At 30.6% G+C, this 72089-nt stretch overlaps 5 protein-coding genes across 6 annotated transcripts in view; 1 reads left to right on the top strand and 4 right to left on the bottom strand.

Annotated features, from left to right (window-relative positions):
- Positions 1–2246, bottom strand: part of LOC131594303 (uncharacterized) — an 8133-nt gene extending 5887 nt beyond the window's left edge. Inside the window, exons 1-2 of the mRNA XM_058866397.1 lie at positions 1555–2246; positions 870–941 (exon numbers count right to left, since the gene is read on the bottom strand). Of these exons, the coding sequence (XP_058722380.1) occupies positions 870–941; positions 1555–2163 (681 nt within the window). The 5' untranslated portion in view covers positions 2164–2246. The remainder of the gene's footprint in view (positions 1–869; positions 942–1554) is intronic.
- Positions 2247–22451: 20205 nt separating this feature from the next.
- LOC131598702 (uncharacterized) lies at positions 22452–23446 on the bottom strand. The gene has a single exon (XM_058871288.1). It carries the CDS (start codon positions 23408–23410, stop codon positions 22553–22555), a length of 858 nt encoding a protein of 285 aa, XP_058727271.1. The 5' UTR covers positions 23411–23446; the 3' UTR covers positions 22452–22552.
- A 4521-nt stretch (positions 23447–27967) lies between these two features.
- LOC131598701 (rRNA-processing protein fcf2-like) lies at positions 27968–29592 on the bottom strand. The gene is made up of 6 exons (XM_058871287.1): positions 29465–29592; positions 29134–29371; positions 28990–29050; positions 28486–28563; positions 28273–28388; positions 27968–28138 (listed from the first exon to the last, which is right to left on the bottom strand). Exons 2-6 carry the CDS (start codon positions 29367–29369, stop codon positions 28027–28029), a joined length of 603 nt encoding a protein of 200 aa, XP_058727270.1. The 5' UTR covers positions 29370–29371; positions 29465–29592; the 3' UTR covers positions 27968–28026.
- A 4344-nt stretch (positions 29593–33936) lies between these two features.
- Positions 33937–38521, bottom strand: LOC131594302 (uncharacterized). Its single transcript, XM_058866396.1, has 6 exons — positions 38310–38521; positions 38050–38182; positions 36254–36357; positions 35883–36027; positions 35661–35801; positions 33937–35446 (listed from the first exon to the last, which is right to left on the bottom strand). Exons 1-6 carry the CDS (start codon positions 38348–38350, stop codon positions 34097–34099), a joined length of 1914 nt encoding a protein of 637 aa, XP_058722379.1. The 5' UTR covers positions 38351–38521; the 3' UTR covers positions 33937–34096.
- A 10578-nt stretch (positions 38522–49099) lies between these two features.
- Positions 49100–56219, top strand: LOC131594301 (kinesin-like protein KIN-13B). Of its 2 annotated transcripts, none has more exons than XM_058866395.1 (12): positions 49100–49612; positions 49713–49817; positions 50719–50856; positions 50986–51087; positions 51593–51670; positions 51754–51835; positions 53031–53190; positions 53267–53569; positions 54074–54292; positions 54639–55116; positions 55403–55468; positions 55551–56219. In XM_058866395.1, the coding sequence occupies exons 1-12, from the start codon at positions 49505–49507 to the stop codon at positions 55725–55727; spliced, it is 2016 nt and encodes a 671-aa protein (XP_058722378.1). In that variant the 5' UTR covers positions 49100–49504; the 3' UTR covers positions 55728–56219. The 2 variants fall into 2 exon arrangements, with proteins under 2 accessions (XP_058722378.1, XP_058722377.1); XM_058866394.1 differs by having other exon boundaries at positions 49102–49612; positions 50713–50856.
- The last annotated feature ends 15870 nt before the right edge of the window (positions 56220–72089 follow it).

Below are 72089 nucleotides of genomic sequence, written 5' to 3'. Positions count from 1 at the left end.
ATTCATTCACAGCCACGTCATCATCTTTAATTCCTGTTGTCCTTTTCCTCGTGTAAACTCTCCACACCCTTGGCCTAGGTCCCACTTCACTAATCACATTTCTATCAATATGCTATATCAATTTATTACAAATAACTGCTTAATATAGAACAACAATTTCAACCTTTGCTGAAATTTCAAAATTTTAATACAAGGGCAGAGGAATAATTTCAAGAAATTAGGCTTTTTATAAATTTACTTCTAGCTGATATGCAACAGCCTTGCAATTTCAAACTCCTAACATGAAAAACACCCCAGATAGGGTGACAAAACGGGTCAGGTCTGCCGAGCATACTCATTTAGTCCGTCATTTTGGCAGGTCGAGGCCAAGGTTTCTGGCACTCCCCGCCCCGTTTTTTGGCGGGCTTTGACGTATGCAGACCTAAACAGGACGGAGAGTCGGAGATGATTTTTTGCCATTTTTAGAGTTTATGGATAACAGGGCCCATAGATCTCCCAGTTTTTTTGCGGGCCGAGCCAAGGTTTCCAGCCACCCCCTCTACTTTGCCACCCCTACCCTCAGATACATGCAGTTTCTTTTATTTTGGGGTACAATTGAGGGTTAAAAGCCCTGTTTCTAATGCTTCATAAAAGAGAACTCCACAATACTGACTCTCCTATATCACACAACACAAATGGAGTAACTAACATATTCATAAATGATGGTAAAAATAGACTATGTGTGTGACAGTAAGGGAAGCGAAACGTGACTCAACTAAAATGCAATGCAACAGACTTGACAAGAGCTACATGAGAAATTACAAAAGAGATGAACATAAAGTCCTGCTCATAAAAATCAGTACCCAAAGGTATAAACAAAAATATCTCACCTCAGGATAGCAGTCTTGCCGTACAATTGTCTGCTTGTTTAAATTCACATAAACTTCACATGACACTGTTGCCTGAATTTAGCATTAAACATCACATATAACATAATTATCAGTGTAAGTTCTAAACAGGGTTTGCAAAAACAGTTTATTCCATCTTCACATATAGTTATGAGCTTAAATCTCCTTAGAATGACTTGCAAAACCACTTACAACTTCTATTAAAACAGTTATAGCCGCTATTTGACAACACCGATCAACATAGAAATTATATAACCTAACAACAGGGAAATTCCACGAAATTCCACACTTGAACTAAAGTTACAGATATTAGCAATAAGGTAAATAATCATCTAATGTACAAGTTACAATTTCAAACAACTAAATTCCAACCACAATGATAAAATGATAAACATAAGAACTGATTTTGAAATGATCTCAAGGTACTTGATTCTTCTAAAATAGAATTGACTCTGTATCCAGAATTGATTCTACTTGAAGCTATAATTTGAAGTTATACTTTACATTCGACTCAGTTTTAACCGAAATCAATTTCACATAATCAATTCAAATCAATTTCACATAATCAATTCAATCAAAATCAATTCTAACTAATCTCTGCAATATACAATATCAAAGCAAAATATAAAAATTGAGCTGTAAATTATAGCTATAACCATAATAGTACCTTCAACGGAACATCGAAGAAGAGAAGCCCTAATTTTCCATCAACACGCGTATCAGTCTCCAACGGAATCACACCTTTCGCAATATCTTGAAGCAGATAGAAAGCATCATAGATAACTTCAAATCCATCAACGGTTAACACAACATCGACATAAGAAGAATCACGCGCCTTAATCCGAGCACCGCCGACGGAGGAAACCAACCCTAGCTGACGACCACGGTAACCGACGGAAACATCAAGGGAATCGTATGTAAGGGAGAAGAAGTCTCTGTTACGAACCTTCACGGTGAGGGAAAACGATAGGTCAAGAATCGGTTTCGGATTGGTTCGGATTCCGATGTGGTTGATTCGGATACGAGCGAGGTGAATCTCCGGGTCGGATGGAAAGAGGATGAAGATTCCGGCGATGATGAGGAGGAGGATGAGGAGTGCGGCGGAGTAGATGAGACAGGTGCGGTGGTGGTTGTGGCGGGAACGAGGGCGATAAGAGGGGAGGAGAACGACGACGTTTTGTTGTGGGTAAGGATAGGAATAAGGGTAGGAGTTAGGGTTGGAATTAGGGTTGGAAGGAAGGGGCGAGTAAGAAACAAACTCGTCCTTTCCTGTCATGTTGTGGATGAGATTCTTTTCGGTGTCCTATGCTACACCACCGGACAACCAAAAGTAACACATGAAAACAAATACTAATACTACTATTTCAAATGCATGATAATCATGTTGCTTAACTTCAACATAGTATTAATTAACACTTAACATTTTAGGTTAATGTTAACTTAACACTTAAGAATTAAAATGTTTTCTATTTGTATTTCTCTCTATAATTAGGAGATCTTCTTCTCTGAGAGTGGGGTTTGGGCTGAAAAGTCAGAGATGTGAAGGAGACGATTTTTTTACACTCATAGATCGTGTGTGATAAAGGGATAGGTCAAGGACTCCCAAAATGGGCAAGATGTCTCAATCGGGAGACCTGAAGGTGTTTCGGGCGGTCAACTCTGCTTCGGGAACTTGCCCAATGTTACCACACTTAGTTTGGATTGTCTCTTCTTGGACCCTTTCTCTTTAGATCCTATAAAAAGTATCTTCAATCCAGAGTCCCTTGAGCACGAGGTCATAAAAAAGGTGAAATGATTAACTTTAACCTATTTATGATCGTGAAGATTTTGTGTGTCCTAGAAGCGAAATTTTGGGCGAGTCCCTCAAGCGAACCTATTGAGAGTCTCACAAGCGAATATAGGGGTAAGTTCCTTAAGGCTATGTTTGGAAGTTTGGAGGGGAAGGGAGGGAAGGGCTTTGGAAAATAGGAAGAATTGAATAAAAAGGATAAAAAGATTTTGGGTAGGAGGGTTTTGGAGGGTTTGAGTTTATTTATAACACCAAAAACCCCATAAAATGGGGAACTGAAAAATTGTATTGAAGGAGGGTTTTGGAGGGTTTTCAAGGGCTTACATAAATTTTCCAAATATCTTTTAGGTTGTTATAGTATTCTGAAAATAAAAAATTTACGATTAATAATGACTCTTTTATCATTCTAAACAAAATCATTTTTTCAAAAAATGTCAAATATTTTCCTATATTTTTTTAAAATTTCATTTTTGGAAGTCTTCCCCTCCCCTCCAAACTCCCAAACATAGCCTAAGTGTCACTTAGAGGAGCACATGCAACATCAAATATTCTAGGTATGTATTTTTGTTTTCCTTTTGTAACCATCCCCCTCGAGATTTTTCTTTAACGAAAATGTTCAGGCCTTTTGGCGCTTTATTTATGAGATTGTAGGCTTTTGTTATTTAGATTTCTTCCTTTGTAATTTCAATTACTTCTTAGGTGACTTTCTTTCATGAAGCATTGTTTGAACAAGTTTCTCGTTTGGGGAGAGTCCCTTGAGCGTTGATTGGGGTGAGACGACATGAATCCTGTAGTGAAGTTCCAAAATATAATTGCCTCGATAAAGAAAGCCTGGTGGATTCCTACATTGTGCTTCATTTAAAGTCTTTAGTGGGTGCAAATAGAACACGAGTTCCAACATCATAGCTCCCTTCATTAATAATCTTCTAGAAATTCTAAAATTAAACATACATGTGTATATAATTATAAAATTAAAAATATATATATATATATATATATATATATATATATATATATATATATATATATATATATATATATATATATATATATATATATATATGAGGAGGGATCAAATTACACCCGAAGAGTTACACCACGAGTTACACTCATTCAATAACTACATTTTGAATTAATATTTTTTAGATTCAACCGTTGGATTGAAACATAACATCATATAGATCATACCTATAAAGTTTGAGCTTAATCTATAATGATTTACTATGTCATTGAATTACATCAAAATTAACATTATATGAAAGCTCATTTTGACGTTAATCTTTGGATATCTTGATCGTATAACAAATCATTATAGATTAAGCTCAAACTTTATAGGTATGATCTATATGATATTATGTTTGAATCTAACGGTTGAATTTAAAAAATATTAATTCGAAATGTAGTTATTGAACGAGTGTAATTCGTGGTGTAACTCTTAGGGTGTAATTTGATCCCTCCTATATATATATATATATATATATATATATATATATATATATATATATATATATATATATATATATATATATATATATATATATATATATATATATATATATATATATATATATATATATTGCGAGGATGGAGCGGGGTGGGTATAAAGGTGCTCGTACCCGCGTCCATACCCATTTATTTTAGTGGATAATTGCACGTGTCCATGTCCGTATCTATTATGTGGGTTTTTATCCTACGCATTTGGGGTAATTTATATGGATGCCCATTACAAATGGGTCACATTCCCATCCCTAAGAATGAAGAGAGAGAAAATTGAAGTTAAAAAATGAATTATTTGAATAAAGCCATGTGTTATTTTTGGTGGATTATAATAGAACCACTTGATCGGGAGGGGGCTGAAACCACTTGATGTCAAAACTAACCCCAAACCGAACTAAACCGGTGGTGATAACAAAAAAAATTGGAAAAGTATGAGACATTAGTTATTTACTTTTTTGACCTTTTGTTAGTATAAATTAATACAAAGGAAAGATCAATTTAAGTAGTTTGGATGCATCTTATTTTCTTAGTTTAATATATATAGTTGATTGATTATCAAACATGATAATTATAAAATGTTCATCCCACACCTATACAAAAGGATCCATAAAACTTATCATAACCTTATTCAACCAATGAGAATCTATATTTTGAGGTTTTGTTATATTTGTTGGAGTTAACAACAAAAAATCTCTATTGATATATGAGACGAGATGAAGATAAAACAATTGTAGAGAGAGAAAGAGAGAAAATTGTAACTAATTTTCTATCTCAAATGTGAGAAATTAAATTGTTACAAATGAAACTCACTTTAAATTTATATACAAGACTAAATTCAAATACAAAGCAACTTAACTACAAATAAAAATGAAAGTTAAATACAACTTAAACTAGCTAACTTGAATTTGGATTACCTTTCAACAAATTTTAACAATATTTTCTTTGTCGTTTAACCAATTCTCGTTCTAAACTAGGTTTAGTTCCCATTACCAATATTGCACTAATCACCTTTATTAAGGAAGTTTGTTGAAGTTAAAATTCTCCACCAAATATAACTAAGATTTTGCCCAAGCTAAGATGTTAAAAAATTACTTCTAAGTGATTTAAACTTCAAAGATTCTAGTGATCAAAAGATATATGTTATCCACCAACAAAAACTTTCAAAAGATATAATACTTATACATCAACAAAATATTCACATCAACCATAAAATTAAAATTGAATCATTGAAATTTTTAATTGAATTCTTATCCATAAACAATTATATATTATCACTAACAAAAACATCACATGAGTACTATAATTCAAATTAGATGATTGTGAAATTTGAGAGAAATCTTTAATTATCAATTGGAACACTAAGAAAGCGACAAAAAGAAAAGAAATCCAATTCATCATAGAATATAGCACTGTCTTTGTCAAGATTCTTAAGCCAATGGTTTTCATTTGGAAGTTAGGTGGATTTTTCTTCAATTTCAATGCATCTCTCCAATCCCAATATTAATCAATTTCTTCAACCCTAGTTGGTTGATCAAATAATTGTACAATATTATCTTCAATCCTAGGTATAATATATTTGCAACACCTTCAAAATCATAGACCATTAGAATCCAATCCAATTCTAAACCGTTTTCATATTGTCCAGAAAAAACAATGGCAAGACTTAAAATGAGTGAACCATAAAAGAGCATATAAATGATAATATATACTCTCAATATGGATCACTAATAAGTATAAATGGATAAAATCTATCTATTTTTGTGTGTGCTTTATATTTTTTAGACTTTTTGAATTTTTTGTGGACATAAATTCCCCCTATTCCTTCAAATGATTACTACAACACCATAGATCACAAGTAAATTCAATAAAATCTATATAAAATTTTAAAAAATAAAAGTTAAGACTGTCATTATATATATAGTTTGGATGGAAGATAAGATAGTAAACAATAATAATGCAAGAAAATATTACATTAAAAATTAGTACTTTAAATAAGTTATAATTTAAAAAAATATCTTTTAATTTTTAAAAATTGTTAATTTATAAAAATTAATAATTTATTTAAACTTATACACTATTATGAACAAATACAAAAAAATATTGTTATAGTATTGAATCTTGAACCAACCATGGGCGGAGCTAAGGCTGCCCGGGCTCAACCCCTATTTTCTTTGTACTCCCCCCAATTTAATAGTGGATTTTTAGATAAAATCAGGGGTAAAATTAGGGGTAAAATTAGTAAGAATAAGGTGTGAAAATTAAAACAGATGAATAATAAATGGTATAAAGTTTTTGTTTAGGCTGTCTAAAATTTCTGGCTCCGCCACTGGAACCAACCTCTCACATTCATTTATTTCAACAATCAAATCTATCTCACCCATCTAAAATAAAAAAATATATATATTAAATTTTAAATGGAATAATTTCTATTAAAGGTAAGATTGAAAAGAAAAAAAAAACCACATCAAAACTATATATATATATATATATATATATATATATATATATATATATATATATATATATATATATATATATATATATATATATATATATATATATATATATATATATATATATATATATATATATATATATATATATCAAGTTCCCTAAAAAAAGCTTGTGTAAAAAAAAATAGCTACACATACATGAACATGGATGCTCTCCTTCATCAAGTCCATACATTCATACATACATAATGATATTTATATTTATAAATCTAATAAAAAAATGTAAATTGAGCATAGACAAATTGACACATGTGGAACAAGATAATAATTCCAAGAATCAACTCTTAACAATATAATAAGTAATTAATCAAGAGTTGCAAAGTAGGATTCAATAAAGTTACATACATATATGAAATTAAAACATCACTACTCACAACACCTTGTATGTGATATACTATGATCAACACCATCATCATGATGTAGAGTTTGGAAAGACAAAAACGACATGCTTATTATTAGTACTAGGCATGGATTTGGTGCGTTTCATCCAAGTTGAAGTAGTTGATGATGATGATGATGTAGAGCCACGATGTAAACGACAACGGAAAGAACCTTCATGTGTTGTTGGAGAACAAAGACATGAACCTTTTGGTATACCACTTTCACTTGTTGGTGATGTTGAAATTTTAAGTTTACTTTGAGATTCAGATTTAGATGCCATAGATGATAATTGATGATGATGAAGAAAGATTGAAAAGTTGAAGCTTCAATTTGATTGTGAAGAAAAAAAGGAAGGTTTTTCCTTTATATATATAGGGACAGAAAAAGAAAAATACGAAAGCAAAGATTTCGGAACTTTGAAAATAAATGGCTATAAATAATCTTTAACTAATTATCTTATTAAAAAGAAACTAGTAAGATACCCGTGCTTCCGCACGGGTAAATTTATTTAATATTGTATAAAATTTAATTAGATACGTATAAATTAAAAATGGATGATTTTATTATAAATAAAAAATAATCATATAAATTCAATTATATTAAATAATCATATAAAAAAATACTATAAGATGGAGATAATAAAAATGAAATATTAACATTTAAAAATAAAAATTATTTCTCAATTAATAGTAATTGTTGATTAAAATAAAATAGCTACTATGTTGATAATGACCCGTGAAATAAAACATTATTTGATGCGATATAAAATATATTTAAAAACAAATGTAAAATAAACAATAATCATGGATATTTAATTGTATTAAATAATAATAAAAAATTGTGAGATGGAGAAAAAAATAAAAATAAAGATATTATCTCTCAAATAAAGACAATGATTGATTAAAATAAAATAGACATTATGTTGATAATGACCCGTGAGATAATAAATAAATAGAGAAAAAATTAAAATGAAAGTAAGAAAGTGCGAAAAAAAATGTGAGAGAAATTTGAAATTTTAATTAAGATAGAGAAAACGTGTAATGATCGATTTAAAAAATTAAATATTGAGTTGATAGTGACCCGTGAAATAGTTAAATATTTTTGGGACAATAATTAAATGATCAATTATTAATATTTTTTGTGATAATAGATAAATGTAGAAAAATTAAAATGAAAGTAAGAAAGTATGAAAAAATGAAATGCGAAAGAAATTTGAAATTTTTAGTAAGATTAAAATTTAAAAATAGATTATTAATATTTTTTGTGATAATAAATAAATTAAGAAAAATTAAAATGAAAGTTAGAAAGTGAAAGAAAATGTAAAAGAAATTTGAAATTTTAAGTAAGAGAGAGAAGATGTGTGTTTGGGAGAAAAAGTTGAATCATAAACATGCAATTGACACTTGGCAAAAAAGTTGATTTTCATTGGACAATAGAAAAGTGGTTGGGTGATTTTGTTAGTTACTATTTTGTCCAATTTGTAGTGTAATGTTTTTTAGTGGGAAGGGTAATTTTGACAGTTTGGTCAATTTCTTAGTAATAGATAGATAGTAGATAAGGTTTAATCAATTATTTATTTTTATCTTTTTGAAAAGGCCAAAATGAAAAATATAGCATAAAATGACAAGAAAGAATCCAAAATTACAATATAAAATTTCGAAAGAAAAAAAAAACAACACAAAGCGGTCAACAGCACAGTTGTTAAGCTAGATAAATGATTTAGCCTTCAAACTTGTTAATCAAAATCAAAAGTAATATATTTTAACTTTAACCACCTATAAGATTGAAGATTTACCCTTTCTGATAACGCATGCAAATGCTCCTCTTTACTCTAAAAAGTACGAGTGTTTCGCTCTTTTCAAATAATCTAAATTACAGATAACCAAATAGTATTAAAAAAATAACTGAATATTCTTCGAAAAATCACCTAGTCCACCAAACTGGAAGAGATGATCCAATAATTTGTCTTGAAATGTTGTTGAGAAACCTAGCCAATTTGAAATAATAGACCACCGCCTATAAAAAAAATCACATTTTTCAAACAAATGATCTATATCTCTATTCACGCCACAATTCGCCAAACATCTTTGATCGTTCGTAGTAAGAATTTGCCACCTAACCAAATTGTCTTTTGTCATAATACAATCCAAAAACAACCACCATACAAAAATAGAAACCTTAAGCAGCACGTCTTCAACCATAAAATTTAGAATTAGCCTAATTGTTGTTGTCGTCAACTTTAGACAAAATTTAATAGGGACTAGTGACAGTGTAACAAGAAGAGTGATGAAAATTCCAAACCCAACGATCTTCTACGTTCACCTGCAAAACAATTGAGGTTAACCCCACAATACACTCTCCTACTAACTCCTCCTCCTACGCAAGTACCCTCTTACATTACTTCCACGCCTCACCATTCTCCCCTTACCCCAACTCATTCATCTCTGACGTTAACGCCATCTTATTCTCCGCTAAATCAAACAACCTTCTAAATCTTACCTTCAAAGGAATACCATCAAACTAATGGCCTTTCCAAAACAAAGAAGAAACCTCATCTTCTATCTTCCAATCAATGTTATCGAACAACCACCCTTCATCAACCAAACCGACACCCTCTCTTATGTTTTTCAAATTTCTCCACCAAACAGATTCACCCCCTCCCCCGAAATATGAACGCCCCTTTCCTCACCATACAAACACTCAATACCCTATACCAAAGACTTCTCATCTCATTTAGAATCTTCCAACACCATTTACCAAGTAACACTGAGTTAAACTCCTTCAACTTCATATCCCCCAAACCACAAATTTATTTTTTCAAACAAATAGCATCTCATTTTATCTATGATATTTTCTCACTTCCTCACTCCTCCCCCCCAATAAAAATGCATTAAAAATATATTCAAGAGAAGATATGATACTTGAAGGCGACTTGAAGAAGAAAATAAAGTAGACCGGAATGGATGTTATGATATACTTAATGAGAATTAAACAACTCCCCATAGAGAGAAAACGACTCTTCCACTCTGACAACCTTTTTCTGATCGGGTCAATCAGAGGATACCCAAAATTGAGCATCCTAGAATTACCACCAATAGACATCCCCAAACACAAAACAAGTTAGGCGACTGTGCTTACGGTTCATAACTAGCGATGCCTAATGCAGCCAAGATTATGAGACGTTGACCCCAAACAACTTAATTTTATGAAAGCTAACTTTTAAACCTGAAATATCTTCAAAAAGAATCAAGACCGCCTTCAAAGCTCGGACATTAACCCAACTTTTAACCCCCACTAATAGAGTATCGTCAGCAAATTGTAAATGAGAAACAGAAGTAGCGTTTTGCACTCTCACCCCATAACATATATACATGCTTTTTTTCTACTAAGGCATTCATTAAAACATGTAACCCTTCAACTACTAACACGAAGAGAAAAATAGAAGAATATCGCCTTGTCGAAGACCTCTTTCCAACTTAAACTCATCAGTTGAACTACCATATATGTAAAGAATAATAATACATATAAATAATTATATATTTTCAATTATATACAAATTAATTAATAATTTCATAAAATAAGCACTTAATAACTTTGTTTGTTTATTATAGCTTTTATATTTTTAATAGGCTAGATAGGTATGCACAAAACTTTCATTTTAATGATAATAATAATAATAATAATAATAATAATAATAATAATAATTAGTAATATAATGTCTTTATTCATAGTTAATTCACAACACAATAATGCATTGTCGTTTTTTCTTCTCATATATTATATGTTACATTGTATTTTATTGTATCTGTCTATTATACAATGTTATACAAAATTCACTTTCATTTATAGGGAATTCGAGTGCATGATGCTTTTTTATAGGAATTCGAGTGCACTTGAGTTTACTTGCATTTCCAAAGTGAAATCTGGCCAGTGATTTGTATTTTTTTTGTTTTTCATTTATTTGGCCGGCTGCTCGCACTCTTCTATATATATAGGTCTCTTGACTTTTTGGGAGAACCTTTTTTTCATCTCAGAGTCTATTTCCCTTTGTGAGGGAGATTTCTTTCCTTCTTGGGAGCATTTTCTTAGGTGTTTGTCTTCCTCAGTATGGATGCAAATTTAAGATGGTTTAGTAGTAATTAATGATATCATAAATTTTGAAAATAAGAGAAATGATAAATATTAGATGCGGAAAGTTGATTTTGAAAGAGCATATGACATAATGAGTGGATTTATCTTGATCTTATAACGACTCGAATGGGATATTTGTAAAGTTGATGGAAGTGTATCAACAAATGTATTTTTGATAAATTTATGTGAATATTGGTTCATGGAAGCCAACTTTTGAATTTAATGTTGGGAGTGAGTTGCAACAAGTAGGGCCGGTCCTTTGAATTCTGGTGCCCTGGGCGAATCAAAAGAGTGATGTCCCAAAAATTGTTTTTAACAATAAATACATAAGGATAAAAGAAATAATTGGATAAAAACACATTTTCATTTGACATTGTACAAAAATAATACAAGTATGAATCTTTGAATCAATGTTTATACTACATCAAAACATAAATCACTATAAAGAGACTTCTTCTTCTTCTTCTTCTTGATCCGATCTTTTTTTCTATAAAAAAATTTATCAAACCTTTAAAATTATTTAAATATCGTCTTCTTAGTATTTTTTATTGCAAAATCATTAATAATTTGCTCATACTCAAGGTTCTTCAAAAAATTATTTTCAATTGAAATCAACGCAAGATTATTTAATCTATCTTGTGACATAGTAGATCTCAAACAAGATTTTAATAATTTTAATTCAGAAAAACTTCTTTCAACAAATGCAACACTGATAGGAATAGTAAATATTATTCTATAAGTTATGCGTGCATTAGGAAAACAATTAAAAGTATTTAAAGAACTTAATATCATATAGCTTGATTTTGATTCAATTGTTAAAACTTTTCTAATAATTTTAAATTCTTCAAACAAAATTCCACCATCAAGATCAAGATCAAGAGAATCATCATGTTGTAAACAAGTTTCAAGATGTTTAGAACATGCTTTCAAGTCCCTATCATATAATGATCTAAGCCTTTCAATACTAAACAATAATTCGAAAATATTTTCATGTGTGCTATACTGCTCAAATCTTCTATCAAGTGAGTCAATTGTTTGATCTACAATATATAAGAAATAGTTATTTCGAAAAGGCTCTTCAGCAAACTCAAAATTCAATTGTGTGAGTTGAGACAGATATTCATCATAGTGTTGTTTTTAGGAGATTTTCATCATAATATTAGTTAATTTTATTTTAGGGGAATTAATTGATTTTATTCTACTCTATATTGTATTTATGGGAAATTACATTCTTTTATTAATTCTGACTTTGTAGTGCCCCTATAATTTTGTTACTCAGTATTTTTTAAAAATAAAATTCTAGCAAGTATTTTTATATTAGATTTTTTTTTTAATATATATAGGGGTAAATAATTTTTTTTGGTGCCCCTAAATTTATGGGGTCTGGGCTCCCGCCCCGCGAGCCCGTGCTCAGGACCACCCCCTAGCAACAAGGAGACACACTATCTCCATTCTATTTTCTTATTGCTATTGAGAGACTCACTTCATTGATGAAAAAGGCTTGTGATTTAATAAATTTCATGGTTTCAAGATGGTCATTGATCTTACATGTTAAAATATTACAATTGTTGATAATACAATTATTGTGGGAGATAGAAGTTTGAAAAACTTGTGGAGTCTATACAGGGCCGGCCCAACGCGTAGTGAGGCCTGAGGCGAAGTTTAACTTTTAAAATATATTTATGTTTTGAAAATTAAATTACAAATTAATTTATTATAATTAATTTTATTTAATATTTTTAACTGATAATAGAATTATTTTATCTAATCAAAATTGAAAAAAATTCATCTTAAATAAAATCAATCTATTGTTGGCTACCTATTCCCACATTTAAGTTTAATTCATTCAATATGTAAAACTCATTATATCATTTATTTTTTCTTGGTAGCCGTTATTTTTATTTAGTTTTAAACTTTTTGTTCACAAATTCCCAAAAATCAATTTTAGAATGTGTTCATATTAAAATATAAAACGACAAAGCTGCAGTAGGGGTAGGTTATGCACGTTACGCATTACAATTTGTTAAAACACAAGCAGCAAGTTTAGAGTAGTATAGCACGAATAATAGAAAATCAAATTTGGACCTCGGTTGCTTACCCCTTGGGCCGGGCCTGAGTCTATACAATGGATAAAAAAAAAACTTCTTAGACGTGTTCTCAAATAGAATTTATTGTCTCATATATTAAAAAAATTGAAAATATGGTGATTCTAAAGTAATTTTAGATGAATTACTCTGCTTAATCAATTTATTATTAATAGATTTCACTACTTCAACCGTCAAATCAAATTAACATAGAATAAATTTTCAATTCTAATTAACATACAATTTTTCTTATTTGTTTATCAAATAGAGAGTTACATACAAATTAATTTATTTATTTAATTTAAAATTGTTAACTCATTAAAACTTAAAAGTTAGCTCAGTTTGAGACAAACTTATCACCATCATGAAACAAACTCAAACCGTATATTTGTTTACATCACAATAAATAAATAAATAAATAAATAAATAAATAAATAAATAAATAATAAAGTTTATCTAAGTTAGAGACGTAGAAGATATTATAAATTATGCCTCTTGTTGATTGTGATGTATATGTAATATTTTTTAAAATCATTTTATTACCTTTATAGTATTTTTATTTATATGTATCATTGTTTATTGACCGATGACGTGTACTGTACTCTGTTTTTTGTGGCCATGTTCAATCATCTTGTATTTGGATATAGTCTACTATCTACATATTACTAAGAAATTGACCAAAGTGACAAAATTACCCTACTCACTAAAAAATATTACACTATAAATTTGATAAAATAGTAATTAACAAAATCACCCTATCACTTTTCTATTGTCCAATGAAAATGAAGACTTTTGCCAAATGTCAATTGCAATATTTAGGATTCAACTTTTTCTCCCCAACACATCTTCTCTCTCTTATTTCAAATTTCAAATTTCTTTTACATTTCATTTTCCCACACTTTCTTACTTTCATTTTAATTTTTCTCCATTTACTTATCATCACAAAAATTATAATCTATTTTTTAATTTTAATAAAATTAAATATTTATTTATCTTACGGGTCACTATCAACACAATATTTAATTTATTTTAATTGATCATTACACACTTTCTCTATCTTAATTAAAATTTAAAATTTATCGCACATTTTTTTCACACTTTCTTACTTTCTTTTCTAATTTTTTCTCTATTTATTTATTATTCCTAAAAAAACCTATTTTTTAATTTTAATAAAATTAAAAATTTTGTTTTCTCCCGGATCACTATCAACACAATATTTATTTTATTTTAATCAATCATTGTCTTTATTTGAGTAATAATATCCTTATTTTTTTTTTATTTTCTCCATCTCAAATTTTTTTATGATTATTTAATGCAATTAAATTTATATGATTATTGTTCATTTTATATTTGTATTTAAATATATTTTATATCGCATCAAAGATTTTCTTTATTTCACGGGTCATTATCAATACAATATCTATTTTATTTTAATCAACAACTACTATTAATTGAGAGATAATTTTTATTTTAAATGTTAAAATTTCATTTTTTTTTCTCCAACTTACAATTTTTTTATATAATTATTTAATATAATTCAATTTATATGATATTTTTCATTTATAATTAAACAATTCATTTTAAATTTATACGTATCTAATTAAATTTTATACAATATCAAATAAATTTACCCGTGCGGAAGCACGGATATCTTACTAGTTTGTTAATATTATTTGGCATATTCAGTAAAAAAAAAAGAAGACGTAGTAGAAAAATAATCTCATATAAGAAAAAAAAAAAAAAGTACCCACTTGAGTAGATCATGGTTTCATTTGTTTGATTGCATACTTGGCACTTGGCACTTTCTCGGATCTAATAACTTTGTATTTTTTTAGTATTGAATACAAATTTTGTAACCTTTAACATATGGATAAAATACTATTAAGTAAATCAAAAGTTCAGAGATTCTTAAAGTGTATGTTTGATTTGGCATTTTCAGTGTATGTTTGATTTGGCTTTTGGAAATGACCAAAGCAATTTTAGAAGCGTATAATCGATTCTGGATGATATTAAGATGTTTGGTTAGAAAAAAAGTAGAATTGATTCTACTTGAAACTAAAATTTGTAGCTTCTGCCTCCATAATTGATTCTGGATGATTTTTACACTGTAATTTATTATTCAACTCACTTTTACATAAATGTATTCAAACATAAATTAATTATGCTAAACTCAATTCTGATAAAATCTATTTTGTCAAACTCATTTCTGTTAGAATCAATTATATCAACAATTTTCACAAGAGTTTCATAGAAATGCAAGGCTTTTTAATGCAATTTTCTCTGCTTTCTTAGCTCTGGTCCCTAACTCCAAGAATCCTGAAGGGTTGGGGATTATAGGCCTATTTACCTAGTAGATTACCTCAACAAGATTCTCTCCAAGGTTTTAGCTACAAGATTAAAGAAAGTCCTAGGCAAAATCATATTTAAGCACCAATCAACCTTTATTCTTAGAAGACAAATATTTGATGGGGTGTTAGCTGCTAATAAAATTATTGATCCAGCAGTTAGAAGCAAGAAAAACTGCACGCTTCTCAAAGTAGATTTTGAGAAAGCTTATGACAATATGAGCTGAAATTTCTTGATAGAGATGCTTAAGAGGATGAGGTTTAGTAGAAAATTGCTTCATTTCATTAGATGGAAACGTGTGTTTTCTCAAGCAACATGTCAATTTTAGTTAATGGGAACCCCACAAAAGAGTTCAAGATGGTGAGGGTTTGACATATGGTGACTCACTATCACCTTTCCTCTTTGTGATGGTTGTAGAAGGTTTGATTGGGTTAGTCAAGAAAGTAGTTGATATTGGGGAGTCATGACATTCTCCAATTTACAAATGATACTCTACTTGTTTGTGACGGGAGCTGGAAGAACTTGTAGATCCTAAAATCCATCTTGAGAGGCTTTGAATTAGTGTGAAGCCTTGGAGTGAACTTTTGGAATAACAAGATGTATGGGTCAACTTGAGAAGCATTTTATACAAGCTGCCTCAACATTACTTTCTTGCAATGTGGAGGAAATCTCCTTCATCTTCCTAAGTATCTCAATAGGATGCAACCTCAAGAAGGATGACAGGGTGGAATCATCTTGTTGAGAAGGTGAAAAGAAGATATCTACTTGGAAGAGTATACATTTTCCTATCGGTGGCATAGTCACCCTGATGAACTCTATCCTAAATAGTATCCCAATTTTTCAATTTTCCTTTTAATAAAGCCCTTGCGAAGATTTGGCTAGGATTTAACAAAATTTCTATGGAGGGAGTCAGATCTTAATAGGAAGATTCACTGGGTTACCTGGCAAAATATTCGCATGCCTAAAAGCCAAGGAAGCCTAGGGATTAAGAACCCAGAAGAATTCAATATTTCTATCTTGTGCAAATGGAAGTAGAGGATATTTGTGGACAATAATGCTATTTGGTATAATAATCTAAGGTCCGGATGTGAAAAAGTGGAATTATAAATGTTTGGATTAAACTCTAAAGGAGGGAAAAGATTGGAGTATGTTTGGTGGAAGCTGAAATGCTCACGCCCACAGAGGACTTGAAGGAAGTCCAAATATGAACTTTCTCCCATTAGGTCACAAAGATAAGCACTTCACTTTTTGAGGAGGAAGAACATGTGTTAGTCGACCAATTTATTAAAAATGTTGATTTGTTTGCTTGGGCTCCTTCTAATATGTCTGGGATAGACACTTAAGTGGGGTGAATTATGATTATGAAATATTTTAGAAAGTGTTCAGAAATAACAGTTTTTCAAAAAGTTTTGAATAGAGGGAAGAAGAGGAGGGAGATGATAGATAATGAACAAATAAAAATAAAAGACATATGATAGAAAGGAAAGCATACACCATAAATTATTCGGGTATAGATGTTCTTCATTTCCTTAAAAAAAATGGAAAATTCAATTACTATAATTTTATGTGCATAAAGTTACATGATTATTAAATATATGTCACGTGTCTTAGATATCACAGATTCAACTTACAACCTTTATATCTTACAAATTCAAAATAAGAAATCTTTATTGGTTTTACAATGGAATCAAAATAATAAAAATGGTTACACAAGATTTTATATGAGTTTCTCAGCTCACAAATGTATATGAGAAATATAAAAATTATAAATAGAGTGAGTGATCAAGAGATTTTTTTCCGAAAGATATTCGGTCAACTACTGTATTTTTCAAATGATCATTTGAGTCATTTATATAATCGAGTTGCCATAAATTTATGCATAAAAGAGAAAACAAAGAAAAAAATCTTGTATTTGATCTACAAGTGTTTATACATAATCGATTATACATAAATCATAATTAATCAATGAGTCATATATATATATATATATATATATATATATATATATATATATATATATGTATATATATATATATATATGTATATATATATATATATATGTATATATATATATATATATATATATATATATATATATATATATATATATATATATATATATATATATATATATATATATATATATATATATATATATATATATATATATGTATGTATAATCTATTTTAAAACATTGGTGATTGATTATAAAGCAAGACACGTTTTATAATCGATTATCTACCTACCATAATCATGTATGTTCATTTAAACTTATATAAAAATAATTTGTTATTATTGTTTCATTTGTAATGACAATAAACAAAGTATTAAGATTAATTTTAAAACTATGTCGATTATTATATTTATAAAAAAAAATTCTTTAGGCATGAAAAAGATCACTTGGTCATTGAAGCAGTGTGAATGTGCTAGCTAGTTTATATTGAAGTGGACTTAGACTATGTACAATGGTTACATTATTCAACACCCTACTTTTTCACTTTTTATCTTCCACATCATCTTCTCTCTCTTCCACCTAATAATTCAACACCTATTCAATTTTTTTTCACTACAATGGTTTTGTTTAATAAAATTCAACACCCTACCCCACATCATATTCTTATTTTCTTTTAAAGTTTTGTTTTTATGATTATATATTAATATCTATTATCAATTAAAAGTGAATTTTTTTTTTATGAGTCCAAATCAAATGAACCAAGTCTCTATTTATAGAGGAAAAAAATAATGAATTTTGATAAAAATAAAAATAAATAAAAAATTTATTTACTATGAAATAATTAATTTTAAATGATTAAAAGAAAATAAAATCTAAATAATCACTACGCCAAATTTAAGCTACTAAAGCGCTTTTAGCAAAAGCGCTCTCGTAGGGTTCGCTAAAAACAAAATTAATAAACAAGGGAAAATGATGCAAAAAAAGCGCTCTGGTAGGGGGGGGTATGAGAGCGCTTTCAAAAAGCGCTCTGGTAGGGGGGGGGTATGAGAGCGCTTTTAAAAAGCGCTCTGGTAGGGGGGTTATGAAAGCGCTTTTAAAAGCGCTCTTATAGGGTGGGTGCTACGAAAGCGCTTTTGGGATAAAAGCGCTCTGGTAGGGGGTGTTATTAAAGCGCTTTTGAAAAGCGCTCTGGTAGCCCATTTAAAAAATTATATATTTTACAAACACACGCGTTTTGTTTAAGATCCAAAACACGCGAAACCCTAGCATAGAAGAGAGAGAGAGAGAGAGAGAAAGAGGAAGAAGCTACACTCCATCGCCTCCACCCCGTTACAGCCGAAGAGGAGGCGGAGGAGGAGGTCGCAGTCCAAGTCCCCGTCGCCGTCACCAGTCTTCTTGTTCGCAACCTCCGCCATGACTGTAGGCAGGTTTCTTCTCCTTTTTCATCAAATCTTTCATTTTTTTCCTCCAGAATCAACAATTGAAATGGATTGTTTAACATCGTTGTGCATTTTTTGAAATGGATTGTTGTTGTTTATGTTTTGATTGGAATGAAAAGTGAGTATTTAATTGGAGATTAAGCAATATAAATTATTAAAAGAAAAATAAGTAGTAGAAGTGAAACATTGAATAAAAAGAGGAAAAGGGTAAAGTGAATCATTCCTGGGCTGCAGGAAACAAATTTTTATTTATAATTTCCCAAAAAAATCCGCAGCTATACCTTTCGAATATTTTTTTTGCAGGTAATTCGTGTTTTTCTAGTAGTTGTATAAATTCACTTGTGAGTATTAGTGAGCATTCAACTGCATAAGTCTTTACTTTTCATGTTAAGGGCATGTTTAGGTGAAGTTATTTTGGCTTATCTGTTGACTTAAGTATGCACTTGTTATGGAAGACAATGCGAAAAGAACTTATGACATTTTCATTAGTTGTTTTAAGCTTATTTTGTTTAGCTCTCTTATTATAAACATTTCATATACAGGACTTGTTTGTTACATATTATAAAAAAAAAATTTGTTTTATGTTGCTTGTTCAGAGTTTGATCCTTGTGTTGATTTTTATGTTTACTTCGTATGAAATCTTTTGATTTTTCTTGTTATGAATTTTTTTTTATGTTGGAAATTGGAATTGTGCAGGAATTTTGGGTTGGAAATGAAGAGCTTGTCAATCTGTATGAGAAGAGACTTGGTGATGCTGGATATATTCATTTTAAGCTCGGAAGGACTAACAACTGTAGGCAAGTTTCATCAACTTTTACATGATTCAAGATTATCTATATGTAGTTAGTAATAATCACGTTTTACTATTGTAGGTTGAGCTTCAAACAGTGGATGGACTGGTAAAGGATATAACACAATGTGCCCCTGCCGATTATGTTCCACAGAATATGAATCAAGTAATGTACCCCGAAGTCTTCTGTGGCAGGATCGTTCGGGGTACAGTTATTTGATTCATATTCTGTGACACAATACAACATAGCTCAGGTGACTACTGGTTCTCCACTAAAGCATCAATACAACATAGCTCCAGATAATACAGGAAGCGTACATTGGTTGCATAAGAACTCGGTAGTTGTTTCCCATTTAGTTGTTTTGGTTTAGAAATATGTGAATTGGTTTAGTTGTTTTGGTTTAGAAATATGTATATATGTATTTTGATTTACATTAATGGTATATAATATAATACTTTTTTTGTATATAATCGATATCGATTATAATGGTATATATCGATTTGAAATGATAAATTATAGGTTCATGAAAAAATACTGCCAAAAAATAGTAAATTACAGGTTCTAAAATATTGCTGCCAAAAGTGCAGGTTTAGAAATAATAAAAAGCATAAAAAAAAAAAACGCAACATACGAAAGCGCTTGAAAAAAGCGCTCTTATAGGGGTGCCTACCAGAGCGCTTTTTCCTGAAAAGCGCTCTTAAAGGGGGGCCTACAAGAGCGCTTTTTCCAGAAAAGCGCTCTTATAGGGGGGCCTACCAGAGCGCTTTTAAAAGCGCTTTCGTAGCCTATGCCAGCGCTGGCTTTGGCAGCGCTTTAAAGCGCTGTTAAAGGCCAAAAAAAGCGCTTTTAAAAGCCTTGCGCGTTGTAGTGAATCACAACAACCAATAAAATTGTGTAAAGTGTTGCATGTGGCCCCACTTTTTTCTCATTCAACATGTTGAATCTTTTCAACACCAATTAATCCACATCACATTAAACACCTCATTCAACAAACCATTGTAGACATTCAATTATTGAATAATTTTTTCAACACCCCCATTATAAATGGTCTTATGATTTCGAGTTTACAACAAAGGGATTGGTTGCAGTTACTATGACAATAGTATTTGTTTCTTTATATAAACTTTTAGTTCCATCATGCATGACACATTGGAATTATAACTCGATGCTCCTCAAAAACCGATATATAATTAAAATATTTTTCCTTCTAGTTTAGTACTCCCTCTGGTCCCATATATAAGAAAAGATTCTCTTTCTAGATACATTGAATCAATAATGTATTTGGACAACATATTGTCCGGATACATTACTTATTCAATGTATCTAAAAAGAGAATTTTTTCTTATAAATGGGACCGGAGGTAGTACTATTCTTCAAAATTCACGTGCACACACACACTCCAATCCTAAAAGCAAACAAATGAGAAAAGAAAAAGAAGAACAAGTAACTAGAAAACACAAACACTACTTTTAAAACCAAGCAATAGGGAGGAAAATAAATGCAAATCACATGTATTTCCCAAATATAAATAACAAGATTGAATGCATTGACAAAAATAATATAATAAAAATAATATATAAAAAGTAGAGATGGCATCATGAGTGTGACATAACTAGAAAGTGATATGGCCATGCCTGAAAAGTAACTGGTACGGGTAACCTTATCTTTTTTATCTTTTTCTACTATGCATATGTTTCACCAAGGGTAAATAAATGGTATCTTTGGTAAAAAAAAGTGAATGCATGAAAACTATTTTTATACTAGTAAATTATTTAGAGTCAAATATATTTTTGTTATTTGAATATTTAAATCTTAGAGTATCTCCAATGAAGATCGTCTAATGCATACTAAAATTTATAAGTTTTAGAACTTAAATTTTTTATCTGTTGCTTAAATATTTATGTAAGTTGGGTTATATTACTTAGATGTTGTTAAAATGCAATGTGCAATTTGATCTCACATAAATAATTCATGCAATCGCAATAAGTTCTCCCTATTATAGATGCTCTTGGTTTTTTAAAAAATTTGTTTCAAATTCTAATTTTAATTTTTAGTTTCAATTATTATAAATGGACTAATAGCAAATAAATTACAAATCAAAATGTTATATTAAAATTAAATTATAAATATAAAATAATTATAAATTTTTTATTTTCGAATAAAGATAGCAAAAATAAAAATGAAACAAAAAAATGATAAATGATAAATTTAATATAATCTTTAAATTATTTTATAAATGGAAAATTTTTAATTAATCAAAATAAATTATAGACATAATATCTATTTATTTTTCAATATTTTATTATTTATTATATTTTGCTTTAATTAACTATTTCACTAAATATAATTAATAAATAATATTACTTTTATTTATAAAATCAACTTAACTAGTAACTTTCATACATTTTAACTCAAAAAATCACTTCAATATATTCTTCAACTATTTAATCTTCTTATTATTTGTAGACAAAATGATAAACACCATCTAAAATCTATGCAAAACATGCAAGATTGTGAATATAAACTCAATGAAAATTACCTACCAATATATAGTTCATTTTTAAACATTGAAAGAGACAAATGTGAATGCACTAAACTAATATTAATTAATAACCACAACTAATAATATTATTCACAAACTAAACTAGCTAGTGCTACCACATAAAACAAAGCAAACTAAACTAAACAAAAACTAGCTATTCTACATCAATCTATAGCTATGCCATTGATGAAACAAAATTCACCATGAAGGAGAAGTAGAAGGTGAATCAGAAGATGAAGAAGATAAACCATTAACACTATGTGAAATCATAGAATCACTTCCATTAGTACCTAAAGACCTAACATCTCTAAGAGAGACAGAACAAGCCTCAGCATCTAGCTTCTTCATTGGAGTCAAAGGTGGTGTATGAGCATCAACTTCAGCTGCTACAATATCACCATCATCATTATCACAAGAAGAAGAAGAATCACTTTTTTCTAAATGTGAAGGTGAAGTATTAGGTGTCTCAAATGGTGTATTTTCTTTTACACCACTTTCTTTTCCTTCTTCATTTTCATAAATGGGATTTGAAATGTAAACAAAATCCTTTTTTTCTTCAAGACATGATGAAACTTCACCAACATTACTACTTTGATGGGTTGTTGTGTTCTTTTGTTGTGGTGGAGCTCTTGATAGAAAAGGTGACATGGATAGTGTTGGTGAAGAAACTAATGATTCATCATGAGTTTGAATGTTGATAACATGATGAAGTTTGATTTGTTGTTCTTTAGAAATATTCTCCATGCAAGGAAAGAGAAAGTTTCTTGGAGGTTGGAGAACACCTTGTGAGTAAAAGTTGGCAAAGTTTTGTGGAGGTTGAGGTGGAGAGTTTTGTGGTGAATGTGAATGTGATTGTGAAGGTGAAGAGACACTAGTTAAGGTAGTTTTTGTGTTGGTTAAGGTTTGATGAGTGTTTTTGTTTTTGAGTTTGTGGCGATGAAGTAAAAGAGAACAATAGAGTTCAGCTAGAAGAACAAGAATGAGGGCTATGACAAAAGCAAGGGTTACAACCATTACTAAGGTTGCTCCAATGATAACTTTGGATGTGTCCTTCATAGTTTTGGAACAATATCTTTCTTTTTTTACTTGTTGTTTCTTAACATTCTCAATGTAGGAGTAAATTGTAATATAGGGGGTAGGGTGAGAAAAGAGAGGGTTTTTTCTTTGGCGGGAAAATGTAAGTAAATTGTGGGGGTGATTGTGAAAGGAAGAGGGAATCTTGAAAAGGGTAGAGGGTCCTAGGGAAGGGTAAAGGCTATTGTTTCAGAACTTTTAAGGGCTTGGAAGTTCTCATCTTAGTCAGATTTGTCTTTAATCAATTTGCTAGTTTTCACCCTTGTTAATTTTTATTTTATCCTTTTTTTATACTCTTCTTGTTTTTCTCCTACCTTCTTGATATATTCTATCTTTTTAAATACATTAATTATTTAATAATTTCGAAAACATAAAATTTATTTATAATATAAGATGGATAAAATTTATTTATAATATAAGATGGAAGGAGTATACATTATATATAAGAGGTTTATTTAAGACATTATGATTGTTAAGGCCGAAATGTCTAATTGTGTCAATTCAAATTATTGGATATAATAATCAAACGCTTGGACTCGAGTGACAAATAAATCTCTGCAAAAGACGATATTTGGGAAATACCGAATTCGATTCTTGACAGAAACAACGCTTGGCCAGTGCACGTGCCTCCGTAGTACGAGCCGAATTAGTCGATCTATTATGTAGATTGGAAATCGGTGCGAAAGCAAAAAAAAAAATTATTGAATATAATTGTATTTAATTAATTAGCATAGTGGTTAGAAGTTTTTATTATAGAACTAGTCATAGGTATTTATTAGCACAATTATAGGAAAACAAGTAGAGGCGAGTGTTTTTCTTACAAAAACATGACTTCTTATAGTTAGAGTTGTCAATTTAGGGGTATAGAGTTTAACTTTTAATGCTTTCAAAATATATATGGACTAAAATTTTAAAAATAAATGAGCCCTAAAGTAAATAGGCATTTTAAATTAAAGGTTCTTAAAGTTTAAGAAGAGTCTTGAAGCCCCCAACTATTCATAATTTTTTTAACAATACTGCCTCCGTTCCTTTATAATTGTCACTTTTTAAGTTTTTCCACATACCAAGACAACCAATAATTATTGTTACTTTTTAACTAATGATTATTCTTTTTCCAATAATACCCTAAACTTTTTAACACTTTATTTAACTTTTTCTCTTTCTATCATAATAATTAGGGGTAATTTTGACAAAACAACAAAAATACTTTCTTGAACTTTGAAATGTGACACTTAAAAAGAAACAAATTTTTTCCACAAAAGTGACAATTATAAAGGAACAGAGGGAGTAGCATTTATAAAAACATGCTTTAAAAAAAATCGATTTTATTTTATTTTGAAAAAAATAAAATTTTTTTATAAAAAAAATTGTGTTATTGTTGAGGTAGAGTAACCTATATGTTAAACTCATTAGAGACACATGTTATTGCTATAATGAGAGATCACAGATGAGATAAAATGTTTGTCCAATAAGGAGAGTCGTCGTTGTTGCGGAAGAAAAGGGGGTAGAAGAGGAAAGAGAATGACAAACAGTTGAGAACGATGAATATGCGAGGGTTAAATTTGCAGAGAAAGAATCTGATGAGAGGGAAAATTTTGTGTTGTATAAAATTTTATAAGCATCCAAAGAGGAAAGGCAATGTAAGAATTTGGTTAAAACACATTATTCTATCAAGAACAAGATGTATAATATGATTATGGATAGTGGAAGCACGAAATCTGGTTTCGCATAAATTGATAGACTATTTGAAGTTGTCCACATAAACCCAAGAGAAACCATACACCGTCGGTTGGGTAAGCAAAGGCTCCCAAGTTAAAGTAACACTAACCTGCAGAGTTTCTATCTCCATCGAAAAACATTATACATAAGAGGTACTTTATGATGTTCTTGATATGGATGTTAGTCATATTTTACTTGGTAGGCCTGGACACTTATCACTTATCGAGGACGGGATATCGTTATAATGTTTACATAGGATATATATAAAAATTGTTATGATTCCTGTTTTGCACTTAGATAAGAATCCTAGAGTAAAGAAGTCTAGTTTCTTAGTGATGACACAGAGTGAAAAGGAATTTGGTGTGGCTGTTAAAGAAACATAATTTTTCTGTCCAGTACTTATTAAAGGGGTGATGGGTGTTGTCAAGAAGAAACCAACAATTTTAGAAGAAATGCTAAGGATCCTAGAAGATTTAAAGGAGTTGACCGCATATGAACTACCAAACAATTTGTCTCTTATACGGGATAAACGCAGGGAAGTTAAGGTTTTCAATGTGGGAGAAGACGTGATGATGTTTCTGCGTAAGGAGAGGTCTCCTGTTGGTACTTGCAGCAAGCTGCAACCAAATGAGGATCTTCATCAAGAAAAGAACTCGGGTTCGAGTTCTTCAAAAGTGGAGGGAATGATGTATGAAGACTGGTTGCGCGTATCGAAGAAGAAACTGTGCGTCGAAAAGGTTCAGCAGGATTTGTGCAAGTTATGCGTTTGATGTCAAAATGACTCTTATTTTACTTTTTCGGATATGAAATTAGCTCACCAGTTCAACTCATGGATTTTTCACGATCTATGTGATTTGTATGCCAACTGAGTTCGTTTCAGGCCCGAAAATAGCATTTAATTATTTTCCACAATTTTAGCAATTTCTTTCCCCACAATTTTAGCAATTTATATTTTATTCCTATTTTTAAATTTTTTTAGCATTAGGGTTTCTTTTTTGTACTTAAACACCTTTGGGTATGACCGTCAAGGTTATCTTTGATCATAATAAAATTCAAGTATTTTCTCTTTTGGTGGATTACAAAACTTTATCTGACAGGTCTGTCGCTTGCAAATTGTGTTTTCGTTATAGACTCAGCGCTTGCTAATCCTACGTGATTATGACTGTGTCACTAGATAACTAGCTACAAAGGCATATTCATTAGTAGTGGGTTCCTTCTGATTGGCCTCATAGGCTTCAGGGGATTCATAAGTAGGGGACGCGTGGCCCCATGAAGTAGATGTCTGAGACAGACGACTCTGAAAAGTATAAGCAAATGGTTGTGAACCTCAACCTCGTGAACCATCAAACGAGGTAGCATCAACTTGTGGCCTCATGATTTTGCCTCTGGCCCTCTCACGTCATACAGACGTGTGTTAGAACACACAGCTGAGCCTAATTTTGTCCTATTTGTACCTGTTATAAAACTAGAAAATCACATCAAAATGCAGTCAGGCTAAATTTGAAAATACATCCTTAAAACCTGTTCAGACAAAATCCGGAGATGCATTTCCGAGTTGCGTAATTGGCAGAAACCCCATTAATGCCCTCAAATCCAATTTAATGGGAATGCATGTCTAAAACAGCTACCTATTTCGAATGTATTATTATCTAATGTATCTTAAACGACCTATGTTACCTAAAATATCATTCGAAGCTAAAAAAAAGAAAAGAAATGAGAAACTTATCAAATGAGAGTTGTAGATGAAAAGCTTGAATGAAGTGAGTGACTTTGCAACAAATGAAGTACAATGGAGTGAGTGATCTTGAAAAAGAACTTGAAATGACTTTGCAGCAAAAAAAGCTCAAATGAGGTTTGAAAGTGTTTGCAGCAAATGAACAAGGAAGAGGGAAGGGTCTGGCGTGAGTTTATGAATAAAATGAGTTCGAATATGCATCTCCGTAAAATTCACTGAATTTTGAATTACGGAGATTTACGAAAATGCATCTCCAGACTCACTCTAATGTTAATACAAACACGTATCTTCAGATTAAATTTTGGTAAAATAAGGGTGACTCATTAATTTACGTTAAAGAGAATGTAAAAAAATACGCGTCTGAAGATGTATTTCCATATTCTAAAAACATTTGTGACTTTTCACTATGTTAAGGAAACACCCCTAAGGTTGCAAAAGTTATCTCTAAATTGTTAACATCATAGGCGGAGTAGTTGGATGAAAACTTAAGAAAGCAAGGCCTTCAGCTCTGCTACAATCATAGGTGGAGAAGTTGGAGGCATGAAACTTAAGCAAATAGCTAGATTTAACCTGACTTTTGTTTATGAGTTCATATGTGAGGAGTTTTTTTCTAAGAGAAGAATAATTTCATGGATATGTTGAGTTATGAGATATTTTAGGGCTTTAAGTTTAATCTATGTTGAGTTGTGAGATCCTTTAGGTTGACCGGATTCGGTGAATCTAAGTCTTTGTTCTTCCGTCAGTTTAGAGTAGATTGGTCCAGTAAACTTCGATTATGTTCAACTATTTACTCCCTTGTACTTAAAAATATATTACATGTGTTGGTTTTAGCTAAACAAATATTAATATGATTTATTTAGAATACCCTTATTAATTATAGTTAGTAAAATAGTTAAATAAAATGAACGTTAATAAATAAAGGTATAGCTGTAAAAAATAATAATAAATGCTATATTGAAATTGTAAATAAACAACTATCTTAACACAGAAAAAGTAAAAATGAAACACTTTTATGAGACAGGAGTAAACACTATAAGTAATTATAAGTAATTATAAACTGCTATAAGTAATTATAAACTGTTTCATTGCATTAATTTTCTGGCATGTGCACAAAACTGAATAAACTCCAAAAAGTCTGTAAATTTCAGAACTTCCTTCTTTCTTTTGCCCGTTTCCGAGTACTTTGGCCATTGTTCTTCCACTTTTTATTCCCAGCTGGTTGCCTCTGCTCTTCGATTTCTTGAACCTTACGCTTCCTACAAAAAACGTTGATATGAAGTAAAGTTAAGCTCAATAAAGAGATGTTTTTCAAATTCAAGCAAGTAATAGACTGCATTGCATGCTCTTTCAAACTTAACCGGGAAAATATGTTTTCCAATGCCGATCTTACCTGTAAGCTGAATTGTTTTGATCAGCAAGCAACTCATCTGCAAACGATTCTTTCCTCTCTTTCTTTGTTAATCTTCCTGAGAAGTAGTCCAGCGAGGAACCTACAATTGTTCCTATCTGATCATATACAAACGACGATATAAAAAGTTAAAGATGAATCACACATAAATAAATTTTTGATGGGACTTTCAAGTTTCAACAACACTGAACTTACCTGAAAGTACTTTGGAAGTGTCTTTGATTTTGAATCACCCTTCTTGTAGTGCCGTTTTGGATCAATGACATCCCTCAACTGTGACCATCAACCAATGTATACAAATTAAAGTGTAAGTATCATATTTCCACAAATAAAGTCATAAAAATTTGTATGGTGTACACAATAAAAATAGATAGCTCAAGACAAATTGACGGATGCATTGATATCCATGTTAGCTAATATCGCATAAATGTCATACAATTATTTCAAAATGTTATTGAAGTAAACTGATGAAGTATGGTTTTAACATTTTGCCCTAAACTCTCGGTATAAGGAAAGTTGCCAGAAGGCTTCAATTTGATGATTGCCATCAATAGTTCGATACTCTTAACAAACATATAAATTTAGATCACCGGCAAGAAGCATGAAACCATTACTTTAAAAAGATAATTATAAGGCAACAGTAACCACTATAATCGATATGAGAGATTAATTAGAACATAATGTCGAAAACTCAATCACCTTTAGTAACTTAAGATCTCTCTGCAGCTCAGGGGTCATGGTTTGAGCAGGCATGTCAAACCTGGTAAAGATTTAAATATAATTAGATAACTCCTCCATTATAATTTCTAACGTAAAAATACACACAGATACTTTAGATCATACCATCTTTTTCCAGCAGTATCTTTAACTTGCTGTCTCAATAACTTATTTAATTTTCTGGGATCATTGGGAGGAACCAATAGTCCACTAACCAATTCTGAATTTGGTTTCCAAATAGTGCTATTAGGTCCCTTGGCTTGAAATTGGCCATGAGATTGATCATTTGTAGCCTTTGACAGAGAAGTAAAAGGCAACTTCGGTTGCCATGAGAGGCCAACCACCGGCTTTTTCTCTGACATTCCTGAATCAATCAAGTAATGCAAATGATTTAACATCAATTTAAATTAGCTTATGCATTGAGAGAGGTGAATTTTAATAGTTTATTGCGTTCTACCTTCCGATGACAACCAACTCCGTTAGTGTTTCCGGCTACCTTTTTGTTTTCCGGCAAGTTGAGATCAGTGTGATTCCAGTTTGTTGTTTTGATGGAGCTACTGAGTTTGTATTGCTATAGGATTCAGTTATTTTTGGAATTTAGGGTTTTAATTTTTAAATCATTGTTTTATCTTAGTTAATTATTATGGGCCTCTTTGAAAGTGGGAGTGAATTGGGCTTAGGCATAGAATCTCATGGATGCGGATCCTCTTAATCAGAAAATTATACCTTGTAACCCTAACAATTATTCCTATACCACTACAATTTTAAAAAAAAAAAAATCCAATTTTGTCTTTTCTATTTTTACTTTTAGTTTTTACTTTTTATTTTTTTTAATTTACTGTTTGTACGGTACATCTAAGCAACTTGAAACTGATACGTAAGCCGACCGGATAACATAGCATGCAGAATTCAGATCCGTAAAATATTCAAAACCGGATAACGCAATTGCCTGATATCTGGTTCACGTATTGCCAACCGAATAACCCGTTCGCGCGTGTTCCAGTTCTTACATTTTACCAACTGGATAATCCATCTATGGGTATTCTGGTTCGTTTTTTTTTTAAATTTTTTTTATTAATTATTAAGTTTATTTAATTTTAATTGCTAGGTGTGGATCCTGCTTTAATGAAATGCGATTTAAATCAGAAATGCGTGAATACAACATATGCTTTTGTAAGTGGTTAAAAATTTGCTACAATAGAAGAGGCGATAAGCTGGAATAGGGAGGTTGGAATCAGGAAAAAAGTGACAGTTATAATAACTCGTGCAGATACCAAAACAGGCAAGAGAGAAAGAAGTGACAAATTAATATTTGGTTGTGATAAAGGTGGAAAATACAAAATAAATAAATAACGAAACCCAAAGTGCTAGTAAGAGATGTGGTTGTCCTTTCAAAATTAGGTTAACACCGTCGAAAGATGGTTCTGGATGGAAGATCGATGTAAAATGTGGAGTACACAACCATGGCTTACCTGATAGATTTGAAGGTTATGCTTTTGTAAGTCGACTAAATACAGATGATCAGCAACATATTATTTATTTGACAAAACGCCATGTTCCACCAAGACACATATTATAGTCATTGCAAGAGCGTGACCCGGAGAATATCACTAGGATCACGCAAATATACAAACATAAGAGTAAGATACAAAAAGACATAAGGGGTCCCAGAACGGAAATGGAACAATTGTTCAAGTTGGTTGAAGAATCAGGTTATGTTTACTGGAGTAGGAAAACAGATGAGTCAGAAGTTGTGAGAAATATTTTTTGGGCTCATCCGGAATCAGTGAAGCTGTTGAATATGTTTTCTATTGTATTGATTATGGACTGCACATACAAGACAAACAAGTACAGGTAACCGTTGTTTGAAATAGTTGGTATGACATCAACTAAGTTAACATTTGTTGTTGCATTTGCCTATATGGAATCTGAGCCATTAATTAAATATATATTACATAAATATCTTTTTAACTTAAATATTAATTAAATATTTTAAGATATGAGGTAAATCTGAGCCATTAATTCAAATCCAATTGTTGTTATTAAAAGTTTTCAGTTCTCATTATAGCCAAAGTTCTCATTTGATACGTTATATATATATATATATATATATATATATATATATATATATATATATATATATATATATATATATATATATATATATATATATATATTGTGGAGAGTTTTAGGAAAAATGTATTTTCTGTATTTTTTTGCGGGTTCGGGTTTGGGTGAAAAAACCCGAAACCAACGGGTATGGGTGTTATTTTGCCACCCAAACAGTGTTTGGGTTTGGGTGTCGATGGCGGGTGCGGGTTTGGGTAGTGTGAAACCCGCACCCGACCCGTTGTCATCCCTATCCTTGTGGCTTTTTCGAAAGTGCATTTTTGGAGTTTTAAAGTGGGAATTTGAAAATCTGCTACCTATACATGTTAGTTATTTTCAGAAATATCAAACGTGATTTTTAAATAAAATAGCACCCTGCATGATCAAACTCCATACTTATGTTTATCCAAAATCTTTCATTCTTTATCAAAATTTTTACTCCAAAACTTTATTCATGTGTTTTATCACATCAAAAGGAGCAAAAGAAACTGAAATTTATGATAAATATCATTTATTTCACTCCTTATTGTCTACATTAATCTTGTTTTGTAGCTGAAAAACTTACGTTGCATCCGAAAATGTAGTTCCAAATTTTGTATGAATTCCTCCGGAAATGCATTTATGGAGTCTGTCTGTTTTCATTTTCCTCGTATATGTTTTCATTTCCAGCTGTTTTTGTTCCATTTTATGTTATTGTTTGCATTAGATATGGTGCACCCTGATGTTTTTTCAAAATTTATTGTGTCCCCAAATGCCAAACGTGTTGATGTGAAGAGGCAGATGTTGGCAACCAATTTACAAATGGACAAGAGTTTAAATTTTGTGATCATATGTTTTAAAGGATTCGTACAGAGGCATCCAAATTGGGGTTTAGTGTTGTAATCGGAAGGTCTGATAATGGTTGGGATATAAGTTGCATTTTGTGACAATGGCATGCGAAATAAGTGGGAAGTATAGATCTCCTCTCCAAAAATTCAAACGAAAAGACATCAGTTCAAGAAATTGTGAGGGTCCCCTTAAATTACGTGGTTATGTTTTGTCAAATAACAAATGGAGATTTAATGTGATATGTGGTTTACATAACCATGACATGTGTGAAAAGTTAGTTCGGCATCCAATTGCATGTTGCCTCATGCCGGAAGAGAAGAAAATCGTTTGAAATATGACATTGAATATGATGCAACCGAAAAAATACTTGCAACTTTGAAGCGTAAAAAATCCACAAATATCTCTAATATCACGCAAGTCTACAATATTCGGGGCCTTAGTAGTTATGTATCTAGGTCCTGAATGTGAAAGGATGGAGTAACCATTAGAAATATATTTTGGACTCATCCTGATTCCATCAAGTTGTTCAACACGTTTCCTATTGTGCTCATCGTTGATTCAATGTATAAAACCAACAAGTACAGGCTTCCACTTTTGGAAATTGTTGGTGCTACCTCTACTGTAAAGACTTATTCTGCCGGTTTTGCATTTCTAGAGAGCAAAAAAGAGGAAAATGTTATTTGGGCTTTAGAGTTGTGTTAGAAAATGTTGAAGGACAAAGAAGACATTCTGAAAGTAATTATCATCGATCAAGATACCGCTTTGATGAATTCAATTGCAAAGGACTTTCCTACATCTTACACATTACTTTGTAGGTATCACATGATAAAGAATGTGAGAAGTCAGGTTAAACATTCGGTAGGGACGAAACATATAAAGGGAAAAGAAAGAAAAATGGTCCCAGCGGGCGTAATAGTGGAAGAGAAATGGATGCATGGAATGTTATAATAAATTCTTCTACAAAGGAGTTATATGTCGATGTTGTTATACATTTCAGGAAGATTTGTGAGAAATGTTTAGATTTGTTGAAATATGTTGAAAGTACCATTTTGGACCAGGTGAAGAAAAAGATTGTTTGTGCTTGGACCGATCAGGTTAGACACCTTGGAAATACAACAACTAATCGAGTTGAGTCTGACCATGTTAAACTAAAGAATTGGTTGAGAAATAGTAAGAGTGATTTGTATAAAGATTGGGACTCTGTGAACCAAATGATCCAAAATCAACATAATGAGATACATACATCATTAGACGCAACATCATAGTGTTGGAACATAGATTCAAAGACAATAATCTTTATTCTTAGTTGGTTGGCAACATATTTCGAGCAAGAATGAGTATATTTAAAAAAATTTGTAAAAAAAAAAAGATTTGCGAAAACTTATTTATAACGTGTAAGTTTATGTCTCAATGAATAAACTTATACACTGAAATAAATTTAAAAATAGAAATTTACCCACAAATTAGTCGAGGATAAATTTCTAAAAATGTTCAAGTTGTCTTTTAAAAAAAAAGTTATTCGATACACAATTTAAAAAACTTAGTAATCCGATAAATAAATTAACACAAGAAAACTTAACTTCATGCACAAATAATAAGCAGTGGATAAATTTCGAAAATCTTTTCACAAGTTTCCGACATTTAATTTCACTTCTGTTTTTCAGTTAATTTAAACTACTTCAACTTCAACATCAACATCAACATCAACATCGGTAATACTTGAGTTAAAACTTCAAGAACTTCAACACATTGGAACATCTATTTCAAGTCTCAACTACGTTTATACTAAACAAGTAGAAATTTGAAACATCGTCAATTACTGTTGAGAATACTTTTACAATCATACAAGGTTTAAAAAAATATGAATTGATATACTACATTGCCACCATTAGTAAAAATAGTGACTTAACAATTGCACACCACCAACACAGGCATAGCCATGGATGATTAATAATACTACAGCTATGGAGTAGTCATCAAATTGTAATCAAATTAACAAAGCATCATACCATGCAATCTTTTCATCAATACCCTCATACCATGCAATCTTTTTCATCAATACCCTATCGGTACATCATAGTAAAACACGGTAATTACATGACTATGTTGATAAGAGAAGAGTATTCTCATTCATGTATACTATTTCGCTCTCTTATGTTCCTCTCAAGGATGCAAGCCTAGCAGCTAAATCATCATACTCAGGTAAATTGGGATGCACATGTCGAGCTTCTTTTGATTTATCCGGCTGAAACGAAGCAGCTCGAGTAAACACTTTCTTGACTTCCATCTCTTGTGATTGTTCATGAGGAAGGGAAACTGATCGAGGTGCTCGAGGGACCGTCTCCGGTGTCTTATCAGGTCCATCATCCATTTGGTGTGCATGGCGACTTCTAGACCTTCTTCTTGCTTTCTCAGGCCCAGCAATGGATGATGGCTTTTTGCTATAGTGCATCAGTAATCTATCTATTACCCTTTCCTCTTCATCTTTTTTATGTTGCTCATCATCAAATAAAATTTGTAAGCCACGTCTTGACTCGTCTCGTCTCCTGCTCCTTGATTTATTCGCAACTTCAGAATCTTCCTTTGTAGCATCATTGTGTGTAGACCGTGATTTTGAGTGCTTACGCCTCACAGATTTTGGTTTTAAAACAGGAAATTCTTTAGCATATTCATGATCATGGAGTTCTTTCTCAAAGCCCTGTTTACTCTGTTGTGCATTTCTAGTGGCCTGCAAATCTTGTTCAGAATTATCCAAATCAGATCGGATTCTCTCTGTCGTAGAAGCAGCATCCGGTTTTTGATGTATTGAAGGATTTGTAGAGATGTCGTCATTCTCAAAATGTGGAGATACTAACTCAGTTCTTTGTGTGTTGGTCTTGAGTTTAGAATTAGGCTTTACGTAAGGTGGTGGGATGGCATTACTGTAGTATGGTTTTACCCTAGGAGTTTCATCCTTTTGAACCTTTCGCTGAGAGATATCAGGATCAGGTAGGCCACCATGATTAACAGCAAATGGCTCATTCAAATTGTTCTTGGAATGAAATCCTGCATGACTTGGAGATTTCCTAGCAGTGGCTGAATCCTGGCTTTCTCTCACACGAACGGCATTCCCCCTTCTATCATGTAAATCAGAACCATCTTCGAATTGTTGTACTCTCTTATCCTGAGAAGAAGAACCTATTGGTTTTAGCATACTACCTTCTTTCCAGTAACCACCTTTAGGAGAAGTAAGCTCTTCTCTTCCAAGTAACGGATTGCCATGGCTATCCCTCGGCAGACTGACTTCATCATACTTACTTGTAGGCTTGAATCCTTTTTCAGCAGGCTTAGATTTGGGATGAAGATAATTTTCATCTCCTTTTGAAGAGGTGGCTTCCTTGTCATTCCGAAATTTGTGTCCCTTGTTAGAATAGTCGGGACTTTTCGCTAACAAAACCTCATCCTTACCTTGTAAAGGTTTATTATGACCAACTGAATGGTCAGGCTTGTAAGTATTGTGGCCCTGCACAAGCAAATGTATTTTATTGTTAAGGTATATTGGCTTGTACACAGACATATAAGCATTTGTTAAAACAATCTCCCAACTGAAAATAAAAATCTCAGGAAGAAAGTAGTTATGTCAATAATGGGGAAAAACGTTAACTGCATCAAGAATTGGAAAAATTTTAAAATTGACAAACAAAACAAAGAAAATTGTAAGAGGTCGAGGAGAACACCTGTGCGAAAGCAGAGGATTTTGACATCCTCAGTTCAAAAGCTTTGGAGTCCCACTGTATTGAAAATTCTGAAGAAATATCTTGCACCAAGCGAACCTTCTGCTCCAAGGTAAAAGACTTTGGATTCAAGCTTGCAGCAAACTGACAATTAGCAATTTAATAGTCAGTTCAATAAGTCATAAATGTTTATAATTGTAATGATATAAAAAAACTGAGAGTGACCTCCTGATTGACATAACATTCTAGGGAGTTTCCATATCTCTCTTGAAATATTTGCCGAAGGTCGCGTAACTCTGGTAGATCAGAAAATCTAGCAGCAGCAACAATCAGAGACGCTATAGCTTCCCTGCATTCCTCGGGGCATCCACTGTAAAAGATTTGAAACGTTCATTAGTCATTACTCATTTTCATGCTCCATAAATTTAAACCTAAAAATAAAATCTACTTTCATGCCCGAGCAACTAAAATAGACACATAAAGCCTGGCATGTTGCTTTTATCAATTATCAGTCATGATTCAAATGAAAAAACACCCATGAGAAACAAAAATATTGCATCCACATCTAAATCATAACCATTACAATAGATTTATACCTCAGTTTCTGCAGCACTGAGAGGTGCTTCAACACAAAATCACAGGACCACTCAACAAAATCATAACAAGATGTCAATGTCAACTCAGCAATGAGCCCTTCAGCCTGTAAAACCATCTCATGAATAAAGGTAAGAGTTAAATTAAGAAAATAGTGTGTTTCAAACACAATAATTATTGCCAAGTTTAAAATTATCATAAGTTCTAAGGTCATTATCAATTCAAAATAAGCAATTACAGCAGATAAGATATTCAAATTTCCAATAAATTAATAAGAAAAAACACAATGGAATACACAGTTCTCATCTCACTCAGTTTCCATTCTATTTTTAATTATAAACCAAATTAAACAAAGTCTCAAATCGCCAAAACATCATCAGAATTCAGAATCCACTCTACATTCTTTGATGATTAGTAGAATCAAACGAGGCAAAAAAACTCAGCATAACTATATCAAAATAGACAGTGGAAAACACAGTTCTCATCTGACTCAAACTCCATTCTATTTCTAATTAGAAACCGAAAACAAAGTCTCAAATCGCCAAACCATCATCAAAATTCAGAATCCATTCCACATTATTTGATTATCAGTAGAATCAAGCAAGACCAAGACTCAGCATAACTATTTCAACTGATTTGAATAGAAAAAAACACAGTGGGAAAAAAATTCTTATGTCACTCAAGTTCCTAATTATAAACCGAATAAAACTAGTCTCAAACAGGGTTATCAAATATCCGCCATGGCGGCGCAATGGTGGATATACATGTGGTTTTTGGGCTCGCCGTAATGGTTAATATTGGTCAATATTGCGGGTTTTTTGGCCATAATCTGCTATAATGGCGCTGCAAAGTAGTCAGTATGGCGTGATTTTGGCTCTCCACTATGGACCTCCTCCATCCACCATCGACAACACTGGTCTCAAATTGCAAAAAACATTGTCAAAATTTAGAATCCATTCTACATTCTTTGACTAGCAGTAGAATCAAGCAAGACCAAGACTCAACATAACTATATCTATCGATTTAAACAGAAAAAACACATTGGAAAAAAAACTACTCCCATCTCACCCAAGTTCCATCCTATTCCTAGTTATAAACCTAATAAAAACAAAGTCTTGAATCACCAAATCATCATCAAAATTCAGAATCTGTTCTACATTCTTTGACTAGCAGTAGAGTCAAGCTAGACCAAGACTCAGCATAACTATATTGATCGATTTAAACAAAAAAAACAGTGGAAAAAAAAAACTGCTCCCATTTCACTCAAGTTAAATCTGATTCCTAGTTATAAGCCGAATAAAAACAAAGTGTGTGTTTTATCCTGCAGTGAAAAATTTGATTATTAGTGAATTGATTTTGTAAAATTGATTATGCCTAAAAGTGAGTTGAAGGTAAAGTGATTTATGTTTGAATAAATTCTTACAAAAGTGAGTTGAAATTTCAGTGTAAAAATCACGTTTATACTCAAAAGCTACATAAATCTTGACTTCAAGTAGAATCAATTCTGAAAAGCCGAATCAATTCTACTCGAAACAACAAAGCATGTCAAAATCGAATTTATACATCCGGTATCAATTCTAAATGCTCCAACTAAGAAACCAAACATGCAAAAAGTCTTGAATCACCAAATCATCATCAAAATTCAGAATCCGTTCTACATTTGACTACCAGTTGAAACAAGCAAAACCAAAACTCCGAAAACCTATATTGATCGCTTTCAGATAATAATCTCACATAACTGAATCCATAAATTGAAACGACAACAACAACAACAAAACCAAAAACAAGAAGCAATTACCCTTCCATAAGCATTAACATCCAATCCATTCGCCAACAGATCAGCAATATCTTTCTTGAGAAACTTCTCCGTCGCTTTCCTCTTCCTCCTTACCACATCGATCCGATTCTTCGTCAATTTCATCAACGATTTACTGAACAAAAAACAAAATCAAAAACCGCATCATAACTACATTTCCATAAACTCTTCCAATTCTTCTCTACCAAAACCTAAATCAAACATGCAAAAAATCACAAAAACAACAAATCGAAACACCGAACCATTTCGCGGCGAATCCACGGCCGAGCAAGCCGTCGAACATACTGGAAGATCGGTGCAGCGTCAAACTCGGTAGTTAGACTCAGTGAACGATTCAACTCGGAAGCTCAGAACGAAAGATTCGGCATGTTCGGTTTTTGCTTCGGAAGAATAATAAAATAACACAGAGCTCTCTCTATGTAGTGGAAGTTGACGAAGAACTGGAAAAGAAAAAGAAAAAGGAGTAAAATAAAGACTACTTTTATATTTTTTTAATGTTACTTCAATTACTAAAATGGCCTTCATGGAAATATTAATAACACTTTTTTTATCACCACCGTATAGTTAGGGTCAGTGCTGACATCAAATGGTTTCAGTCTTCTTCTGATCACAATTGTGGGGGATCAAAACGTGTTCTCCCTACCAAATTCAGCGTCAACTACCACTAAACCAATTAACGATGGGTTAATATTAATAACACTTTTGTTTCTGTGTTAAAATTGTTATTATTGTATAGTTTTCATTAAAATAATATAATTATAAATGAAATTAATGACATTCATTTTAATTTTGACTAATTAATAGAAACTAGTTAATTTAACATACTACTTTAGTTTTATTTTCCAAAAATAAAAATTAAGGTAATAAAATTTCTGTTTAAAAGTTATTCAATTTTTTTTAAAAAAAAAATCAAATCTCACTTTTGTATAATAATTCCTTGGAGTAAAAGATATTTCAGAAAGATGTTACCAAATAAGAATAATTGTACACTCATTATTGTGAAATACTTTTCTTTTTTTGTAAAAATACAACTTTAAAAAATAAGTTTATAGTAAATTCTATTTTCATTTTTTAATAAAAATTATTTTCAATTTTAAATGTAATATTAATTATAATTTTTTATTATGTATCTAATTAATATTATATAATAATGAAAAATAAAACAAATTATAATAAAAATATTTTAATAACTTATGTTAAACAGATTCGTGAAATGTGGTTGTAACAATTAGGGTTGTTAATATAAATCGTGAATTGAACCAAACTATCGAACTGAACCGAACTGAATTTAAAATAATCAAATTATTATATTTAATTAGTGAATCAAATCATATTGTACAAATGATTATAGAATCGAACCAAAACTGAAATCAAATTAAATAGAGACCGTAAGCGAACCGATAGATTGTATTTAATTTTCCAGTTCCATTTTATTATATAGTTTTATTTTATCTCAACATTATCTTCTTTATATTGGTAAGAAATTAATTTTCTGACACTGTCAAACTTTAATAGCATGATGTACTTAATTTGTTCCATTAATGTTTGTATTTTCAATCATATTGGAATGTTTTGGTGGTGTACACCATTAGACAAAATAGCATAATTTTTAAGTATTTGTCTTTTTCCATCAGTTATTTTCATATTTGGTGTCACATTTTGATGTACACGTATTAACGTTAATACTTTGTAAGGGTGTCTTTTAATAATAGAATCAAGACAAAATTGAGGTGGGATATTTGCTTGATCAATGATATGATTATCTTACTAATAACTTATTAGATAACAAAATGAAAAAATAATTCATTTTCATAATAAATGGTCATTCTATTTTTGGTTCATTTTGACAGTTTCAGGTACTGTTTTTGCTTGATCGATTACCAACCAATTTTGGTTTCAAATGTAATAAATTATAAAAATAGTTATAGTGCCTTTGATGGAAATGTTTTTATCTATACTCAACATCCTTGTCTGGATTAATTATGCATTGAATTTAAGTATGATGAAAATCATCAAATTACATAAATGATGTAATGAAACATGTTTCATAGACAGTGAGACTTTGCCTAAAAATGGATATTTTTTTCCTCCCTCATAAAAGAAAAATATTTAAAACAGTTGTGATTAAATAAAAAATAATTAGGTATTTACATACGAGATATTGAAGAAAAGACAATTAAATTTGTTTTATAATTAAATAAAACTTGACAAACGAGTTGTCTCTATCGATTTACTATGTTGATCAGAGCTTGTTGATTAAATTGAAACAAAACGGACCTAACATAAATCTGTGTCTAGAAAGATACGAGCCGACCAAGTTTGTCTTACCCATGATCCTTTTATGCAGAAGACCAAGAATTCAACGAGTTGTTACAAATACAATAACCAATTAATAATCTATTGTAAAAAAAGAAAAGACTTTGCTTCGATAGGTAGAAACACTCTTCAACATCATAATTATTTTAATTGTGATTAGACATAGTGATTTTATTATACAATTAGCCTAGGTAGTTTGACCTTTGAAAGAGTTATCAATAAGAAAATAGCTATAAATTTTTGGTAAGAAAAATATGTTCATCACACTTTCTTTTTTGAGAGAAAAGGTGAGATGTAATAAATATAAATAAAAATGGAAAAGAGTGGCAACTAAGTAAGAAAATTTATACTTTGTTTTGGCTTATGAAAAATAAAAATAGATGAAAAATTAATAGAACTAATTATAAATATGAAGTTTTTTTACATTTTAAGTTTTTTATACATTAATCACTATCCACAATACTATTCAAGTAGAGATCAAGTATAAAACTAAATCATCAAATTTTGAAAATGTTTCAAATCAAAATCAAAATTAAGTGCAAATTAAAATGATGGGAATTGCAAGTCACAAAAGTATGTCTGCAAAATTATCAGTCAAACCTTTAAATTAATGAATCTAAAAAAATAGAATAAAATATAATAAATACGTCAATTTTAAGCATTATCTGTTTATGTAATTTGATACTTTTGATAAATTGATCATTGGTATTCAAAATTCAATTCGCCTTAATTTTCATTATACTAAAAAAATGTGTAAATTTCGGTAATATATTCTTCAAAACAAAAAAAAATTGTTTAAGTTAATTTTTAATAGTTTTACGAAAAATATTCTAATCAGTTTTTTTTTTTTTTTTGACAGATTCTAATCAGTTTTTAAAAGACATATATTAATTTAAATCCCGATTTATAACGTGTCAAACATTAATGAACATGAATTACAATTTTTTTTTACGCTTATAAAAAAAAACAATTTTTTTTATACTCAACGATAATTATAATCATAAATTCAAATTTCATTTTCTTGAATAAATTATTTATTAAAAAAATTGATTTTTCTTTCAACAATATGCCTAGCAGCTTATTAGAAAGTTTATGTCCAAAATATATTGTGTCATGAATACGTGTTTAGAAAGATACCAGCCGACCAATTTTGTGATATCCATGATCCTATTAAGTTCAATATCATAATTATTTTAATTGTGATTAGAGAATATGATTTTTTTTTTATACAACTAGACAAGGTAGTTTGACTTTCAAAATTTAAACAATGAAAAATAGAAAAGAAATTTGGTAAGATAAGTGTTGTTCAACACACTTTCTTCTTTTTTGAAAGTGAAACATAGTAAATATAAGCAGAAGTGGAAAAAGAGTTGCCCCGAAGTAAAAGTTTGTACCCTTTGTTTGGCTTAATAAAAGAAAAATACATGAAAAAATAAAATAATGTAATATGAAAGAAGACTACTCAAAGATTCAAATTGTATTTTTCTTATATTAATACATGTTTTAAAATTGTGCATGTTTTCTATAGTATGTGAATTTTAGTAGATTATAAATTCTATTCCATTTCTCGATCAGTGATTGTTAAGATCTAGATTAAGATCGTGAGATCTTAAGATCTTGCGAGCTTCACCGACCTGTCCGCGGGAGCGCACAACTAAGATTTTTAGAAATGGCGACGCTGTCTAGAGCGTATCATCGTGGAAGCGGGTATCTGTTGCGACCCGCTTAGACCCATTTCGACACACTTTAATATATTTTGACCTGGTTCGACCCGACTCAATCCAGCATGAAGGTGACTCATTTCTCCTTAAACTTTGATTGTTTTCAGCATTTAAAATCAGTATTTGTTCCTTTATCCTTGGCTGAATTTTTTGGGAGCTTTAGGGTTTTCAATATGAAAAATATCAACACATTCAATGACTGAATTATATCATTTATTCTATTCAATCCCTTCTATAAATGTTACCATTTCTTCTCATCTCTTATCAATCTTACGATTTATTCTCATCTTAAATTCTATTCTATTCTATGGTTCCTACCACACTTTTTTCAATGTCTTCAATTTCAGTTTGTGCATTCTCATATGCACCACCAAAAGTTCAAAAAATGCTTCTGAAAGCATAACTGGTATTGCTTGGAAGCATGGTGTCTCTGTTGATGGGGGAACACGGAAAATAAAATGCAATTACTATTCAAAGGAAGTAATCTGAGGAGTGTACCGACTGAAACATCATTTGGCTGGTACACAGATAAACGTTGGTGCATGTAAGTTTGTACCTGATGATGTTTGTAACACCTGGTATTTAATTAATTATTTAATTAAATATTTTCAAATTATTTCGAATTTAATTGTTGAATTTGTGAAGTGTTGAGAATTGTTGACATGGGTTGACGGGAACCTCATATCTCTATCTGATACAATACTTGAAGGAATACATGCAACTTGACTATCTGCTAAATATAAATTTCAGCCAACTTCTGCAACGGGTAACTGGTCTTTATTGGAATAAAATGAGCGGACTTAGTCAATCTTTCACTCAGGAATATTCAGCGGCTGCATCAACTCAGACGGCTTCTAATGCTCAATCTTTGAATTTTCTCATACCATTTATACTTATGGTAGATGATCAAAATAAAAAGTTTAATTTTTTGAATTAGTCGTGGTAAGCCCCTAGCACAAGCACAAGTGAAGAGTAGATGATTTAAAAGAGATCTTGTATCGAAGGAATATTGTATTGTTAAGGGTCTCTCTTTGTGTGCAAAACATACTTGCCATAAATAATAATCTTACATGTAATAAACAATTTGTATCTAGCAGGATTCGAACCTGGGATCTTGAGAGGAACACACTCTTAAGTCCCAAGCGTTTCACCGCTAGACCACACACACGCACACACTCTACATTTTTTTATGGAGTGATCCCTTTTGGCCGGTGTTGCAGCATGCTCACTATTTTGGATTACTTATATGTGGCATATGTGGAAAGCTCAAAATGCACACTTTTTTCAACATGGAGTTAGACATGAGTAATATTTTGAATACATATCCTCTAGTGTTGTTTGTGTCATGCTGCTCAATCAACACTAATATCCGATACTATTTGTTTAGAGACCTAAAACAAATTTTAAAATGAAATCTATAAAATATATTTTTGAATTATAATTTTGTGATTGCTAAGAGTTAAACTCAAGATTAAAAGGAAAAAAGACCTAAATTTTAGCAACTCAACTATAATTATATATGTGACTAATGTGTCATTATATTTTTATAAGTAAATAAAAAAATTTAAGACCTTTTTTAAGCTCAAATTTTTGAGGTCTAAAACCGTAGTCTTGGTGGCTTGACCCTTAACCGACCCCGACTAAATATTAACCATTTGATTGTATTACCACATGCATTGAAGAGTATTTTAACGGTCAAAATGCGAGCTGAACAGTCAGCCACTGCTGAGGATCTAAATCCTATTTTAAATTCTATCAAATTGCTTGAGTTCTTTGGCTTGAGTCTTATACTTTATTTATTTTTGTAGTAGTTTTGTATTGTTAACTTGGTGTTAGCATTTTTTTTTAAACTTTAGTCTCGGGCTTTAATTATTATTTTTTATTTTATAAAATTTAGGTGAGTTGAATTGTGAAAGCTCACAATAGTAATTATAATATATTTTTTATTATAGTTTAGGTGCTTGTGTAAATAATATTTTAAAAAAATTATAATTGGACTTCAGGACTCTTGATTTCAAAAAGTAATAACTAATAAGACTTGAAAAAATGTCAAGATCGAGTCAAATTACATTATTCATATTTTATCGGTTAAACTTAATTCGGATTTTGTTAAAAAATATAATCTAGAAAACAAATCAATTAAACCAAACAACCTATTTTCTATTATCTCAATTTTCATCTAAAAAACCCAAACCAAATAATCTTGTTACATCACTAATATTTTAAGAATTCAACGATTAACTAGCTTAGTCAACAATAAAAATCACATTTTTGAACACATGCGTCACTCTCAAAGTAAACAAAAACCCACTAAATGGAAATTAAACATGATTACAAAATTAGCACAACTAATTCACAAAAAGCAACTCATTAAGCTAATAAGAAAATGGAAGAGATAGTTTTCTTGATGAAGCATCTCATGTCGAACCATTCTCAATAGAACAACATTGTGAGGCAAAAGACCACTATAGTATAGTAATGTTGGGATTGAAGTTGAAGGCTCACCTATTAATGATGCTAGAAACCTCACCATTGATCTAAACATCAAAGTCGTAAGAGACTGCAACAACAACAAGAAGAAGAAGAAGCAAATTGAGAGAGAAAATTATTACCTATTATTAATGATTTGGATTCAATAAATAATAAAAGGAAAAGATACATACCATGATTAAGAAGGATTTTGAGATGGAATAACAAGTGGTTATTGGGTTCAGTTTTTGGTAGTTTTTCAAAGTATAAGCAAGATAATGAAACTCATAGATATAGCTGATATTCAAACCAACCCGTCAATGTAAGTTCAAATTTATATAATATTTTTGAAGAAAATTATGTACATATTTAAAGATAGGTGGTTGGTTCTTGTCTCGACCAAAAAAAATGTTGTGTCATAAAGTTGGGTGGATATGGTTGGAATTAAGAGTAATTTATTTAGGTGATACTTAGGTTATTCCTGATAAAATATGGATGATTTATTCAATGTAACAAGACGTTAATGAAGTTAAGGCACATAAAGATTAATTTCTTTTTCAAAGTAAACTTTATTAATTAAAATTTAAATAATTGTATATTTTCATTTTATGATATTCAACAACTATTTTAAATTTACTATTTAAAATATTAAAAGCGATTAATAATACATATTCAACTAATACTAAATTCAAACTAAGAATTAATATTAAAAGCGGATTCTTTGGACAAGGTTTAAGAGCTCTAAAAATTAACAAATATGGTGGAAATTGATATGATAAAAGTGTAAAATAGAGATTTCGTTTGGAAAAAATTACGTATAAGAATAAAGATAAAATGAGTGTCGAAAAATAATGAATAGTTAAAGTCTAATTTAGAAAAACACATGCAAAACATACTTTTGCATGTGTTGAACAATCCAGCCGATGGAATAGATAAATTAAAAAATAGATAAATTAAAAAAAAATGCCTTGTGAAATACATAACTGATATCTTCTCTCGGTTGGACAATCCAACTGAGAGAATAAATACATTATAAATTATAAAAAAGAAGAAATGCACATTTTTTTTTAAAAAGAAGATAAATTTAAAAAAAAAATATAGAGAATAGCATTTTATGAAATAGATAACTTATATTCGAGAATCGAGCTAACAAGACTTATACTTGCTTTTTATTGACTTGGAGAATGTGTATGATAGATTGTCTAATGAGATTTTGTGGAAATTCTTAGAGAAGAAAAAGGTAGGATTGCATATATTCGAGCTATCCAAGATATGAATGAAGAAGTATTGACTAGTGTTCATACGCAAGGTGGAAAGACATACAATTTCTCATTAAAATAGTTTTGCGTCAATGTTCAACCCAATACCCTTAGATTTTTACTTTAATATTGGATGCACTCACTGATCACATCAAAGAGCTAGCACGAATATGCATGCTTTGTGCAGAGAATATATTTCTACTTGGAGAGGGGAAGGAGGATTTAAGTGAAGGTGAGCTTTAGAAATATATGGTGTTCGCCTAACCAGAAGTAAGGCGAGGTATATAAAATGCAAGTTTAGCAAAAGAAGAATGGTTTCTCACTTATAGGTGAAATTTATAGACCATATCACATTACAATTCACACAATTTAAATATTTTGGGTCTGTAATACAAAGCGATGGAGAAATAAAAGAGATGTAAACCCTCAAACTCAAGTTGGGTGGTTGAATTGGAGAAAGACTTCAGGGGTTTTTTGTGACATCAAAGTACCGCTGAAGCTGATGAATTTTTTTATCGGACAACGATAAGACCTGCTATGTTGTATGAGATAAAATATTGAGCGATAAAGAACGAACACAAAAATAAAGTAATATTAATAATGACAAGGATGTTGCGTTGGATATGTGATAAGATTAAACATGATAAGATTAAAAATGACAATACTAAAAAAAGTGTGGAAAAAAGCTCAAGTGATTTCCACATAAATTATAGAATTATAAAATTTTTGTTTTAATAACAAAAAATTTAGAAAAAAAACATTCAAAACATTATATAATTATAAAATAGTTTAAATAAATAAATAAATTAATATAATTATTATAATTATTATAATTTAATTGGAATGTAGTATAACTTTTTTTAAATATTGATCTGCCATTTCATACAAATAATTTAAAAACTATATATGGTCATCATCTATTTTCTCTAATTATTATTTTAAATTTAAATCCTTTTTATTTTATTTTTTAGAGTCAAACAAAAATAAATTTTTTTGCATTATCTTTACATTTTTTATGTGACAACATCTCAATCTACCCCTTAATATTTTTAAGGCACTTAGTAAAGTTTCATTTATGTCTTCTTATTTTAAAAATACGCATCATAAAATACATTTTTTTCTTAAATTTAGATTTTTTTGAAATTATATATACAAAAGTAGTTTAAACTAAGTGCTTTCAAAAATACACTTTCAAAAATAGAGTATATTTTTAAAAACAGTGGTACACATAACCCCTAAGAATTTTCATGAGAAACTCAAATAGACTGAATAAGAGATTCTCTTTTATAATATTTACACCAAGTTTTGCATTATTTGAGTTTGAGTGGTGCCACCCTCGTGAAGACGTGAATCCGATTAACATTTCCAAAAGCCTTTTTGGTTTTGACTATTTTGACTATATACCTAACGTGATGACCTACATGCCTACAAATCAGATTATCTTCAATAAATTTTTTGCTTCATTCATGCATATTGCATATAGGCCAAAGAGAATTTCTTTTCCACCATTCCAGTCAAGAGTTCTTCAAAATTCTAATTTTCTTTTTTTTGGAATTTAAAATTTAAATACCGTTTTCAAAATATTCAAACTTAAAATTAACAATTAATCTCAAATCTATCTTGATTGAAGTGTTTAAAATAAGACTGTCTTTTAAGTCTTTAAGGATGTGTAGGACGGACTACTACACATGCCTCAAATTTATCAAGACTAAATTATAGTTAAATAAAACCTTATACAATATTTAACTAATTAAATTATGATTAAATATGACTTATATTCTTATTGTTATAGTTAAATTACGACTACACAACACAAAACCTTCTAAAATTTGAGACGACTCAGGCTATGTTTGATAAAACTAGCTGATAGTTTGTAGTTGGTGATTGATAGCTGATAAACTAACATGAGTGTTTGGTAAATTAACTGTTTTATTAGCTGATAGATAGAAAATGACATAAATGATCATTTTATTTAATAAAGGTAGTAATATTTTGTTAAAATAATAAGGGTATAAATGAAAAAAAAATGTCATAAGCTAAAAGCTAAAAGCTTAAAAGCTACTTCAAATAGCTTTTGAAAAAAAAACTAAAAGCTAGTAAAAAAGCTAAAAGCTAAAATAGCGTTATCAAACAGAATTTTTTTTTTAATGTGAACTGAAAAGGTAAAAGCTCTTCAACTATCTAGCCATTAATAAAAGATACTACCACACTCTCTAAAATACCCTTTTTTGTTTTTAAATTTACAAAGCACAAAGGTTAAAATGGTCTATTCATAATCAACCTATTTTTTCAACCTTCCCATCATTTCTAATGTTGCCACATGTAATAAACTAATGGACAAACCACCATCTCATTTCAACACACTTCACTTCTAAATAACTTTTATCTCTCTCTTCAATAAAACCACTTTAGTAAAACCATTGTGGTTTAAATTTCACAATAATTTTTTTTTCAAACATTAAAATTTCCCTTTTTTTTTCTTTCTTTATCATACAAATTCTTTTTTTTTATATAACATTATTCAATACAGTTGAATTTAAATTATTATTATTATTCATTTTAAATTTAAATAATTCATTTTAAATTTATATTTGTATTTAAATAGATCTTACACTATATAAAAACATTTTTATTTATTTACTATTATTAAAAATATTATTAATATATTTTTAAAATTTACACGAAATTTTTATTTTTAAAATATCAAAAATTCTCTTTTTCTCATGAATCATTGTCAGTTAAATTTTTCTTTTTCTCACACCTATTTTATTATAATTAACATATGTCTTTATTTGAGACATAAAATTTATATTTTCAAATGTCAAAATATTTTCTTTTTCTCACGGGCCACTATCAACAAAATACATATTTTATTTTAATAAACATTTGCCTTTATTTAAAACACAAAATTTTTATTTTCAAATGTCAAAATTTTTCTTTTTTTCACGGGGCATTATCAGCAAAATACTTTTTTTTAACTAACAATTATCTTTATTTGAGACACGAAATTCTTATTTTCAATTTGCAGCTAAATATATATAAATATTACTTTTAATTTACAGTATAATTTTACATTACTAAATCATTTTTACCCGTGCGGACGCACGGGTATATTACTAGTTTTTTGGTCTTAGGAAACAGACCCTCAGACTCAAAGCTCAGATCACCTAAACTTTCAAAATCTAAAAAAAAGATACTACTGCCAGCCAAGTTTATAATCGAATAATCCATCCAATCTTGACTCCTACATGGAACCTGGTCCACTAGGCTACTATATGACCGATTCATTGTTCCGACGCGAGGTAGTTTCCACGCGCCCATACGCGATCCTCAATAAATTTTCAAATTCTCAATTTGGGTTAACGTCCAAAAATCGTAAAGCCGCGGAATATTAGTTTTCTTCCATTTTTCAAAACTAACTGATTCCTCACACGCGCTTCGCCGCTCTCAAACCGCATTTTAACAACACGCGCTTCCGCTCTCTTTCACTTTCCACGTAGTTTCGCTTTTCCTTTTGAAGTTTCAAACTCAAATTTTCTTACTCTCTCGTTTTCTTCCACTCTTTTTCATTTCCAACAAAATTCACGAACAAAAGAGAAAAAAGCGTAGAATCAGTGATTTTTTTGGTTCAAAATCGTTGTTGATGAATGTGATTTGGTGATTTTGTAATCGATGCCGCGATCAAGTTCGGGAGTTCATCATCAGCGTCAAAGCTCTGATAACTTCATCCTTGATGCAAATTATCAGGGAAGATGGTTTCATCCTTCAGCTTTTGCACATGTGAGATTTTCATCTTTTTTTTAGTTTGATTTTTTCTATGAAAATTCATAAGCTGAATAGTCTGTGTTTATGTTTGTACGAATTGAACTGTTTTCTGCAGGAATTTGGAACGCGATCTTCGAGTTTGAGAAAGAGTGACGATGATAGCGTGTTCATGAGTGGCTTGCTTGATTTACATTCCTTTGATACTGAGCTTTTACCTGAGGTTTGGTGTGTGTTTGGAATTTAGCTTTTTCTGTGTTTGGAACTATCTTGTAATCAAAGAGGGGTTTTAGATTAAAAATGCGAAAATTAAGGTTAAAAGCATAATAGATTATAATTCCATCAAAGTTGAATTAATCTGAGGTGTTTAATGTTAATAATCTTTATCTGTTGACGAACTAGTTGGGTGAATTGCATATGATAACAACTTGTGGGGAGGGAGGGAGGGATGGATGTAGTAGTCCGGGTTCGAACTCGGGATTCCATATATGATGTCCTAAGAAGCAAACCACTAAACTGTAACAATGAAGACAACACTGATATTTATAATAGAGTGCAGTCAAATAACAACTATAGCGGCACTATGGCACTATAGCGTAGCAAAATTTGAGAAAACCGCTATTTTCCGCTATTGAAACAGTGACATTTAACTAGTTATACGTTTCAACAACAACATCAACAACCAAGCTGTATTCCATTAAGTGGGGTCGGCTACATGAATCAACCTCCGCCATAATGTTCTATCAAGGACCATGCTTCTACCCAAATTGTTATATTTTATTGCATCCAGGCGGCGATGTGACGTCCCTTCCTCTTTTGGTATTGAACTCGAGCCATACAACGTGTTGCTTATGGGCAACTACCTAGCTTTCACATTATTTCGTAGTTGATCCATGTCATAGAGGTTCGACAAAATTTTACACTGCCTGTCGATTGCCTAACACTAGTCTCTCCTTTTATGCGACCTTGGGACCATGATGATTTTTTTATGACTATTTGCACATGGTAATTTCTAGTTTGCAGTATTTACCATGATGATTTGTATGAACATACCAGTGGCTGGAGTTCTATGTGTGATGTTGTTTACAATGAATATTTGACTGAGTTTTACTGTTCAGGGACAGTGTTTTGATGACTCTGAGCCGATTTTCCCTGGAAACAAATTCGCACCAAGATCTCGGGGCTTGACTGAGAGCAATATTCTTAGAAGTTTCTCAGCTGATAAAGAGAGAGCAAACAATGTTGCTAAGATCAAAGTTGCAGTATGCTTCTTGCCATAAGTTTTATTTTCATGTCTCATTTTTAATTGATTAACCAGGGCCTTTACTTTAATTCCTTTTGCATTTGCCTTTTTTTAGGTTAAGACTTAAGAGTGCTGCTTACTGTTGCAGGTTAGGAAGAGACCACTGAATAAGAAGGAAATAGCAAAGAAAGAGGAAGATATTATTACAATAAATTCAAATTCTCTCACAGTACACGAAAGAAAACTCAAGGTGAGTATGTGGTAGGTTGTCCTAAAACCCGGGATTTCATGATTTTAACTCTGGATTAAATGTGTTAACCATTAGTAATAACTAATAAACTACTTTGACATAAAAACTACTAAGTACTTTCACCAGTTGACTCCAAACATAATACTCTCCTTTTGGTATTGATTGAAAATTTTTAAATTCTGACCACCATGCATGTAGGACCTGCTGAATTTGTGAAAACATTTTTCATTTTCATTTCGTGTTTTGACTAATAACTACAAAATAGTATAATTTTTTTTGTTTCCTGTTTTGAAGGATTTGTGAAAAAAAATAACATTCATCATTTTCTGCACAATTCTTTGAAAGTAGGGGAAAAAAAGTGATCTATGTCTAATCAAATTGACCATTTTTCTAACTAATGCTGAATACATATGTATATAGTTCACGATAAAAATACTCTTACTGTACTCAGATGTATGGATGTTGCACCTTTTTTCTTTAATATGTTTCCACATCACCTGTGCAGGTTGACTTGACAGAATACGTTGAGAAACACGGGTTCTTTTTTGATGCTGTGCTGGATGAAGATGTTTCAAATGATGAAGTGAGTATTTAACTAGTGGCAGTTCTTGTAACAACGATGACTGGTAATTCAATTGTTTCACTGAAGTTGTTACTTATTTTTAGGTGTATGCTGAGACTGTAGAGCCCATAGTTCCATTGATATTCCAACGAACTAAAGCAACTTGCTTTGCTTATGGCCAAACTGGTAAGTAAGTATTTTGTTTATTGTTAATTGAGAAATGTAAGATTTACTACCTATTCTATTATCAGTTTTCTTTGGATAAAAACATCAAATGTTCATTGGATGTTTTAAAATAATTTTTCTTTACAAGTAATGTGGATGGTGTTTGAAGGTTTTGTGATTTCTAAGTTATTTATCCATGTTTCATATATAATAATTGAAATTTGAACATGTCAGTTTGCACCCTGGAAGTATAAACCTCAACATCATCGAGAAATGAGAATATACCTAAAATGTCCCTAATATACAATGCTTTTTTCTGAAGCATTTAGCGGAAGCTACCAGCCTTATAATGGCTTCTGAAGTGAGTGTGGACCACTAGCATATCGCTCCGCTACAAACATGCAATAGTGGTCATCAACTGCTCAATACTGCTATAGCTCACTATATTGACTATCGAGATTTACATTTGTAAATAAAATACCTTGATATGTAAAATCTGTTAAAATCTACTGGACATTTGTTTTTTTTATAAAATACGGCAGGCTTGATAATCACTTCTGCCTCATTTTTTTTCTCTTATTATTTAAAATACTCAAAAAGTTTGAAAAAGGCCCATGTTACATGTGTGTTTATCTCATTGCCACATTATTAAATTTACTTGTGAATTTAAAATTAGCTTGTGAGTATCATGCAAATTTGCTCAGTCAACTAATTTTCATTGAGTGTTGGGTAAATTACCCCCAGTTCTTCAAAGGCAACCTAGGCCTCACCCATGTTGGATGCTTTATATTTTGTTTAAAAAACAAAGTATAATGCCACGTGTCATCATTTTGTTGTACAGGCAACTGTATGACCACAAGTGTGTTTCCAGGCTTCATGTTTGCAAAATCATGTCGTTATGTTTCTTACGTTGAAGGCTTGAATCTCAAACCATTTCAACACACACACATATATGATGTAGTCCTTTTGGACTTTTATTTTGATAAAATTTCTTGTGAAAAAAATTTGCACTAACTTGGATCTTGGATTATTCAATTCCAAAAGCATTTCCATTTTGATGCTCTCATTTTACATAATATCTGTGGTATTTGGTTTTCTTTTCTGATTTCGGTCCATATCCAAAGGAAATTTGAAACTCCTCAAATATTTTTATCTATTTTTGTGGTGACTTGGAATAGTATTAGTGTTTTGTTGATATAAAATTTCTGTATTTTAGGGAGTGGGAAGACGTATACTATGCAACCATTGCCTCTCAAAGCATCCCAAGATATTTTAAGATTAATCCACCACACGTACCGGAGCCAAGGTTTCCAATTATACTTTAGTTTTTTCGAAATATATGGGGGGAAACTGTTTGATCTCCTCAATGATAGAAAGTAAGTGATCATATCAATTTGTGTGCTTAGAGTATTGCTTCTGGAGTATTTGTTTGATTGATTTATGGTTTTGCAGAAAACTTTGCACGAGGGAGGATGGTAAACAGCAGGTTTGCATTGTTGGCTTGCAGGAATACAGAGTATTTGAAGTTGAAACAATCAAGCAATTTATTGAGAAAGGAAATTCTTCAAGAAGTACTGGTACAACCGGTGCAAATGAGGAATCATCTCGATCGCATGCTATACTTCAACTTGTTATCAAGAGATCAGCTGATGGGTCTGAATCAAAGCCCGCCCGAGTCATAGGCAAACTATCTTTCATAGATCTGGCTGGAAGTGAACGCGGTGCTGATACTATAGATAATGATAAGCAGACCAGGTGAGACTTAGGCCATGTTTTGATTAAACAACTTAATCAAGCGCTTATTACATAAACGTTTATCATATAAGCTATTTCTATTATAAAAAATAAAATAAAGTCAAACTATTTTCATATAAATTATAAGCTGTTTTCTTAAGTTATCTTGGAGAGCTTGTGGAAATAAGCCGAAAACAACTTGTAGACCTGTCATAAACTGTTTCCATAAGATCTCTCAAGCAGGCGCACAAGTACTTATTTTAGTAGATAAACTCAAATAAACCAATCCAAACATGCTCTTAGTCGATCATGTTACGAATTATTACATTACTATTTTTTCTAATTTTGTTATCCGGTCTTTTCATTTAAGTAACTGTTAGACCTTCCAAATAATGTATTTGTGTATCCCCATTCTAAAGTAGTCCTCTTAGACTGTCTATTTGGTTCAATTAACTTGATTTGTAACAGCCAAATCCGCTCATTTGGTTTAATTAACTTTTGACTACTTTTTATTTTAAATTCCAGGATTGAAGGGGCTGAAATTAATAAAAGCTTACTTGCACTGAAAGAATGCATTAGAGCCCTAGACAGTGACCAAGGGCATATCCCTTTCAGAGGAAGTAAATTGACTGAAGTTCTACGAGACTCTTTTGTTGGTGATTCACGGACTGTAATGATATCTTGCATTTCTCCAAGCTCAGGTTCATGTGAGCATACTCTCAACACATTAAGATATGCTGACAGGTATGCAGATTGAAAATATTTTTGGTTAGAAAGTGTCATGATCCAATATAGGCTCAGAGAAGAATAGAATAGTCCCAAGTAGCTTCTGAGTTCTTTTGATGCACGAGTCACACCTATTATAGAAGGATCTAGATAGATCCATTAGGATCAGTCATTGTTAGTTTGTTATAATATGCGAATTTCTGTTATGCCTAGCTTGCATAAGTAGAGAGTTGGTGAATGTAATAATTAACAAGAACAATGAACGAAGAAAGTAATTTTTAGAATAGTCTATCCATAGCTTACAGAGAGAAATTGATCTATTGATCTGATGTAACAAAGTATCCAATTGATAATCATATTTCAGGGTAAAGAGCTTGTCAAAGGGGAACAGCTCCAGAAAGGATTCACTTTCTTTATCCAACCTTAGAGACTCAGCTGTATTGCCGATTTTACCTCATGATGATACCTATGAAGATGAAATAACATATGTTTCCGGTGAGAGGAATCAATTTGGATGGTCCAAACAGTCTCAAAGAGAACCCTCACCTCCAAAGAAGATGGACCGTGTTGCAAGTGGTAGGAAAGAGGGAAATTTGGAACCATCTGTGTACTCTGACCGACAAAGAGGTATTCAATATGACAGAGCTGAGAAAGAAAATGATTACCTAATACCAACATATGGACAAGACAGAACAAGAAAAGCGAGCAAGAGGATAGATAACAACCAGTTATCTACTGTAGAAGACAAAAGGAAGATAGACTCTCGTGCTAAACATGCAAATCTATCAAATGTTGAGAATACATATTCTGATCACGATGATGATTTTAATGCTCTGCTGAAGGTATGCTCTTATGTCACATTGATAAATGAGTACGGCTATTTATTACAAACAAGTAGTATACGAAAGAGAAGAATGTACATCAGTTTTTTTTTATTTTTAAAAAAACAAAAAAAAATCTTCAATTTGGTATTTGACAGAAAACAAGAGAGGTAGTGGTTGTAATACGCAATCAAAACACCTTCTCCGGTTTTGTCTAATTGGCATTCTAACCATTCTTAAAACTATAATTTTCCTTGATATCTCTGACATGAAATACTGAATGATTCCTGCTTTGCACGGAATTTAGGATGAGGAAGAACTTGTAACTGCTCACCGCAGACAAGTGGAGGAAACAGTAGATATTGTTAGGGAGGTATGTACAAATTTCTTACACCTTTTTTTATTGATTTTTCTAAGTTTGGTATTTTCTCTCATATTTAGATATTTTAATACAGGAGATGAATTTGCTCTTTGAAGCTGATCAACCAGGAAATCAATTGGATACTTATATTTCCAAATTGAATACCATTTTGTCTCAAAAGGCAGCAGGAATATTTCAATTGCAGACTCAGTTGGCTCAATTCCAGAGACGTTTAAATGAGTACAACTTTTTCTCATCCTCGGGTGACTGATTGTGCTTCTGAGAAAACGGTATGTATTATGGGTGTGAATTATCTGTGTTTTCAGATATTGCTGCTAAGATTTCATTGGCGTGGAGTGTTTCTCGCATGTACATTAAGAATTTTGACAAGATCACTGGTTTTTTGAGTCCAGAAATAGGGATCAACACATTCTCCGTGTCACTCTCTTCGGTCTTAAATATAAGTGAAAAGTTAAATATATTTGATTTAAATTTAGATTAAATATATTTGATTTTTTTAGTTATATCTAAAATCAGAGTGAGTACATTTTATCCCTCAGATGAGTCACAACTGTGACTTGAACTAAATTGAACTATTTACAAATTGTATGTCCACATGCTTGTTTGGCCTATACTATTTGTAACCTGTGAAATATACCTTACACAGTCAAATCACTTGGGTTGTTGCTTGTATTTTTGCAACCGAGAATCTTCATTTGACATTTTTCTGTTGTATACCAGCTTCCTTTGTGCATTTTGATTATGGCTTGAATGTCTTGTCTACTTGTATTGTATCATCATTATGATTCCAAGGTTCTTTTCTTTTTCCCCTGTTTATGGATGATTGCAAACTTAGACAGAGACTCAGATTCCTTGTAGTTATAGAAGCCGATAGCTAAACAATCTTAGCATGTGTTTGGTCTGGCATCACGTTATGCAAACGACAGAAACACATGGCAAGACAGAAGTTTCAATTGGTCGTTTTACATTTTACCTCAAACAAACATAGCCTTTGTCATTGGATTGGGATTAATAGTTCATATTTCAACATCACTGTATTTATTTTTTAATACATCTCTTAATATAAGCTGTCTGAGGGTCAAGATCAAGGACTGGCTTTGGTACATTGGATGACAAATTGGATAATAGTGGACATCAGATAAATTAAAATGTTGAAAATTTGAAGTGTGATAAAATTAGTTATTGATTTAATTCATAAGCATTAGATGACAAAAAAGGTAATTTAAATTGATATTTAAATTTTTTAATCATGATAATAAAATAAAAAATAGAGAATGTATGATGATATAAGCTATAATTTCAAGAGTTAGTTAAAGTAACATCTCAAAAATATAAGCTTGTGAGAAAATTGTTACTAAACAATTATTTTAATTTTTACCTTATAAACTAGATGTAAAATATATAAGAGAAAAGGGATCATGCACTGATAGTGTAAAATATTTTTACACTGTCAACCAATCACCACCATGCATCCAATTAAAACATTCTTTTATTCAAAAAAAACTTTAATGACATGACACATTCATGACTCCCTATTGGATGACAGTGTAAAATAGTTTTACACTGTCAGTGCACTACCTTTTAACTCTATATATAAAGAGCTTAAAGGTAGTGCAGTGCATTGTCGGTGTAAAATATTTTTATTCTTTATAATATAAAAATCTTACATAAACATTTTTGTTGATAAAAAATATTTTTTTATGTCATTTTATATTTATTAATTATTTTCAAACAATTAATAAAACAATTTTATCAAACAATATAAAATATTTGTCGATAATTTTATCAAACAATTTAGTAATTTATCAATTTTCAACCACCCATCATTAATTATAAATTAATACTATTAAATATCAAACATTAACCATCAATCATATAAAGAATCATTCAGTCTAACAATCAACTGCTATTTATATCGTAGTTAAGTAAAACAACTCTCCTCCACATATCTATGTTTCCAATAGAGTAACCTATTAGAAATACACTTTACACGTGTAATGCTTGAATGTGTGAAATCTGTTTTTCCTAGACAATATTTATAGATATGCATATGTTTTGACTTAACAAAATCTGTAATATTTTCAGCCACACACAGATAAGGTCTTGGTAATTACAATAGGTTCGTACAACATCACTAGCAAAATTCGAATTGAGTTTGTTTGTCATCCAAGACACTTGTCCCTTGCTTAATAGCCATCGTGTTGTGCCTGCCAATGGTATTTTTATTAGTTGATCGATCGTGCTTGTGGCTTTTCAATTGCATAAGAGACATAAATCGCTTATGTTGCCAACTTGCCATTATGTCCATGTAATTGATAACTTTATCATGATAGTTACATTTCTTCCATATTGATTGATATTTACTGTCTTCCATGTTTAAGTCTCTTGTCCCCTAAAACTAAGTAACGTGTCATTCTTGTACTATTAATGTTATCCAATCTTTATTATAAAAAATTTTACTTTATGAATACATTGAATAACTAATATATAAGTTAAATATATTATTTATTTTGTATATTTAAAAAGTAAAATTTTAATAAGAAAGACTCTAAGAATAATATTTTTAGGTAAATATTAATAAATATAATAAAATTATTAGAAAATGTTAATTTTTATTAAATTAATTTGTAGTAGTGGATTATGATAATCTAAGAGTAATGTATTATTTTAATTTTAAAACAATTTTTTCTTTACTAAAATGATATTCACTTTAAAACAAATGTATACATTAACTATTAAGATATATACTAATATAATAGGTTATTGGAGATGGTGCAGAAGATTATTTGCGTAGGAGGAAGAGTTGGTTGGGGAGTGTAGCAGGTTATTGGATTCTTTTGTGTTGTAGGACTCGATTGAGGATTCTTAGGTGTGGAAACTTCATTCTTCAAAGCGGTATAATGTCAGCAGTGCATATTATATTTTGATGAACTCGGTTCCCCATCAATATGGAGATTCACCCGCTTGGTGGTCTAAAGAGGTGTCTTTAAAGGTTAATATTTTTCTTTGGCGGTTATATCGTAATAGAATACCGACGAGGGATAATTTGGTTAGAGGACATGTTATTGGTACAGAGGAGCAGAATCGTATAGCAGATTGAGGTCAGTATGAAGATTTGAATCATATTTTTGTTTGGTGTTGTTTTTTTGGTAACATTTGGTTGGTGATTTCGGGCTGGTTAAGCTTTTCGTCTGTTTCTCATGGTCATCTTCGGGATCATCATGATCACTTTGTGGCTTTGGGTGGATGGTCAAAATTATGCCGTAACGTCTTTCACATCATTTGGGTAGCAGTTGTTTGGTACATCTGAAAAGTATGAAATCAACAGATTTTTCAGAACATTACTCAATCGTTGAGTTTCATTTGTGAAAAGGTTAAGCTTTATTCTTTCTGGTGGTTGAAATCCTTGCAGTGTATTGTAGTTACTAGTCTTATAAGATTGTTTTTTATTTTTTGTTTTCAGTGTGGTTTTTGACATGTTGGCGTTGTAACTACATTATTGTATATATTTTAGTACATCTTGTGCTGGAAAGATTTGTTGACTTTTAATTATCATTTTAGCTTCTTAAAAAAAAAGAAAGATATATACTAATTATAATGAATATTTAAATTGTTTGAAATTTATGTACATGATAACGTTAAATAATTCAACATTTATATACATGGTTGATTTAATTTAATTTTTATAGACTAATTGAGAATTATTATATTAATATTAAATAATTTAATACTTATATACATGATTAATTTAAATTAATTTTTATAAAGAATTATTTAAAATGTAAGTATGTTAAATTTAACATCTCATATATATTTCAGTCAGTATTTTTTAATACACGTTTTCTTTTAAAAAGTTATTGATTTATAAACTACTTATATTAATATATAATATTTATTCCAAAATTGATCTCTAGATCATAAGCTTACTGCTTACACATATTTAACTAAATTATTATATAGAAATTGAACTATCTCATGTACTTATTTTTTTTAATACATGTAAACTATATTAAAGATAACTTAACTGGACTCTCTATAATTATAATTTCATGGGAGAGAATCCCATCCCGAAAACTATATATACACGTGCTTATAAAAATGATGATGGAAAAAACACACATCAAGAGACATCATTGATAAGTTATGTGGCTGAGCTTTAATAACAGAAGTCTTGCACCACGTGTTGCATGCAACAAATATACTGATCAAAAGTGACACATTGACGTATCCAATGAAATTTATTCATCTACTATTATAAAGAAGTGGTTGTAATGAAAACAAAAATATTAAGTGGTTTGTAAATTTTTATAGTAATAGTAATATCATGCAATAAAAAAAAGTGCATGGAGTCAAAACAAAGCAACAGAATGATGAGCAAATGGAAATTATAGGATCTAGAATAAAAGAATGTTTTTAAGAAATAGTCTATTTATTTTGTCAAATACTTTAATTATTTTAAAAGTAGAGTGTTAAATTATTTTGTGTTATTTTCCTTTTTAATTATATTAAATTTATTTTGTTGGAATCCCATTAAGAGATACATATATCTTCATTAGTGCAAGAAGATATTATAATACCTTTCAAATACATAGATGATACAGATATTTTGTTGAGAAAATTGAATCAAAATGTAAATTTATTGTTAAACTTGTAACTTAGAGTTCAAATCACTTGTCAAATTATTTGTCAAATCTATAATTTGCTCTATATGTCACAGCAAGTAACAGCTTTGTATCGTGCCTTTTAAGTGACTTGTTATTGTAGGTAGTTAATCTTTGCATTGTTGGAGTTAGTTAGAATTCACACTTGTTATAAATAGCCGGTTATAATTAACTTGTAAATGATCAATTCCATTTTTATTCAATTTGTATTTTTTACTCCATCCGTCTCACAAATAGGTATTTTCTTTGAAATTTTTCATATTTTTTAAGATAGTGATTAACTATGTTGATTTCAATGATAAAATGAGTTTCATTTACTAAAATAACCTTATTAATAATTGATAGTAAAGTAGTTACATGAATTAAAATATAATAAATAAGAGTGTGTTAGTGTAAAATAAATAATAAATGTCACATTAGTATTCTAACGGGACAACTAATTTGAGACAAATAAAAATATGAAAGAGAATACCTATTATGAGACGAAGGTAGTATTTTTTTTCTCTTTTATGTTATAATTCTTCATCTTCATGAAGAACTTTACGATGGTATTATAACACTTTTGAGTTCTATTGCACATTGTTCGTTATAGTTCATGGTGTCACAAATACAATTAGTTATCCGATTGCAAATTCTTCTCATATCTCTATCAATGTCTACTATGTTCATGCAATTAATGAACCTTCTTCTGATGTTTGTTAAAGCAATTATCAACCATTCTAATTATCATGCTTGAGTTTGATTAATTAGCTAGATAACTAGTTGGAGATCTATTGTCATTTTTTTTTAAAATTGATCCAAAGTTTAAGGCTTGAAATGGTTCACTACTACGGAAAAGAAATTTAACAATGGTTGAAAAAATATATAACCACGCAAGACCAGACGTTGTTATGTAGCGTGTGGTTGTATATGTGGTACTTACAGTCACGATCCTGGGACCGTTGTTGTATTCTAGGAAGCGCGCGCCATATCACAACGGTTCATTAACCCAACCGTTGTGATATAACTAAAGGTCCCAGGTTTGATTCTCAACATTAACATTTTGTAATTTATATTATTCTGGTCACCGTTTAATATACAATCACAGTTAGGTTTTATAATCACTGTCAAAACTTCCTCTGTTTTAAATATGCAATTCTCTGCTTCTCAAATTCTTCCCATTATTTATCTTGTAACTATTATAACCATATCAAAGAATTTACAACAACCTGTATTTTTGTTAACCATGCATAAAGAGCATAAAAAAATCTAACATTGTACATCAAAAGTCAAAATTAATATTTACATCAAACACAATATATTTAAGTCAGAAGTAATATTCACGTCATATATAGAAAATAAGTCATTAGCACATCTCAACAAATCAAATAGACGGACCCTTAAACACATTGTGGATATATGCTAAACGTTTACAAAGATCGATAAAGTCTTCAACGGAGAATGGGGTTACGCTGTTAAACATCTAGATATGAAAGAGCAAAAAAGAAAATATCATGCATGATAATAATTCAATAGTCAACTTATATATTACTATATGTAAGCATATTATAACATATATGCTATATCCCATGAATCAACAATGCCGGCAAGGACAATGTTTAACATGTGTTTTATGACATAATACTCAGACTCGTATTTCTCGGGTTGTTTCTTCGTCTACAAATGAATGTAGCCACACATGAATGTAAATGAAAGAAACGGGTAATCGAACCACTTAATTATTTATCCTCAACTAAAGTGTTTTATCGAAAGAAACAATGGGTCTAAAACACTTCACCCTTTATAACCTCTTGTGCTTGAGGGCATGTGTAGTAATTTATTTGTAATGGCCCATGGCATGGCGGTACAAGATCAAGTTTTATAAGACAATTACCTCAAAATATGATGCATATATATAAACCCCCCACTTTGCTGGCTACTCACTGGAATGACGCCTATATATAACCCTACCACTTTGTTGGCTACTCACTGGAATAAAAAACATGGGGAAGGGGGGGTGTTATGTGTGCATAATCAATAACAACTTCTGTACGAGGTCTTGATCACAATTCCTTAAGAAATAGGTAGTCAACAGCTTTTCCGATCAAAGTGGAGCGGTTACCACTCCTCAGGGCCCCCTAAATCTAGGTTCATAAGCCTTTATAAATACCTTATCCTTAAAATAAGGAAATGGCAGCTCATAATACATATTATATACCTTGAGAATACAAAGCCTCTCACCTTAAGCGAGCTTGCTTTTCATAGCTAAAAAACCATCGAATAGGATTTCTCACTACCGTGAACAAGTCCTAAACCATTGAAAATCTAAAATCTCTGACCACTACTAACATAGAGATGTTACGCATTTGTACTTTTATATATATATATATATATATATATATATATATATATATATATATATATATATATATATATATATATATATATATATATATATATAAAACATTTTCAAAACAGTAATTTAAAAATAAATTATATAAGAGCTATGTAAATTGAGTTTTTCACTAATAAACATGATATGGAATCATATTATTCATAATATTCTTTTGGTTTCATAATCTTTGGATTCATATTTCATCAGGTTGATTTTAATTCATATTACACCAGGTTGATTTAATAAAAGCACATGAATATAGCCACTAGGAAATGCATGTCGATCTCGTGTCTAAAATTTGTTTTCTTTTTACAAATTTAAACTATTAAAAGCCACTTACACTTCTTAACGCAAATAAGATTTTTTCACATGTACAATACTTCCTCTATACTAAATTATAAGAGAAATTTATTTTTTTTAATTTATTGAATAATTAATATATCTGGTTTATATATAGAATAATTTGGAACGGGGAGTATTCTTTTAAATATTCTTTGAATTTTAATATTTTTACTATTTTAGACTTACCTACAAAATTTATTTTTATCATATTAATTTTTGGAGGATTGTTATTGTTACGCTTATATGATACACCAATACTTACACCAAAACCTGTTAGTGTTTTTTAAAATAAAATAAAAATATTTATTTTTATTTTTGAAATTACGGACGACACTGTTCATGTACGGACATGCATTAACCAATTTCATTACTGCATTAATCAAATTTTTACACTACATTAACCAAGTTTGATGACTGCTAAAAATTATTTTTAATACCTGAATGTTGCATTAATAAACTTCATTACTCCATTAACCAAATGTTTACACCGCATTAACCAAATTTGGTGATTATTGTAAAGTATTGTTCATGGATGTAATAATAACATTACTCAAATTTGATTAATGCAATGTAAAATTTTTGGTTAATGCAGTAATGAAATTGGTTAATGCAACATTCAAGTATTAAAAATAAGGGTTAAATACGTTTTTAGTCCCTATAAATATGTGACCCTGCATTTTTACTCCCTATAAAATTTTCCTTCAATGAATGGTCCTTCTAAAATTTTTATGTATGCAATTTCAGTCCCTGCTATTTTCTAAATTTTAAAAACTGTTTAATTACCCTTTAATTTTTAAATTTTTGAATAATTTTTTTTATATATGTTTAGAATACTGTAAAATATTTATTTACCAAGTTTTATAGTTTTTTTAAAACAAGAAGAATTAAATATGAATTTTTCAAATTTCAAAAAATAATGATAAAAGTAATGAAAATCTCAACTTAGAAATTAAATTTTGAGTTTCTTTTTTTTCCATGAACTTTTTAAGACATTATGAACATGTATGTAAAATAACCATTCTAAAATACTCATTGGTTTGACAGTAGGGACTGAAACTAGGTGCATAATAATTTTATAAGAACCATTCATTGAAGGAAAATTTTATAGGGACTAAAAATGCAGGGTCACATATTTATAGGGACTAAAAACGTATTTAACCCTAAAAATAATTTTTAGCAGTCACCAAACTTAGTTAATGCAGTATAAAAACTTGGTTAATGCAGTAATGAAGTTGATTAATGTAACATCCAGGTATTAAAAATAATTTTTAGCAGTCATCAAACTTGGTTAATGCAGTGCAAAAATTTGGTTAATGAAATTGGTTAATGTACGTCCGTACATGAACAATGTCGTCTGTAATTTTAAAAATAAAAAATATTTTTTATAAATATTATTATTTTATTTTAAAAAATATTGTTCACCGTATAAATACGGTGAAGAGTGTTTGGTGTTAGTATTGGTGTATAAAATGAGTGTATGAATATCATTACTCTAATTTTTGTTATCACAAAAGAACACATAAATAAAAATGTGAGAAATGTATAGAAAAGCTGAAGTGACGTCTGCCTATATATAAATAAATTTATTACATTGAATGGCTGATAAAAATTATATTTTTACAATTTTACTTATATAGTTGATTGGAATCATATGATTCCTATTTTTTGATTTTCTTCTTTTCTTTATCATATGATTCGCATTACGTCGATTGATTTTATTAAAAGATTGTGAATATGGACTATATAGGAAATGCATGTACTTGAAATGAAGATCTCTGGATTTGGATTGTGTTTTCTTTTTATTATATGGCACATGAATCCCACTCTATCCTCGGTCTATTGCCAAAATCATAAGAAACGCAAGTTAAATCGAAAGTACACTGATCAGTCATACCAACATCTTGTGAATACATGAAGATACGGTGTTTATTTAAATAATATATTGATCCTGGTTTATTTAATAGTGATCGAAAAGAATTAGTTAGAGTTAGGGGTGAAAATATGTTAGATTAGACTAGGTTTTATAAGACCTTAGCTAACTTATGATAAACTTGAAAGATTCGAGTCAGGCCTGTGGCCTATAATAAGCTCTCTTTTTTGGCCTGATCTCTTACTTTTTTAAAAGTTTGGATTGGTCTGAAAACCTACTTAAAAACTTATTTTTCATTATGATTTTCAATTAATTCATACTATTTAAAAAACCTTATAAGTCGTCTATATATGCAAATATAGGCCGGCCTATTTAGCCTTTGTTATAATATATATATATATATATATATATATATATATATATATATATATATATATATATATATATATATATATATATATATATATATATATATATATATATATATATATATATATTAATCTATTTAGCATATTTTTAATATACATGAAACTATAGGCCGGCCTATAAGATTTCATAGGCTTTATTAATAGTCTAAGCCTGACCTATTTTACTAAATAGGTTTTTAAAAAAGTCTAAACCTAACCTTTCTGTTGATCTGGTCTTATATAGGCTAGGCCATAGGGATGTCAATGGGGTGGGAAGGGGCCGGGGGATACATTCCCATCATAATCCTCGCCATCGAATCTATTCCCCATCCCCGCTTCGGGTCCCCACTACAGGGGAATTTTGTCCCCCATCCCCGTCCCCGCGGATCCCCGCGGGTCCCCACGGATCCCCATGCGGAGATCCATAGACATGATTATTATTTTTTTAAAACCAAATTAACAGTAAAAGCTTCAAAAAGTAACCACGAGAAATTTATAAATTATTCCTTTACGATAAATAATATTGTTTTAACAATATTTAATCTATAATATTGAGTGTCATGACCACCAAAATTTCAAACTTAAAATAAACTTGAAATAATCATTTAGGTCTCACTCTTTTACTAACAATGCATATATATTTTAAATATGTGTATAATATTAATTATATGAAATGACAAATAGACTTACATAATAATTTAAAATTATATATAATAAATTAAGGACATGTGGCTATTTTATGCGGGGTGGGGACTCCACGGGGCGGGGATATTTACGCCACCCCGTCCCCGAAGTCCTTCGGGGAGACTTTGTTCCCCATCCCCGTCCCCGCGGGGGAAAAATTCCCCGTCTTTGGGGCCCCAGATGGGGAATACCCACAGGGATCCCTGCTAACGGAGGCAAGTTGACATCCCTACTAGGCCATAGGCTATGTAGCACCGACACCTCAGAAAAAAGACGTGTCCGTGTTAGTGTCGGGGTCAGACACCTCTACTGACATTTGTGATTACGTTTAATTAATTATTTTTTTAAAATTATTATCGGTGTGGTCGTGTCAGTGTCGAGGTCGTTTTCGAGATGTTCGTGCTTCATAGGCCATAGGCCCTTGTAAGCCGGCCTACGAATATCAGTTTCATTGTTTGTTTTTTATCTCTTTAATATGTTAAGAATGATTTGGAATTTATTAATTCTAGTTGACAATTAAAATATTGAGATGTAGTTTTAGAGCTTATCCAATATTTTAAATTGCGGGCTCGTCGATATCTTTGATATTGTGTTGAATTGCGGTGAAGCATGTATGATTGGACTCTAATTGCGGTTGTAGGCATTAAAACCGCAACTTTGCGCTTAAAATCGGGGTTGCATACGATTGAAATCTTAATGAATTAATTTTGATTAGGATTGATATAAGTCTTATGAGCAATTTCTGAAACATGAAGACTCGTAGTTTACAGAGTGTGTATTCAGAGAAACTTATGCATAAGTTTCTGGTTGGTGCATGTAGAAGAAGTAAAACTTATAGGGATAGATAATCCATGACACTAACACCTACATGATAATGTAACACTTCAAAGTTGGCATAAAGCGTCTTACTTTGGTTTGTCATTTATGGTTACAAGCAATTTAAACACTTCTGGATTAATCTTGTCTGCAAGAGCACCTGTATCTTATATAAATATAATACCACAAAAATATTTATGTAAAAGTAGAAAATAACTGAATATCATCTTTAATATTTATAAATTTTTTCTTCATCTCACAATCATTTTTTTATCACATCATCTTGAAAACATATCTTCATTCTCTTTCATTTTTTTATCACTTTAAAACACGCTCATACAATAATATTTTAATTCAAATTTTTTCCTCAAAATTAACTAAAATTATTTTATAACTTTTTAAATATTTCAACACAAAGCTTGTTTGGCCGTTCTAGCTTGACCTATGAAAAACATAAGTCCCGTGGACTGGACAAAATAGATTCAATCGTGTTTTAAAGATTGAATCCGTACTAAAATATAAGACTTGTGAATCGATCCGATAGATTGAGCTCATTTTAACAGCTCTAAGTGAAAGGCACAGAGTTCCTCTTACTTAAAATAGATCTCAAACCTTAATTACTTTAATATATTCAATTGTATATTATTGATGTACAAAAACGCCCCCATAAAAAAATTATATTGAACAAAATAATTAATTGTAATTAAGCAAAAGACAATTTGGCATTAAAAAAAATTACTAGGGGTGCTTACCCTTGTACAGCCAAGAGGTCTAGAAAAACCAAAAAAACACTGACTAACAACCAAATATTGGGCCATAAGAACTACCCCAATAAAAATCTGGAACTATTACACCAATATATACCTGTAATATTTCTCCCTTTCCTATGGAATGCATTAAACCAATCCCAAGTTAAAACTTTCATAAAGTTCAACACATCCAAATTAGAAAGAGTACAATCCTTAAAAAGAATGGAATCCCTATGAAAACAAATTGACCAACAAAACGCAAGGTTAAAAAACCAAAAAATTGAAAGAATTCAAATTTTGAAGTCTTACAAACAAAGAGTCCTTATACGACAAGATATCAACACCGATCTAAAAGCAAAGCTTCTTTCATAAAAGATTAGAGAAAGAGCATGTTAGCGCAATAATCGGAAGAGGATTAAGTTTGGGAGCATTGTTAATTATCGAGACATTCCGCTAAAACTTTAAGGTGTTAGGTGAGTAGGTTTTCCCATTTATATATGCTCAAGTCACCACATTCATATCCAATGTGAGACTTTTTTTCTCCACATTCACACTTGCATTATTCTCAACACTTTTCCTCAAGTGTGAGTCCACAATGCTCCCCCTCAAGTGGAAACTCCTCTTCCACTTACACTTGTACCGCCGTTTCAACGGAACACTCTACTCACATGCAGAACACATACCAACGACTATGTGGAGATACTTTCGATACAAGTAAGTCAGTCCCTTTCTCGAACCAAAGGTTCATGATACCATTTGTTAGCGCAACAATTGGGGGAGGGTCGATTTGAGAGCATTGTAAATTATCGGGACATTCTGCTTGAGCAACACACCTTTGTGGAAGACACATACCACTTCTCCACAATTATTTTTATTCTGGTTCGTTGTTAACTAAACTACTTCAGTCCACCCCTGACAAGGTGATTTACCTCAACTGAGGATTTAATCCACTAATCCAACTGATTACAATGGTTTTCCACTTAGATAACCTCTAAGTCTTCTAGAGTCTACAGATCACATTTTGATCACTCTAGGAATCCTTTTACAATCAATGTAAAATAAAGTTTACAAGAGTTTAGATTGCTTCTAATAAAGCTGTAATCACAACTGTGATATTTCTCTTAAGTTCAATACTTAACACTCACTAAGATATTACAAAGTTTGTGAGGTTGAAGATGAAGTTCGTAAGCTTTTGAATTTGACAGCGTTTCAGTATATTTTTCGCAAATGTTGTATTCAGCTTCTGATGAGAACTTCTATTTATAGGCGCTTGAGAGGAAATGACCGTTGGGATGCATTTAATGCTTTGCATGAATAGTACAACGCTGCATTTAATGTTTCACACTTTTGTCAACTACCTCGAGCCTTGCTTTTGCTGCTTTTAATGACTTTGCCTTTTGTAGCTTCTAACGTTCCTTTTGTCAGTCAGAGATTTGACGTTTCAGCCTTTCATCTTGTACTTTCTTCTGGACTCAGATTTGTAGATAACAACGTTTGAATATCAGAGCCATCAGCTTTGGTGCAGAGCATCTTCTGTCTTCTGACTTTGAAGAGCTTTGAGCGTGATACCATCAGAACTTCAGAGCTTGTACTTCTGACTTCTAATCTTCTGATGCTTTCCAGTCCATGTTCTGATTCTGCATGACCATCTTTTGATGTCTTGCCAGAGCATGTTCTGATGAAGCCATCCAGAACTTTCTGAGTCAGTTGCTTCTGAGCGCTGATGTGTGCATACTCTTTATATATTTCCTGAAATGGAAAACTTAAAGGATTAGAGTACCACATTGTCTTATACAAAATTCATACTTAATGTTATCATCAAAACTAAGAATATTGATCAGAACATTTCTTGTTCTAACAGATTCTACTACTTATATATGCTCAAGTCACCACATTCATATTCAATGTGAGACTATTTTTCCCACACTCACACTTGCAAATACCCCAAACAAATATATTAAATTGATATGTAAAACATAATCATATTTATCTATTTGACTCACATTATAAAAAAATTGCATTTAATTTATTTTTTGCAAACTATTTATTTTAAAAATTTAATTGATATGTATATACAGTATAAATATATTTTACACTGACGCTTAATTTATTTTTTTCTAATAATTTATAATTTTTTATTTTAAGAATAATTAATATGTATTGTAAAAATATTTTGCACCATTAGTTAATAATAACAATTAAAATTTTATAATTATTTAACTTTTATTTTAATCACATCTAAAATATCCTCGATTAGTAAAACATTTTGCATTATTAACATAATGTATTAATTAATCTCTTATTTTAATTTTTTTTTAATCTATTATAGATTTTTGAATAGTAAAATTTAAATATTTGAATGATAATTCTATATTTATTAGTTAAATAATTTTCACATAGTATTAATTAAAAATTTTAAATTATTTCTAAATAGTTTATTTTATACTTAAAAAAATGGCCAGTCAATCAATTTGCAAAAGAATAAAGTGGGTGAGATTTTCGACCTATACCACTTTAGCAAGAAACTTGAAATAATACCGACATTTTGACAAAACAAATGCTACTCACATATTGTTGTCTTTTTAATAAAAAATATATCCTACTATAATAAAATAAAATAAATTAAAAATAGGGTACCTAGATTTATTTTTAAAAAAACATTGTTATATATAGCTCCTGACCCTTCTTAAAATACCTGTGAAATCTATATTGTCAAAGAAATGGAAACAAAATCTTACAAGTCGGCGTGAGATAACTTAATTAAGTCATTACTTAAATTATTGACATGACATTACATTTTAAATACAGATCACGGGTTAGTTATGAGCAACACTCGTAACTTCAATTAAATATGATAATCTAATATTAGTTCCACCTTCAATTTTATATATAAAATTTGTTAAGTTTTTAGACAACTTTTGACCTCAAAATTAAAATTACTTTAGTAATTTTTATATTTATTATAATTAATTTTGTTTTATTAATTATTTAGTAAAATTTAATTTTTTTCCGACTAACTCTTATATTATTTTCTTCCACTATCTCTTATACTCATTTACTTTTATACATTTTTAATTATTTAATTATCAGAAATGCTATAGTTACACTTATTTTGACACCCACACCGTATTTATATACGGTACCACCTATTTTTTCCTTTACTTTAATATTATTTCTTGCATTGATATTTGAGTCACTTTTAAAACAATGCATAGAAATACGGTGTAAACAAATACTGTGTCAAAATATTATGTAAGTATAGCATATCTGTTTAGTTATTTAGTTAATTCTTTCTGCATTATTTTTTTATATATATTGTTAATTTTTCCTTTTTTATATTTACTTTTTAAGTATAAATTATGAGGTTAATGATAGTACACTGTCAATGTAGAATTTTTTTACACAGACATCCAATCAGAATATTTTAAAGTGCCAACTAATAAAAGTATTTTAAATTTTATAGTGTGACTTGGTGTTTTACATGGTTGTCATTGGTTGACAGTGTAAAAATAATTTACACTGTCAATGCACCATCCCTTTTCTCATAAATTATTATTATTATTATTATTATTATTATTATTATTATTATTATTATTATTATTATTTCAAGTTTAATGCAAGATTCCATTAAAAAATTATCTCCCTTGAGTAAAGCTTAGTCATGATAGAATGAACTCTAATTGTATCAACAAAGTCAAGGATCTAAATGAGCAAGTAATTCAGTGGAACTCCCTTGAGGAAAGTATGTTGCAGCAGAGAGCTAAGATTGATTGGATGAAGAAAGGTGATTGTAATACTGCTTACTATTATGCTACCATTAGGGCTAAGACTCAACACAGAAGTATGGATATGCTGCAGAAGGAGGATGGAACTGTTATCACTGAGCAGAAAGACATTCACCAAGAAGTGATGAAGTTCTATAGAGGCCTAATGGGCAGCAAAGCCAGACATCTGAAACATGTTGATATTGAGGCCATCAGAAGAGGCAAACAGGTTACTATGCAACAGGGGGAGGACCTGGTGAATCATGTCACAGAAAAGGAGATTGAGGAAGCTCTGAATGGGATAGGTGATCTTAAAGCTCCTGGTATATATGGTTATGATGCCAAATTCTTTAAAGTTTGCTGGCACATTATAAGGAAAGATGTCATTGAAGTTGTTCAAGAGTTCTTCCTCAAAGGTAAACTGTATAGAGCTTTCAATAGCATAGTTGTTACTTTGATACCTAAGCATGATAAAGCCAATACTATTAGAGAATACATACCTATAGCTGGCTGTACAACCTTCTATAAAATAATCTCTAAAATTTTGACAAGTAAACTGAGCAAGGTATTAAAAGAGATTAACCATCCTAGTCAAGCAGCTTTTATTCCTGGACAGCATATCCATAATCACATTCTTCTTGCCACTGAACTTATGAAGGGGTATACTAGGAAAAAAGGGACTCCAAAGTGTATGATGCAACTTGACCTTCAAAAAGCATATGATATGGTGGATTGGAAGTCACTTGTCTGCATCCTTCAAGAACTTTTTATACCTAAGAAATTTGTTGACTGGATTATGTTAGGCACCTCTACTGTTAGCTACAGGTTCAATGTTAATGGAGAGTACACTGATATTTTGGAAGCTAAAAGAGGGTTGAGGCAAGGGGATCCCATCTCCCCCTTTCTCTTTGTTATCATCATGGAATATATGAGCAGGGTTATTGT

Source organism: Vicia villosa, linkage group LG4 (assembly GCF_029867415.1).
Source record: "Vicia villosa cultivar HV-30 ecotype Madison, WI linkage group LG4, Vvil1.0, whole genome shotgun sequence".
Classification (NCBI taxonomy): domain Eukaryota; kingdom Viridiplantae; phylum Streptophyta; class Magnoliopsida; order Fabales; family Fabaceae; genus Vicia; species Vicia villosa.
The sequence above is the reverse complement of the archived record's forward strand: the minus strand, read 5'-3'. Positions and strand labels throughout refer to the sequence as shown.

Coding starts and splice junctions, on each gene's coding strand:
- LOC131598702 (XM_058871288.1), bottom strand. CDS start 23,410: ATGAAGGACACATCCAAAGTTATCATTGGAGCAACCTTAGTAATGGTT.
- LOC131594301 (XM_058866394.1), top strand. CDS start 49,505: ATGCCGCGATCAAGTTCGGGAGTTCATCATCAGCGTCAAAGCTCTGAT. Junction 51,088..51,592: donor TACACGAAAGAAAACTCAAG/GTGAGTATGTGG, acceptor TCACCTGTGCAG/GTTGACTTGACAGAATACGT. Junction 54,293..54,638: donor ACATTAAGATATGCTGACAG/GTATGCAGATTG, acceptor ATCATATTTCAG/GGTAAAGAGCTTGTCAAAGG.
- LOC131598701 (XM_058871287.1), bottom strand. CDS start 29,369: ATGTCAGAGAAAAAGCCGGTGGTTGGCCTCTCATGGCAACCGAAGTTG. Junction 28,564..28,989: donor GAGATCTTAAGTTACTAAAG/GTGATTGAGTTT, acceptor TGATGGTCACAG/TTGAGGGATGTCATTGATCC. Junction 28,389..28,485: donor CACTTCCAAAGTACTTTCAG/GTAAGTTCAGTG, acceptor GTATATGATCAG/ATAGGAACAATTGTAGGTTC.
- LOC131594302 (XM_058866396.1), bottom strand. CDS start 38,350: ATGTTCGACGGCTTGCTCGGCCGTGGATTCGCCGCGAAATG. Junction 36,358..38,049: donor ATGTTAATGCTTATGGAAGG/GTAATTGCTTCT, acceptor ATGGTTTTACAG/GCTGAAGGGCTCATTGCTGA. Junction 35,447..35,660: donor AATCCTCTGCTTTCGCACAG/GTGTTCTCCTCG, acceptor TTGCTTGTGCAG/GGCCACAATACTTACAAGCC.